Raw genomic sequence first — 60,948 nt, 5'->3', positions numbered from 1 at the left:
CACACACAATCACACGGCCACGGTCACAGCATCACAGCCGTGCTCAGAGCCTCGTGTGCACACACACACGTGTACACACTCACATGCAGTCAGAGTCGGTCTCACCCGCAGTCATTCAGAGCCACACACATTGTACAGAACCCACACATCTCACAGACCACAGTCCTGGGCGCTTGGAAGACTGAGCTGTGACTTTTCCACATCAGGGTTGTCAGGGGTCACCTGTACCCCCCATATGCTATGGGGGTGGGGGCTGTGGCAGTACAGACCAGGGGGATACATGATCCGTCCTCTTGGCTTGAAGACCTGCTAGGCCCTGAGAAGTGTGAGTGTGCAGGGGATTCACTTCTGGGGGTGCTCGTGGACCCTGCCCCAAGAAATGAGAAGAATCACCCAAGATGTTTGTTGCCAGCTTTCCCTGAACCCGTGGGCTCCCCAGTGAGGGGGCACCAGACGGGAGCTGGGGGGACCAAGGAGAAAGTGTGGACAGGGGGTGTTCCAGTCTTGCTGGGGGCAGGGGCAGAGGGCTAGTGTGATGGGGCTAGAGTTTGGGGCTTGAGATGTGAGGCCTGGGCCCCGCTGCTCTGGTCATTGACCTGGACAGGTCACCCTGGGGAGCAGTGTGGGTGTGACATGGTGCTGCTCTCTCTGGGGACACTGGGTTGAGAATGACAGGAGCCCCAAGGTGCCTAGTCTGCATAGAGTTTGACCCTGCCAGTCTCCTTGGGAAAAGGGCACTGTCCTGGGCGGTCCTTGGGCTTGAAGTAAGTTTCAAGGAGGAGATGAAGATGATGACCTGGGTGGGCATGTGGGGGGATTGCTGGGTGTAGTCTGTTCCTTATTAGGCTTGAGTTAAAAAGAGGGGTGAGCCAGGAGGCGATGGAGAGCTAGGAGAGTGGGAGTAGCCATGTCTGGTGCCTCCCACCAACTCTGATTGGGGGCGTGTCCTGGAAGGATGGAGAAGTGTGGGTGCTGTCGGGTCCACGCCAGGATCAGGCTGTCTGGGGCGATCTGGAGGGAAGGGCACGTCTAGGGTGCCCCAACAAGCACAGAGGCGGGTGTCAGACGAAAGGCGAGGGGCTTTATTGTGGCCTTACCGCGCCCAGGGGCTCCTTTCCTTTACAGCAAACAAGCGTTGTCATTGCTCACATTTGAAAAGCCCCTGCTACGCTGATGCTTTTAATCAGTGAAACCCCTTGAAAGAAAAAGTTCAAAAATTAAAAATATTAAATATATTGTATTATGTATATAAAAGGCAAAGTAACAAATACAGCCTGGTTCTAGAAAATACACCGCAGGAAAGGATTAGGCGCTTCAAAAACTTAAACGTTGGCAGGGCCAGCCAACAGGTCCTAGGCCTGGGCTCCCTGAAAAGCCCCGGGGCCCGTGGGAGCCACCCAGCAGAGCGCCGCCGCGGGCGGCCGAGCGCACGCGTCGCCGCTTCCTGCGGGACTGTTGCAAGTACCCGCAGCTACACGCACAGCAGACAGAGCGGCGGTCGGCGGCGTGCGGTCGGCGGCTGCCGTGGGAGGCGCTGCGCCCAGGCCCGAGGGCCGCCTAGCCCGAGATGCACGCGCTGTAGTACACGGCGCTGCTGGCGTCCGACAGCGCGGCTATCAGGCTGCTCTCCTCCGGGCAGGACATGGCGCGTGGGCCCAGCTTGGCCAGCGCCACGTGGTACGGGAGCCCGGCGGCGTCGGGCCGAGTCCGGCTGCAGTTGAGGTACTGGTCGAACTCGGTCAGGTCCACGTCGGCCCACAGGTCGGCGGCGGGCCCCAGCGGCTCCGTGCCCTCCAGCGGCGGGGCCTCTGGCGGCGGCGACAGCGGGCCGGGATACGCACCTGGGCCGGGCGCGCCCAGGGCGCCGTAGTAGAGGCCTGGAAGCGCCGCGGCGGGCGCGGGCGCGGTCCTGAGCGCCTCGGCCAGGGGCGCCCCGTAGCAGCCGCCGGGGTCCCGGGGCAGCTCGGCCGGGGCATACGGCGCGCGGAAGGTCCGCAGCGCGCAGTCCTCGGGCGCCGCGGGCGGCGGGAAGAAGGCAGCCTCTCCGGGCTCCAGGCCGTCCAGCGGCGAGCGCTCGGGCGTGGGCAGCCCCAGGCCGTCGAACTCAGCGCCTAGCTGGGGCAGCTCGCGGAAAGCACGGGCCGGGCCGGGCACCGCGGGGAAGGGCTCCGGCGGCGGCGGGGGCGCCAGGCCCGGGAGCAGGAGGCCGGGCTCCAGCCGCCGGGCCTTGCGCGCCTGCTTCTTGCGGCGCGGCCGGTACTTGTAGTTGGGATGGTCGCGCAGGTGCTGCACGCGCAGCCGTTCCGCCTCTTCCACGAAGGGCCGCTTCTCCGACGTGCTCAGCTCCTTCCACGCCTTGCCTGCGGGGCGCGGGCGCTCGTCAGTGGGCTGCCGTCGGGCGGGCGGACTGACTGCTGAGCCCTGCATGCGCCCTGGGCGCGCCCCCTGCCCACCCTGGCCCACGCCTTCGCGAAGTCGTTCCCCTCCCCACGACTGCTCACCCTTCCCGCCCGCCCGCGCCACTTACCCAGCATCTTGCTGAGCACCGCGTTGTGCAGGTCCGGATTCTGCTGTGCCAGCCGCTTGCGCTCGTCCTTCGCCCACACCATGAAGGCGTTCATGGGCCGCCGGATGCGAGACTCGTCGGCCGCCTGGCGCTCCCCGCGGCCGGCCGGGCTGAGGCCATAGCGCCCCGGCTCGGGGCTTCGCGGCGGGCTGCGCTGCGGGGTGGGCGGCGAGGCGGGCGCGGCGGGCGCGGCGGGGGCGGCGGGGAGGCCGCGCGGCTCAGCGGCGGGCCCGGGTCCCGGGGCCCATGCACAGTTGCGGCGGGCTGGCGGGTCGTCCTGTGCGCCGTAGCCGGGCGGCGATCTCTGCATTCCAGCTGGGCGCGGCCTGAGCGGAACGGAGCGCGGGAGCGCGGAGAGTGGGCGGCGAGCTCTGCGGGCCGGGCGCGGAGGGCGGGCCGGGACGGCGGGCGGATGGCGGTGGCTTCGCGCCGGGTGGGCGCCCAGATATAGCGGCGCGGGGCCAATAGGCGGCAGGGCGGGCGGGGCGGGGCGGGCCGGGGCCGCCCCCTCCCGGGGGGCTCCCTTTCTTCTCGGGCCGCCGGATTCCTCCGAGGCCTCCTCCGAGCAGCGCCCCCCGCACCCTCTCTGAGGGAGAGACCCCCCCCCAGTGGGAAAGGGCTGCTGATGTGGGCTGGAGCTTGGAAGGGGGCGTCCTCATGGGGGCTTTCAGACTTTCAGAGACCAGCTGCCGTCCCCACCCACGGAGAGAGACCCCCAAGGCGGTAATTGGGGGAAGGTGGCTTCCCCCACCTCTCTCGCCTGAGATTGCTTTGGGAGGAGGGGGCCGTATTTTAACACCGTGTTTTTTGGGAGGCTGCCTTCTCAACAGTCCGTAAGTCCTTCCTCGAGTCTAGTTCAAAGGTAAGGGGCACCTTGGGAAAAGCGCCCTGTATCTTGGGGAGCGTGCTCTAGATAACCCCCCAGGGGCATTATGTCCCCCCAACCCTCTACGCACCTGTGGAACTTTCAGCACTGGGGGCTTCAAGCCCCTCCCTCCAAGCCTGTCCATGGGCTTAAAGGAGAAGATGGTCTTCGTGTCCCCTCCTCCACTCTCAGACCGATTCGCAACAGGGCAAACCTCAGCGGCAGACGCGCCCTGGACCCAGGAGGGAAAGGGGCCCAGAGGGCTGAGAAGCCTCCACTGGAGGCAGGGGGGGCCCAGACCTGTCCCCCCTCCTCAGGGCTTGTTGGGGTCAGGGGCTGGAACCAGTAGTAGGGCTGGGACCACAGGCAGCTGCTGCAGCAAGAGCCGGGCTGGACCCGGGGTCAGGCAGGTGCGGGGAAGGAGAGCCCTCAGACCTGCGGGGGGTTTCCAGAGGAGCGTCCAGCCTCTTCCCAGTCCCCATCCCCCCACCTGGAGGAGGTCTGGGATCCAGAAGCTGAGGGGCCTGAGGGAGTCTTCCCAGGGCAGGCTTCCTGCTTCCCTCCTGCTGAGGGTGGTTCTCTGGGGCGGGGAGCGGAGGTGGGGGGGTGGGGGGATGAGTATTCTCAGCAGCCCTGCGGTGGTTCATATTTTCCCTCCTGCACATCCATCTGTAGCCTGGGAGCTCTGCAGCCCCTCACCATGTGAGGAGCCCCCACCCCAAGTGTTGGGAGCTCCATGGTGTGTGTCCACAGGTGTCGGTGACCCTGGGCCTGTGTAGCCAGAGGCTCTCTGTCTTCTGTCCCTGGTAGTCCCTCTAGGCCACATACAGTCAGCGCTATGAATGGGGTGGGTCCTGAGCTGCCCCCAGGGCCCCTCCTGCCCTGGGGAGGGGCCAGTGCCCCCACAGAGGTCCCCTGACATAAGGGCCATTGGGTGTCCAGCTTGTCCCCACATCAGGTTCGGTCATGTAGGATCTGGTACATTGGCTGGAGAAATAAAGGGTGGGGTTTCCAGATCTTCCAGGCCCCAGTGCCTGCCTAACTCCCGGACACAGCCTGTGCTGGTGTGCTGAGGGGCAGTCAAGGCACCAGGAGGGGTTCTCTGGGTCTGGGTGGAAGACTGGCTTTTTCTTGGGAGGCAGACAAGACGGGGGGCACTGGGGTGGACGGGCAAACAGGCCTCTCCTGGTGGTGCCAGCTCCCCTTTGACCAGTGTGGGTGGATGGACCCGGCAGCTGCAGGGTCGGGGAGAGGTGTGCGAGGAAGGCTCCAGGTTGAAGGATGGGTCCAAAGGGCCGGCACCTGGTGGAACCTGCCTCTACCTGCACTCTTCTCAGTGTGGTCTGGGGTCGCCAGGGCCTGGCTCAGCCTGGGCAGCAGCTGGTCTGGAATGATGGTCACTGAGGCTCAGGAAGGAGGCCTCCAGGGTCATCCACTGCAGCCACCCCCACATTGGGCTGGATTTTCGGTTCTCCTAGGGGCCCTGCCTGTCTCTCTGCAACCCCTGACAGCCCAGAGTTGTCCAAGCTGCTCTAAATGCAGAGGCAGCCACATCCGGCGTTACCTCACCCCCCAGGACTCCCCCCAGGATAGCCGCCTCGCCTGGCGCCAGCCAGTGACCCTCCCTCTTGGCCAAGCTGTGCGACTCAGGTGTCCGGCTGTCATGTCCTGTGGGCTGGGGCTGGCAGGGCAAGGGGAGAGCCTCCTGGGGTGCCTCCTACCTCTTTGGGGTCAGGCTACCCTCCTCTGCATGCTGCCCGGCGGGGGTGAGGACAGCGGCTCTGGCCCACTATCCAGATGCGAAAACAATGGGGTTGTGGACTGCAGTCGGGGTGGCCCTGACCTCAGAGCCTCGGGCTGGGGGACTCCCTAGGGCTGGTGTGGGTGTGGCAGGCTGTGCTGGGGGAGGGGCATCAGCAGTGTGTGTCTGTGGGTCTGTGTGTGGTCTGTGGGTCTGTCTGTGTGCCTGGGTGTGGGGTGATGAAGGCTCTAGTGTTGGAGGCTGCCCAGGGCCTTGGGAGCCAGGCAGAGACTGGACTCTGCTGTGAGGAGATGGGGCCCATGGGGCATAGAATGGGGGTCCTGCTCGGTGAAGTCCTGGTTCGACACTCACCAAGGGAGGAGTCCCCAAGACTTCTCTGGCCACTGAGCTGTGGCCCCAGCTCCATCCCGAGGGGGGGTGATTTGCAAGTCTGAGTGCATTCCAATGGCTCCAGAACCCACCTCAGGCTGGCCTGGGCCAGGTCGGCTACTGCCCACCCTTGGGGGGCTGTATCTGCAGCCCCTAACTCCCCAGAGAGAAAGGTGGAGTAGGGGGGCAAGCTTTCTCTGCAGATGTGGGGCTGGCCTGGGTGTCGAGTGGAAACTGCCCTCCCTGCCGTCCACTCCCTGGACAGGAACCCCAGGCTCCAGGGGAAGCCTGCAAAGGATGCTGGGTAATCCCCCTCGGTGGCTCTGGGTGGGGGCTTGGCTGGTCTCCGGGGTGGCGGACCTCCCAGGCACTGCCCGGGGCACAGACCTCACAGGGTCCCACCGCTCAGCCCGGCTGCTGCAGCAGCAGGGAGGCTGGGATGGATTACTGAGTCCCAAAGGGCCGGACCCTCCTGCTGTGGGGGGTGGGGGTGGGGTCCCTGTCGGACGAGGTCCTGGTGGAGGGGACTCTGGTCTCCTAAGACCTCAGCAGTGGAGCCAGGACGTGCAGTTGAGACCCTGCCTGTTGGTCCTCGAGACCAGGGCTGCAGGCCTGGCCCGCGTCCTCCTGCTGGTCTTTGAGGCCTCTCAGAGGGCCGGGGTGGTGTTGGGGTGGGGAGGGAATTTGAGGTGTGGGGTCAACCTCAGCCTCTGCCCTGGGGTCAGAAGGCCTAGAACCCAGCGGGCGCACGTGTGCACGCACATCTCTCCCAGTGGCAGGTCTGGGGGTTCAGTGCTCGCCCCGTTCAGGGCCTTCCTGCTGTCAGCCTAGGGTGCTGGGCCTGGGGTGCACAGAGCTCCTGGGCTTCTGAAATGCTGTGGGCCTCGCTCCTGGGAAAAGGGGGGGTGGGCAGGAGGGAGTGGGCGCGGGCAGCTCCCAAACTTGGGTTTGGGGTCGTTGCGCCATTCGCCACAGTTGTGTGGACCTGAGAGCCACACGCAGAGCTGGATGTTGTGGGAACTGGGGGGTCATTGTGCACTTGGGGGTGTCGGGCTGGCTGAGAGTCTGGAACCTTTTGAGAGAGTAGAGGGATGGGTGTGCTGCTGTCACTGTGGGCATCTCGGGTGTGTGCTGATAAGAGGGGCCACTGCAGGTCCGAGGGGTGCTGTGTAGGGTGCCAGATCTGCCCCTGAGTGCTGTGGGGCCAGCAGGACTGAGCAGGGGTCGAGGGGCACAGGGCCTGTGGATGTGGGGGCACCAAATGCAGCGTGTGTGAGGAGGCCCGCCCAGTGAGTGATGGGGAGGGGCAGATGAACTGTGGACGGTCGGGGTTAGGTCCCCTGTGGTGACTTCTGTGGGTGTTCCAGGTGTCGGGGATGTTGCAGAGGCTGTTTCCAATGCTGGGGTGCTGGGCTGCACGGAGTCGGGGTGTTGAGCTGTGTTGTGCAGCCGTGTGTGTCCTTGGGGTGTTGCTGCGTGCCCTGCAGCCCCACTTGGTGCTCAGCGGGAGCTCCATGGGAACCGGCTGCTCTGCGTCTCCGTGGCAACAGCAGGGAGGAGCCAGGAAACGCGGCTCAGGAAGGAAGGCCACGGCTGAGCGGAGGGAGCCGAGGGCCAGCCTGGCTGAGCAGGCGCCAGACACTCTGTCTGTCCAGTTGTCCTGTCCGGCCCAGCCAGGCCCGGCGCTCCTGCCCCTGGCTCCACCCCCCATGCCACCCGATTTGGGCCCGGGGCAGCTCTGGTGTGGCTGTCTTCATTCAGATCTCCGTGCCCCAGGCCTGGGTGTGCGGGTCCTGGTCCCCGGGGGCTCCTGGTGTGGCAGACGTGGGGCTCTCTGTGTGCCCTGCATGGGGCTGGGTGTTGGCACACTTGGGTCTCCTGGGGCCCTGCCCTGCCCTGGGCTAGGCTGGCCTCTCACTCTCCTGCCAGGCTCTGGTGAGGGTCCTCAGCTGCCCTGGGAATCGTGGAAGGAAGGAGCAGAGCCCCAGGTGTCGCAGGGCCACGTGCCCTGGTGGGCAACTGTGTGTTTCTTTTCTTTTCCTGGCTTTGGTGACAAGTGGCTTTGATGGGCCATCCGTTTGGATCTGCCAAATGGGCTGGGGGGCACGTCTGTGTTCTTGGGGACCATTTACTCCTTCTGGCTCAGGGGCAAGAACCATTCATTCATCCTGTTCATGAATTCATTTGTTCATTATCAAGCAGCCACTATGTCCTAGGCCCTGTTCTAAAAGATAAGGATTTGACAGCAAATAAAACAGACCCAAGTCCTTGCCTGTGGGGACCTCCTGTTCTGATTGGGGGAGGGGACAATCAACAAATCCACAACCAAATCAGAATAGGGGGCACCAGGCTGTGCTGTGTGCTGTAGAGAGCGGTGCTGCCAGGTGTGGAGGAGAGAGGAGCTGTCAGGGGTGCTCAGTGCCTTTCCTTTCATGAGGTGACATTTGAGCCAACCCCTGAAGGAAACATGTGAAAGAGATGAGAGGATACATGGGGAAGAGTGTTGTACCAGAGGGAGCAGAACGTGCAAAGGCCCTGGGGCAGGGAAGTTTGCTGGTGGGAAGAACAGGGAGTGCAGAGGGGAGGGGATGAGGGGCTGTATGGGGCCTGGGATGGTCTTGCTTTTTTCTCTGAAAGAGACTTGGTGACTTGGGAGGGTTTTGAGCAGAGGAGGGGCGTGATCTGTGCAGGGCAGGAAGGATGGACTTACCACCAGGAGAGACGGGCAGCGGATCTGCTCCTAGAGTTGTGCCTGGCCAAGGTCACCTCCGAACGCCTGGCTCCTAGGCCCCGCAGTGTGCCTCCCCCACGAGTTTCCCTGATCCGTCTCCAGGAGGGCAGGGCTGGTGTGCTGGACCCCTGGGAGGCACTGCCTCAGGGACCCCTGGGGAGAGGGAGGGTGGAGTGGCCGCCAGGCTGGCGGGCTGGCAGGGCAGGGAGGGCGGCGTTTCTGGGAATTGTGTGGGGGAAGCACATTGTTAGAGGAGCCTGGAGCAGGCCGTCAGGGCCGCTGCTGGCCTCTGGGGATGCCTCCTGCCTCCCCCAGTGCTGCCTCTGGGGGAGGGAGCTGGCCCTGGGCCCAGGCGCTCTGCTGGGCTGGGGACTTTCCGAGAGATGCTGCCCTGGGCAGGCGGCCCTTCCCATTCTGCGGACGGGGAGACCGAGGCCCGGAGCGAGGGCGGCCGCAGTGGCAGAGCCAAGATGTCTGCTGGTGCGTGGACGGGCCTCTTGCTGGGTCTGAGTGCCTGGTCACGGCGCTGCCTAACCTCAGAGGCTTGATGGGGTTGGCTGGGGTCACCGTGGTGGGGACCTGTGGCCCCACGGTTGCCTGGGGGGTCTGGTGGAATAGGGTGCCGAGACAGCTGGGTGCCTGGGCTGCGGGGAGCGGGGCTGGGTGGGGGCTTCTGGGGCTGCAGGATCCCCTGCCCCCACGGCCACGGGAAGTGAGGGGCTCCGTGTGAGTCGGGCAGCAGGGTCCTTCCCACCGAGGCCCCTGCCCAGCCAGAAGGGAAGCACAGGTGCAGCTGCTGGGGTCACGGCCGCTGTAGGCGGGCGGGGGGCAGGAGACACAAATAGAAAAATAAATGGCCTGAGCTTCCGATGTTTCTCCTGCTGAGGATGGGGGAGGGGCTGGCCCCTGGACCAGAGGTGTGGCCCAGGCTGTGCGGGTGGGCTCTGGGGGTGTCGGGGTGTCCCCAGACCCTGTCCTATGGTTGCCCCCTCAGAGCCCGCAGGCCAGGGCTCCTACAGACAAGGGCTCCTGAGGGCAGACCGTGTGTCTCTCTCCATAAAGGGGTCAGTGTGGACGACCCTGCAGGAGGGGATACACCCCTATGGGTGAGCTGAGCAGGGTCGGCCCCGGGGGGTGGGGGCAGAAGTGGGGCCTCTACCTGCAGGAACTGAGGGAGGCCCCCCGGCAGTCGGCTGGCGGAGTGTCCAGGAGGGTGTTCTGGAGTAAGGCAGGTGGGGTGGGTCTGGGAGGTAAGCGTGCCTGTCCCCCACCCCTTGGGGGCTCCTTCCCTGCTTGGTGCTGAGGCCCCCCTCCCCTACACATCCAGACCCAGCCTGGTGTCCGCTGGACTCGGCACCTCCTTGTCAGGTTCAGTGGGCCTCCAGTCTCTCCTCCACACCCGCTTCTCTGCCTGAGCCCATCTCAGCGGGAGGTGGAGGGTCTGGGGGTCCTGGAAAGGACCTCCTTCATTCTAGGAGGTTCCGTGTGTCAGGCCTTCAGCCCAGAGCAGTCTCTGCAGGTGGGGGTGGGGCCTGGCGTTGGGGCTCCCCTGCTGGGTGGCGGCTGGAAAGTGTGGTCCCTTCCCGCCCCTCTCCACGCCATCATTCCTCCTTCCTTCATGCGGTGAGTTACTGGGCACCTGTGAGGTGTCTGGGGTGGGGGGTGGCAGGGGGTGGAACATTAGCCCTGTTCTCCAGCCGAGCGGTCGGTCAGTCCACGATGACTCCGTGAGTCTGTGTGCTCCTGCCCTGTGCCGGGAGGGCCCTCGAGTGTGCCCATGTGGGCACACGTGGACAATGTCGTGCTCCCGTGTGACCTGGGTCACGTGTGCGTGTGTGTGCACACCGGTGTGTCAGAGAGGAAGTAAAGTTCTTCACCTGCAGGGGGTCGGGGTGGATCTGGAGGGGCCCAGCTCTGGCGAGTGCCCTGTTCACACGAACACCCCAAAGGAGACTCCCCTGGTCCTGATGTCACCCTCCGGGTGCAGCTTTCTGAAGGCACAGGAGGTTAGGGGCCCAGGCAGCTCGCTGGGGGATGCTCCTTGGAGGAGAACGTCCTCAAGGTCAGATAAGGTCCACGAAGGGTCGGGGGTAGGCTGTGAACATCCTGAGCAAGGTGCCGGGGTCCTGAACTCAGGGGGGCCCGAGGACTAGGAACTTCTCAGGTGGGGAGTCCTGCCTGGGCTGGAGCCCTGGCAGGCATGGGACCCGCCTACAGCCCCACAGTGAAGGCCGCGCTCCAGGACGAACCACAGTCCCACTCTGGCTGCTGCCTGGCTGGCTGTCCAGTCTGTGGCTCACTCCCGCCACCTACAGGTCACTGCTTATCGTGGGCCACACAGGTCATGGACCAGGGTCACCCCACCTGGATCCCGCTCACCCCGCAGGGGGCCATCCCCCTCCCCCTGTGGTGGTGGCTTCCATGCAGGACCGGACCGGGTCAAGATTTGGGGCTCCCGGCACGGGGAAAGGGCTGTGGCCTCCAGTTCCCTAGCTTGGAAGCTCCCTGCCTCTTCCGCTGCCCATCTTCACTGGCCCTGCCCTGGGCTAGGCTCCCCGGCCGCCCCGCTGCTGCCCTGCGGGCTGGGCCCTCTGCTGGGCACTCCTTGTGCAGGGGACCCCCACCTCCTGGCCGTTGTCCTTGAGGGGCCACAGCATCTTGGTCTTCCTCCATCTGTAGCCTCGGTGGGCCTCAGTCAAGGTCCAGTGAGACATGCCAGGCCCCGTACGGGCTGTCTCTGTGGCCCTCCCTGGAGCCCCCGGAGGTAGAGACCACCTTGCTTCTCATGCAGGGGGAGGAAGGGCCCAAGGTGAGTGGTCTGGGATTTCCACTCTGGCTGGGCAGGGCAGGGCCCTCGTTCTCAGCAGATGGCTCCTCCTCCTGCTCTCCGTGTCCTGACTTTGGTGCCACATAAGGGGGCAGCATACAGTAAAATTCACAGGGTTACGAAGGAAACCAATTACACTGAAACACACTTGTCAGGGTATTTGCTACAACGTGTGTTGTAGACACCTGATGCCGTTCCCAGCAGTGGTGACGCGGGGTGTGGGCAGGACGGGGTGATGGCTCTGGTCTGTGCTGTGGTCAGCACTGGCACTCCTGTGGGCCGTGGTTCCCGCTCCACGCATGACCGGAGGAACGCAACGCTTCCGCTCGAGGTCAGTGGAAGGGAGATGGCGAGTCCTTCCCACCTGGTTTCTTTTCCAACAGGGGCTGATCCCTGACCCCCAGGCCGAGACCCCATGCTGTTCTCTGCCCCACCCCACCCAGTTCCCCTCCTCGGTTCCCAGACCTGCCTTGTCTGTTTCCCCACCCCCCACTTTCCCTGTCCTGAGACCACCCTCCTCTGTCTCTTGTGGCAGCTTGCATAAGGTCATAGGGGCTGGGGTACAAACTCCAGACCACCATCCACTTCCCAGTCCTGGGACACCTTCTGCACGCTTGGAACAGCCTCTTAACCCCCTGAACTCCTGCCCTCCTCTGGGTGCCCATTGCTCAGCGTCCACCCCTGCTGGCCGGGAGCCTGTGCCTCTGCCACCTGTGGACAGAGGACAGAGACCCCTAGGGCCCCACCTACAAGGGTCTTCATTCTTAACCAGCTGCCTAGGTCATGTTTGAGAGTCACATCTTTGTGGCTTAAAACATTGAACCCGGCCTGACACTCAGAAGCATCCCTCACGCAGAGCCCTTGCAGGGGTGGCCTGCCTGGGGCAGGGTCAGTCCTCAGGCTGGTTTTCCGGGGTGTCTGCATGTCCGTTCCCTCCCCAGCACTCTGTGCTCATCCTCCTGTGGAGACATCAGATGCAGCCAGCCTCGAGGCTGGCTCCTCGACAGCAACCTGCCCCAGATCCTGCCCTGACTGATGCCTCGGAAAGTCACGCATCTGGAACAAATCCTTCCTGACAGCCCAAGTGATGCTCCAGAGGCCCGTCCTCTCTTTTCTGACTCTAACCTTAGGGACTGGAGGCTGCTGTGAGGTCTCCTGGGCATGCATCTGCCTGCTCCAGAGGGAGGAGGCTGACCGTGTGGGTTTATGCTCCCTCCCCGGTGCTCCCACCTTCGTCAGAAGCCACAGCGGAATCCAGCACCTCAGGATCCCCAGTCATGGTGCTCGGAGCTCTGCAGCCCAGGGGAAGTTCTGGCCAAGAAATCCTCAAATTAGCTGAACCCCGCCTGTCGGGAGGCCTGGTTGGCAGCCTCCGTTGACGTGTCCTGGTGGGCAGTGGGGAGCCAGCTTGGAAGCCCTTGCAGCCTGGATTTCCGAGGCTGTGTTCTCTGGGTTCCTGCTCGTTCCTGTTTTACAGGACCCTGGCCAGCTCCTTGTTTTGGCCAGTCGTTTCTTGTGGAGGGGGTGGTTGAAGGGTGTGTGACTCCACAGTGTCCCTGATGTAGCTAGACCCTCAGAGGCTGCACACACACTCCGACCATGGGATTCTGGCCACAGGGACTTGCTTGATTTGGTGGGCTCAGAGCCCCCAGCTTACAGTGAGGGGCAGAATCAGAGCTAGTCTGGAAACTGGAGGTGCTGTGTTTACCCATCATAGGGCCTTTGTCCTGGAAAACCTTTGCTCCCTATGAGGAATTCCATGCTTTTTCCATATGATTACTAAGAATTCTTATAACTCACCATGTTTCCCTTTTCACGTTGGCTGCTGGGAAGCTCAGTCATATGTAATTAATGCCATTGAACTCAAGGCATAGTCAGCCCAGGTTGTCTAGACATCCCATTTGCCACCTGGCTTCACATTGACTTGACCTGAATTTCAGTGACTATGGGGCCCACAACACTATAGACATCAGTCCCCTGGCCTCTACTCTCCCCCAGAATTGTGCCCCCTCCAGCAAACTGCCAGCATCTGCTTCACTGAGGTGGGGATGTGGGCCCTGCCCCTCTCTTCCTCCAGAACCCTCCCTGGGCCAGGGCCATTCCTCCAGCTGAGTGCAGTCTGGCCCTTCCCAGGGACGTCCAGCAGCCACCGGGATGACACCCTAATTGCTCATGCTCCGTCCCCTGCCCTGCAGAGTGCCCGACGTGAAGCAGCTCCGCCGTCCTGACAGCAGCCCTGCGAGGCAGACACCGTTACCACCCCTATGTCACAGCCGGGGAGACTGAGGGAGGGAGTAGTCAAGGACTAGTCTGAAGGGCAGAGCCCGAGTCCAGAGGCAGGGGCCTTGCCCACGCAGCCTCTCCACGTCCGCAGGCGCCTTCCTCACCCAGCGCGGGCCTCCTGCAGACCCCGCGTCCGGCGACTGCTCCCTCCCGCTTCCAGGCGCCCCACCCGAGGCCGCCAACCCCGGAATCCACCGCAGCGTAAGGGGTCGGCGCAGGGCTCGGGGGTCTCCCGCAGGTGCGTCTGCGCCGGGAGGCCGGAAGGTGGGAGAGGAGAGCTCAAAGGGGCCGAGGAGAGGGGACTGGCTCGAAGGGGCCGAAGAGAGGGGACTGGCTCGCAGGGGCCTCTGCAAGCCCCGCGCACCTGTACCCGGGCCGCTCCGGGGCCGAGGGTCGAGAGAGAGACGCCCCGGCCCCGCACCGCCGCAGCGCCCTCCACCAGCTAACCGGCTCGCGCGGGGGCTTGTGGGATTGCGAGTCTCTGGGTCCCGCGGGCCTCCAGCGACGGGCCGCGGCGGACTACACTTCCCAGGAAGCCGTGCGCGCTGGCGGGACCTCCTGGGAGTTGTGGTCCGGGCGGGACGAGCGCTCGCGAGGCGGGCGGCGCGGGAACTACGTGTCCCAGGATGCAGCGCGGCGGCCGCGGGGCTGGAGTTTGAACGGAGGGTCTCCCGCCCGCGGCTGGACTGTGGTGGCTGCGGCGGGTGCGGGAGGCGGCGGCGGGCCGGGGCCTGGCCGGAGGCTGAGGCCGGGCTGCAGGCGCTGGGGGCGCTGCCCCCCAGGCGATGATGGGCAAGGAGGAGGAGATTGCGCGGATCGCCCGGAGGCTGGACAAGATGGTGACCAAGAAGAGCGCGGTGAGGGGCGCGGGCCGCCAGGACCCCGGGACCCCCGCCCCGCCGAGCCCCCGCCGAGCGCCGAGCCCGTCGGGCCCGGGAGACCACCCGAGGGCAGGACGAGACCCCGACCTGGTGGAGACCCCCAGACGCGGGGAGACCCGCCGGGGGCCGAGACCCCTGCCCTCCAGCCCCGCGCCCTTGGCAGAGGCTGCAATCGGCCTGGACCTTGTCCTGGGCGCCGCCCGCCCTGGACTCGGACCCGCAGACCGGGGGCCGCCCCCTCCGTGCCCTAAGCCCCGGCCCCGGCCCCGCCCCTCCATGCCTCGCGGGCACCCCCTCTTACCGGCCGGCCCGGCCCGCCGAGCCCACCCGGGTCCCCGCGCCCTCCTTGGGGGCAGGAGTTCGAAGAGTGAGATCGACCCTTTCCCGGAGCTCAGCGCCTCCAACCCCGCGGCCTGGGGCTGCGGCCCTCGTCACCCCTTCACAGGCCCGAGGCCTCTCTGGTGGCAAGGCCGCGTTTCTTCCCTGTCTGTCCCCACCCCACGACACCCGAACCAGGTTTCCCTAATAAATTCTTCCCCTCCCTAGCCAAGACTCAGCCAGCTCCGACTGGGAGTGGGTGGACACGTAGAGACCCTTGGGAAACAGTCTCGGAGGTCTGAGGCTGGCCTGGGTGTGCTGGGTGCTGGAGCCCCTGGCCAGCAGTGCTGGCCCTGCGGCCTGGGCTGCTTGTGCCACAGCCGGCCAGCCTTTGGAGGAGGCTGCGCCAGGTTCTGAAAGGGGCCAGGCAGACAGGGTTCCAGTCCCAGCGCCCTCAGCTTTGAGACCTTGGCAATCTGCGTACCCTCACACAGAAGCCCCTTGGTGGGTCGCACCTGCTTCTAGGGGATGAGGAGGGTCTCAGCTGGCTCCCTGAGAAGCTCAATAAACACGACCTGCTCTCTTCCCCCAGACTGAGCTCCGGGGTGGCCAAGGCATGGACTGATGCCTGTGCAGCCCCTCGAGGGCTGTGAGCCTGCATGGATGGTTTGGGGGTGGCTTTTTGGGTTGAGCAGGGTTGAGTCTGGGTCCCTGTTGACCGGGGTTCTGGGCAGAGGTCTAGTCCGAGCTGGAAAGGAGGCTGGCTCCCACTCATTCATTCACCCAGCAAGCAGCTCCCTCCACCCACATTGTGTTCGCACCCCCGGAGGCCATGGGCAGCACAGAGCAGCAGCGTGGGAGCAGTAGCTTTTTCCAGAGACGACCAGAGAAAGAAGGAGACAGAACAAATGATAAACGCCCCCGGAGGGGGCGCCGAGTGGTGCCAGGCAGAACTGGGGTAGGGTATCCAGGTGGAAGCACAGCATGCATGGAAACCCCGGGGGAGGATGAGGAAGGAGAGCAGGTCGTGACTAACAAACCTCCGGACTGGGAAGGCCAGTCGGCCAGGGGGCTTGGGGTGCTGTGGAGTGAGGCGTGAGAGCTGGCAGAGGCTCCTAGGGGGTCCCAGGGCCTGCGAGGCCCCGCCGGGAGTGGGGGCCGTGACTGGGAGGTTGGGAATTACTTTTACCCCTCTCTGGTCCTTACCCCATGGGAAGCTGGCGTTACACAGCAGCCCGAGGTTTTGTCTCAGGGAACATGATCAGTGAGCGGCATTGTGCCTTTGGCTCTGGTAACCATCTGTCCCCTCTGAGGAGGTCACCCCAGGCTGGACTCTGCACAGCCCAAGGGGCAGGGCCTGCCAGGGGCAATGAAGAGGGGGCTGCAGCCTGAGCAGAGATGCCACCCAGATGGGTGACAGCTGCAGGACTTCTGAGACTCTCACAACCTTGGGGGTCGGATCATCTGCCCGCTTCACGTCATGGGAGAGACATGCACACGTGAAAACACATCAGTGCGTTAAAAAGTGAGGCATCTGTGGAGGAAAGCAGGAGAAGAGGAGAGGGCGTTAAGTAGGAGAGGCCTTGCTGAGAAGGTGTCATTTGAACAAAGCTCTGCAAGGAGGGAGGGCACAAGCTTGTCAATGTCCTGAGAGGCGTGTCCCTGGCAGTGGGAGCAGCAGGTGCAAAGGCCCTGGGGCAGGCAGCTTGGCTCAGTGGAAGAACAGGAGCTGTGCCTGGAGCAGATGATGTGGCTTGTTTGTGTGTGGCCTCATGTGAGAGGGCTTTGAGAAAAGAGATGGGGGAGGCGAGGCAAAGAAGGGAGACCCAGGGTCTGTTGCAATAGTACAGGCAAGGGGTAGTGGCTGGCCTGAGAGATTGATGAGGGGGTGGGGCTGTGGGACTTGTAGATGCTGGTGTGGGTGTGATGGGGGTGGAGGCACCCTGAGGGTTTGGCTTAAGTAGGGGACACTGACTGTTCCTGGGTTGGACCTTCTCAGCTGAAGAGGGGGCCGCTTTGGTGGGGAGGCTGCCTGACCCACCTGGGCCAGGGACACGGGACCAGACAGGGGAGTGAGCACCCCTGGGGCTACATCTGGCCGTGGTGCTCCTGCTGGGGAGGGGCTGCTGCCCTTGAAGGTGTTTCCTGTTGTCACAGTCTGGTCAGTGACCAGTGCAGGACCAGAAGCCTTGTGCCCAGTGCCTGTGATGCTGGGACTGGGTCTGCAGGGCCGCTTCCCTTGGCGTTCCCGTCCTCCCTGGGCACCAACCCCAGGTGGATTTCTCGATTGTCACTGCCTCGTGTCCCCCCATCCTCGTGTAGGAGGAGGTGGGATTGTCCACTGAGCTCTCGAAGTCGTTTATGAAAGTCCCTCTTGTCCTTCCAGGAGGGAGCCCTGGACCTGCTACGAGAGCTGAAGGCCATGCCTGTCACACTGCACCTGCTGCAGGTAGGGCCCTGCGTGACCCCCGCCCGGGACAGCTCCTGGGACAGCTCCCGGGCCTGGCCACCCTGGGCCTTGGTTGGCACAAATGCCTGTTCCTGAGGAGACTGTCCCTGCCTTCCTCTGATGCTCAGTGAGGCAGGGAGGGGCGTCCGAGGATAACCCACCCTATTCCTCGCCCAGACTCCTGGGTTCCAAAGGGGACAGTAGCCCTCGGGCAGGGCGACCTCCCCTCGCTGGTCCCAGCCCCTGCCCCGTGGGGGCCTCCCAGGGTCTGTGAGGAGGGTCTGACTGCCACCCCCATCCCAAGCCACTTGCCTTGCAGTCCACCCGCGTTGGCATGTCCGTCAACGCCCTGCGGAAGCAGAGCTCGGACGAGGAGGTCGTCACCCTGGCCAAGTCACTCATCAAGTCCTGGAAGAAGCTCCTGGGTGCGGGTCAGGCAGTGTGGCCGAGTGCTGGAGCCAGGGCTCCTCGCTGGCCGGTACTGGATAGAGTGCTGGCAGTGCTGTCCCCATGCCAGGGCCACCTGGGAGGGGAGGCGGTGCTGTGTAGAGCAAGGAGAGGAGAGTTGAGGGTAGGAGCTGGGCTGTGTTGAGGGCGGAGCCAGAGAGCTGGGGAGGTCTCACCAGGGGCCAGGTGTCAGGGCAGCTCTCCCGCCCGGCCAGGGGGCGGGTTGGGGGGGACGGAGGGGGTTGGGGAGAGGAGGAGGAAGGGGAGCCACTGCCACACAGAGGGAAGGGGTGGCAGCCTCTTCCTTGGCACAGTGGGGTGATGGGGGTTTCAGAGATGCCCACCTCTGGACCCTGAGGCCCCACTCCTTTCCTGGCTTCTCATGGGTTCTGTCCAAACCCTTGGGAAATAAAGCTGCATGTCCTGGGCCTCTCTCCAGCCCCGTGTAGCCATGGGGCCGCGTGTTGGACATGTGTGTTTATTCTGGTGGCGTGTGGGATGCTCTTCATCCCGTGGGAAGGTCCCAGTGCAGGCGGGGTTTCCGGAGCCCTGTGGGTCGTGTGCTCAGTGGACTGTGGCTCACTGTGGCATCTGAACGCCCACTGGGAAGTGGCCATGCCCAAAGGCTCCACCTGTGGAGGCCGTCACTCGGGGGGTTTCTATACTCAGGGATCCCTCTGGGTGGATGGCAGCCCCTCTGCCAGGACAGGGAGTGGTGTGGACCCCAGAGAGGCCCCACAGGTGGCCTGATTGAGCACAGGCGTGTGTGGCAAAGCGGCACAAGGGGCCGTCTCGGGAGCTTCTGGAGCGGCAGGGGGAGAGAGGGTCTGGTCGTTAGCAGGGAGGCTTGGTGGCTGGGGACAGAGTTGGGAGCGAGGCTGGCAACCTGCTCCCCTTTCTGGCCCGGCCCTGCCCTCTGGGTCTCCTTTCCCCTGGCCAGCCCCCTACTCTTCCCTGGCACCTGCAGATGCTTCAGATGCCAAAGCCAGGGAGCGGCGGAAGAGCGGGCCTCTGCCCACGTCCTCAAAGGAGGCCTCGGAAGCCAAAGATCCCAGGTAACCCACTGGAGGGCAGGTGCACACCTCCCACCCCCGAGGCCCCACTCGCTGGGCAGATGAGGGTGCTGATTTCCGTGTGCCCAGGGAACTGAGGCCATAGGAGCATAGTGGCCCTTTCAGCTCCATGGAAGGTGCTCCCTGCAGGAAGCTGTGCCTGGCTGGTTGGCCTCTTGCTGGACACTTCCCTTCCAAAGCTCCTCTGGACACTGTCTTTTCAGCCCCTACCAACTGAGAGGCGAGGCTGTGTCCACCTAGCTGTACACCCTGAGTGGACCTGTGGGAGTCAGGACCCCGGCTCCAGGCCCCTGTCCTGGGTCTGGTTGTCGCTGGCCAGCATTCCTCCACCCTGGCCCCCCTCCCTGTGGGTGCCTCAGCAGTGCAGGCTCTGGGGCATCGAGACCTCACTGCCCCTACCACTCCAGGGAGGGTGGTCATGGAGACTGGGGTGCTCATGGGGAGAGGCTGCTCTGCCCTTGACCCCACTGGGCAGCAGTGGCCAGGGGCCAGGAGAGGTTGAGCTGAGTTCCTGGTATGGCTGTGTGGAGCCAGGGCTCATCCGCCCACCTGCACGTGTTGTTTGTCCTCCAGGAAGCCGCCTCCTTCCACAGACTTCCGTGGGGGTCACGGGGCCACGAGATGCAGGGGTGTGAGGGGAGGGCTGGGTGGACACTGCCTGGCAGTCAGGCAGCCTGTGGGGGGTGCCCAGCCCTGTGAGGGGCATCTGTGCTGGGTGGGGTCACCTGGGCACGGTACCTAGTCTCGGGCAGTGCCAAATCCCCTCTGCCTTGCCCTGTCCTGGCAGCTGGTGCTGGGTGATGCAGCCCCATGTCTAGCTGGGCTGGGTCATGGGCTGCTGTCAGGTCGGGGCAGATGGGCGGGCCTGTCTCTCTCCAGCCGCAAGAGGCCGGAGCTGCCCAGGACGCCGTCAACCCCCAGGATCACCACGTTCCCCCCGGTGCCTGTCACCTGCGACGCTGTGCGCAACAAGTGTCGCGAGATGCTGACGGCCGCCCTGCAAACGGACCGTGAGTGCTGCAGCCCGGCCGCCCTGCAGGCCGGGGGTCCTGGGCACTGACACATGCCTGGGTTCCCAGGGGGCCTGGGCCCTGCCTGCCCGCAGAGGCCTGAGTCTAGAGGGTCCTCAGGGACGGCCCTCTCCCCCCACCCATCGCTGCTGACCCTGGGTGGGGGCACCAGAGCGCCTGGATCCTGGGGTCTGGCTGCCGGGGGCTGGGCAGGCTGAGAGGTGGCGGATGGAACCAGTGGGGTGGCTAGCCCTCTTGCCCCTTGCAGATGACCACGTGGCCATCGGTGCAGACTGTGAGCGCCTCTCGGCCCAGATTGAGGAATATATCCTTTGTGAGGGACTGGGGGTGTCTGGGGGAGTCAGGAGGCCAGCCAGGCCAAACTCCCCCTGGTGACCATTGCCCTGGCGCCCTCTCCAGGCGGTCGGGTGGGCTCCCCCCTCTTGACGAGAGGACCCTCCCTGGACCCGCTGAGGGGCTGAGTCTGCCTGCTGTGGTCCTTGGGTGCCCAGGGCCTCGAGCCTGCGGCTGGGTCCAGCGGGGCTCCTCCCGGCAGCCCCTCAGCACGCCGCCAGGCCTGGCCCACACCCCCGACAGGGCCCCATGAGGGGGCCGTCGCTGGCCCGGTGGGCGGGTGGAGGGTGGCAGCCTCGGCCTCCGATGGGTCCTTAAAGGTCCGCACGCATCTTCGGGGACGTGGGGAACACGGACATGAAGTACAAGAACCGTGTGCGCAGCCGCATCTCCAACCTCAAGGACGCCAAGAACCCCGACCTGCGGCGGAACGTGCTGTGCGGGGCCATCTCGCCCCAGCAGATCGCCGTGATGACCTCGGAGGTGAGCCCGGGGCGGGGAGGGCTGCCCCCTGGGGCGCGGGCTGAGCACTCGGCCCCTTGCCCCAGGAGATGGCCAGCGACGAGCTGAAGGAGATCCGCAAGGCCATGACCAAGGAGGCCATCCGCGAGCACCAGATGGCGCGCACGGGCGGCACGCAGACTGACCTGTTCACCTGCGGGAAGTGCAGGAAGAAGAACTGCACCTACACGCAGGTGGGCGGGGCCACACCCTCTCGGGGCCCCGCGTCCTGGGGCTCGGGCGCCCACACTTGCCCCCACACGTGTGGGCCTGGGTCCAGCATCACACCTGGACACAGGCGGTGTGAATGGTGCCAGGGTTGGGGTCCCAGTGTGAGTCCCTGCTGGGGTCACCTTTGCGACCTCCCCCTCCCCAGGCCTCCTGGGCCCCCATGAGCAGCGTCTCGGGTGGTGGGTCCTGCTTGCTCTGGGGCACTAACGTTGGGGGTCACGGCCCCCCCAGTGTGGAGGGGCCCCCAGGAGTGTTGCTGCTGGTGGGAGGGTGGGTGTGCTGCAGTGGTGGCCGCAGGGCTACACTCAGAACCATGGAGGTGGACACCGATGTGGACCCCAAGAGATGTCGGGGCCCCCGGTAAGAGGAGACTGGTCTGGGCGGCTGGAAGGTTGGGAGCCCCGGAGCTGCGAGGCCAGCGCTTGCCGAGGCACTGGTGGCCCCCCAGGTTGTGACTCCAGGAAGACCTGCTGTCCGGGGCCTCCTGCTCCAAGGGACTGCGCCCTGGGGCTGGCCCTCTGAGCACGGCCCTCCCCACAGGTGCAGACCCGCAGCTCTGATGAGCCCATGACCACCTTTGTCGTCTGCAACGAGTGTGGAAACCGCTGGAAGGTAGGCGGGCCAGCCAGGCCACCCCAGCCCCGTCCTCCAGAGGCGGGTATTTCCAGCCTGGGTGGGGTCAGTGTGGTGTGTACTGGGGAACAGCCATGCCAGCCAGCCTCCTGGGAGCTTCAGAGATGGTGGGTGGAGACCACCAGCCCTGCTTCTCGCCCTGTGGGTCACATGGGCTGCGCGCCTGTCCCTCTCACCGGGTCTCTTGCAGTTCTGCTGAGCCCTTGTGCACGTGTGCCTGCAGCCCTGGGCCATGGCCTTCCCACGTCCTGTCAGCAGACACAGCTTCTCTGGAGATATGCCCTGGACCCCCTGGCCCTCCCCAGGAGGCAGCGCGTCCTGCCTCCACCCTGCCTGTAGTGCACTTTTCTCCTTCTTCTTCCCAAATTATTAAATGTTTCTTTTTGCCACTGTGCTGTTCCTGGCTCTTGGTGCTGGTGGGCCGTACACAGGCTTGGGCTGCGAGCTGGGTCCCCCACCCCCTACGTCTGGTCTGAACCCCCACTGCCGCCAAGGACAACCCTCCTCCCTGGGGTCAGGTGACGCTTGGGTTTGGCCCTGGCGGGAAGAGCCTGCTGGCCTTCAGTGCAGACCATGTGATTCCAGGATGCTGGGTGGGCCCCACCTTTGTGCCCCGCAGATGAGGGGCAGGTGGTTGACGTGCTGGGCATAGGTGTGTGGGTGGTCGTGTGCAGGCATAATTGGGCGGGAGGAGCCTTGGGCACACAGGGGACCCTCCCCGGGCCCCGCAGCTGAGGGCCCAGGGCTTACATGCCTGTCCATGACCCTTCCGGACGGCTCATCCTCACCCTGCCTCTGCTCGTGGACCCTGGACCAGAGCCTCAGGGCCCTGGGCCAGGTGCAGCTTGGAATCGCTTCACCTTTGAGGGAACTGAGTGGCAAGCACATGCCTTGTGGGGCCTGCAAGATGGTGGTGACACTGCCTGGCACCCAGGAGTCCTCAGGGAGGTCAGCTCCATCAGTGTCCTGCCCCAGCCGGCCAGCCTCTGGGGACGACCCTCAATACATGCCAGGGACCCCTACCACCCAGGGCCCAGGTGGTGCTTCTCACTGCATCATGGGCTTTGGTGAGGTGCTGTGGGGCCACACTGCCCAGGTCACGGCGCCCTCGCCCGGGCAGGCTGAGCACAGCTGCCCACTGGGGCTGCTGCTCTGAGGAGGGGTGGAGGTGGTCAGAGCACACAGAGGGCGAGGTTCCCTCACAGAGCTGGCCGCTCCCCTGCCCTGGGCCTGGGCCAAGTCCTCTCTCTCATCATCTCCCTCCAAACGTGGGAAGAGGAGAGACTTCTGCTTTAAAAACGTCTTCAATAATAAGACATCCTGTTTTGGGGGGAGGAGAACTGGAGATAAATATGAAAACTTTTTTTTGATAAAACACTCAGTGAGGACATGTTTCCAGGTTTAAAGTTAATGCATGTGTAAGAGAGAAGCCGGGTCCTGTTGCCTTGAGCCTGGTTTTGAGGTTCTGGGCCTGGTTCCGGGTGTGGACGGCTCAAGCAGGGAGGCCTCCTCCCACCACGGAGTAGACGGTGCAGAGGCTCCATTCTCCAGCACGGCTGCCAGGGAGGAGGCCCAGGGGAGGCTGCTGGGCCCCAGACGCCCCTGGGAGGGTCCTTCTCGCTGTGCAGAGCACAGGGCTGGCCGGCGGGGGGCTGGGGCAGGAGGGGCTCTCACCCTTGCCTCTCAGCAAGACCTTGGGGCACTAGGTCCCCTGGGCAGGATGGGGCTTCTGGCTCAGCCTGCACCTGAAGGTCCTGCCTGGGACTGCCCCAGGGGTGCCGGCCCTGTGCGTGTGCCCCCCACTTGTGGGCACACACACTTGCGAAGGCAATCTGAGTCTCTGCCCACGGGAGGGGTCGTGTGTCTGTGCTGCCTCAGTGCGGCCTAGGCCTCGTTGGAGGACTGGGAGCCCCCCCGGAGCAGCAGGGTGCGGTAGGTGGGGGAGCTGAGGAAGCGGGGGTAGGAGTCCCGGTGCATGAGTGTGTAAATCTGCAGCTGCGCGTCGTCGAATGTGTGTGCAGATGGCTCCTGCATCTTCTTGTTGATGCCCTCCCGTACCCGGGAGTCCAGGCTCACCTGTGGGGCAGGGCACCATGGTCAGGGTCTGGGAGGCGCCCCCCACCCCGCCCGCAGTCCCTGCCATCCCATGTGGTGCACCTCCTTGGGGGACAGGATGGACACGTAGTCCTCGTAGATGAGCCGCGCCTTCTCGTCCACCACGTGCTGGTTGGCCTCAGCCTTGAGCTCCTCACAGGCCAGCCAGAAGAGCATGTTCTCCTCACTGTACTCTGTGCGCAAGAACTCCCGAAACACACTGCGGCCTGCCGCGCTGTGCATCAGCTTGTCGAAGGACTGCGCCCAGCTCCGCACCTCCTCGGGGCTTGGCGTCGCGCTGTGGGCATTCGCCGCCAGGCCAGGTCAGGCTCGAGTCCCCTCCGCCCAGACCCCCCAGCACACGCACGTGCACGCACATGGCCCAAACTCACCACGCCTCACAGCTGGGGAGGGGCCGCAGCTTGCTCTCCCGGGAGGCACGCCACGCTCGCCGCCGCTCCTCATTCCTGACGGCAGAGAGGAAGAGGGCACTGTGCTTCTCGGCCACGCAGACAGGCAGGTGTGCGCACCCGGTGAACACTGACGGGTGTCAACAGGAGGCCTAGGGGCTCTCAGACACGTGTGAACCCGCCGCAGGCAGGCAGCTCCTGGGAGTGTCTGTGCCTGCTGTCCACTGCCCCTGGGCCGAGGCCGCTTCAGGAGCAGTGTGACCCGGGGACCTCTACTGTCTTGTTGCCTTTGGGACTTGACAGGCCCCCGTCCCCTTCTCCCAGAGGCCCTGAGGGATGCAGTGGGAAAGCCCCGGGCTGCGTGTCTGACCCCTGACTCTCCCTAGGGGACCTCTTCCCTCCCTTGGCTCCTAGCGCTGCTTCAGTGCTGGCTCCCAAATCCATACCTGCAGTTGGCCCTCGCCAGGGCCACCAGGAGATACCCCAACAGACACCTCAAATCCAAAGGCCCAGATGGAACTGAGTTCCCACCCTACCCCCGCCTGCCAGACTCCAACCCATTCCTTGGCCCCTACAGCCAAACTCGAAGTCCTGGCTATCCCTGGCCTGCCACCTCGACCCCCAGGGCCCCACTGCCGTCTTGGGCCTGGGCTCAGGCCTCAGCTACTCGCTGGTCAGCTGACCCCACTTTGGGTCCCCACAGTGCTGTCCACCCCATAGCCAAGGGCCAGAGCCTGAATAGGACCAGGTCTCTGCAAGGCACGAAAACTCCAACAGCTTCCCTGCACGCCTGGAAAACTGGTACCACCTGGAGGCCCACGCCCGCCCTCCGGCACACTGCTCTGGAAGGCGGTCCCCATCGTCCCAGGGCCCGGTCTCTGCTCAAGGCCCCGTCACTGACAGTCTGTAGGATCCGCTTCTGTCTTGCTGCACTGTAGGTCCCCAGGGCCAGCCTGGGCCGGCTCACAGTGGTGTCAGTAAGCATGTGCTGAGTAAACGGACAACGAGTGTGCACGCGCGTGCACACACAGAGTGGCCAGGTGTCTGCACATGGACACACTCTTGGGCACACCAGGCACAAAAGACACACACAGAGGGACCTGTGCACTGGCCACTGGTCACCAGGGCCCAACAGCCCCCCTGGACAAGTGCTGAGAGTGGCAGGGGTGTCCTGCCTGCAGGTGCCACCTCAGAAGCCAGCTGAGTCTGGGGAGCGGGACCCCGGTCCCAGGTCTGCTGGCCCGCCCCGCCCGCCCGCGCACCCTGCACCCCCAGGCCTCACGTACCAGGAGCAGCTGCAGCAGCAGCACCAGCACAGGCAGCAGGGGCTGCGGCTGGCGGCAGCCGGGGGGGCCACATCATGACTGGACATTGAGGGGGGCTGGTCTGCCTCCTCTGGCCCTGTGAGCTGGGGGAAGATGGGGCCTGCCTCAGGCTCCAGGCCAGAACCCACGGGCACACACACCTCTCTCCCACTGCCTGCCTGCTCGTGGCCACACTCCCAGGGGCATGACCCTTCCGGCCTCCCAGATGTTCAGGGGTCTCCTAACGCCCTGTGGCCCCCCAGTTCCCCAGGGAGCAGAGGCAAGGGTGGAGGAGGCGCACCTGCTTCTCAGCCTCATGCGGGGTGGGCATGGGTGGGTGGACCAGGTCACCCGGGCTCTGTGGTGCTGGCTCCGGGACCCTCACCACAGCCTGGGAGTCTGAGGAGAGAAGGTGAGGTTCTCGCTGAGACCTGCCTGCCTCTTGGGAGGGGTCCCGAGAGCCTCTCCCTCCTTCCCGGAGCCCCGGTGGGGCCTGCTCCCCTGCCTCCCACCCCACCCCACCCTGCACCATGGCTGTGAATGGGTGAAGCTCAGTGAGGAGGGACCCCAGATAAGATCCCCCACAGGAGGTTCTGGGACACCCCCATCTGCTCGTCCCTGGGAAGCCGGAAGCCTGGGTTCCTCTTTCTTGGCTTCCGGCTCCTGGCCCCTCCCAAGGGTCTGGGGGCCCCCCAAATCTGGGGCTATCAAGTTGGTACGTAGGGGTGGTGGTTAGACATTCAGGACCCCCCCCCCCCCCCCCCCCCGCCCCAGCTCCCTCCATCCTGAGTGTCCTGAAGGTTTTCTGTTTGGGGGACATGGGTAGGATGCTCTCCACCAGGAGTCCAGACTGGCCTATGGGCCCCAGAGGATTCCGACCTGTTCCCTGGGCCCCGGCCAGGGGCAGCGGACTGGGCCTGCAGCACGGAGGATTTGAACGGGACTTTGGCATGACCTCCTGAGGGTGCGGGAAGTGGGGCAGCGCATGGGGGAGGAGGGCCATGAGCCTCCCGGGACAGATGGCTCCTCGGTCCTGGACGCTGCCCGTGGCAGCCCCTACCCCTACCCCCAGCTGGCAAAGTCTCCCGTCCTCCCCTCCCTTCCCCCAAGTTGCGGAAACCGCGGCGCGCGCGCGGAGGCCTCGCAGCAGGGCGGGCGCGCCTATGGGGGAAGCGGGGGCGGCGGCGGGCGCGGGCGTCCGGCTCCTGGGTAGGAGCTGGGGGGCCCTGCGCGGGGCGCGAGGGGTGCGTCCTTCTCCGAGGCCGCGCGGCACCCTCCGCGGTGGAAGCGCGTGGGGTCGCTGACGCCCGAGCCGAGCAGCCGCCGCGCGCCCCCCGCAGGTCCCGGAGTCCGCGCGGGCGGGCAGGCGGGCGGCCAGTCGGCGCCCTGGAGGCGGTTTTGAAGCCTCCCCACCACCGCCCCTGTCGGCGCCCACCTGGGCCCAGGTGAGGCCCACAGGGCCCGGGGTGCCCCCTGCACGTCGGGCACGCGGACCTTGCTGAGCCCCCGCCATATCTCACCGGCCAGGAGGCTCACGAATTGCTTTTACTTTATTTTCTCATTTCATTATCCTCCTTGCTGCCCCCCATTTCTCAGCTCGTGGCCTGTTAATCCCTGTTTGGTCCAAGTTGGCCTCTCGTGGTCTCCCAGGGCAGGAAGGTGGAGGCGGATGCGCTATGGCAGGCCCTGCAGCCACCGCAGGGCCAGGTGGCCCCTGGAGCAGGGATGCCAGCTCACTTGGGGCTCTGGCCAGGTGCGGGGCCAGGACGAGCATGAGGGCATTCAGAGGAGACAGCGCCCGAGTTATGCACACTTAGGGCACCCTGCCTCCAGGGCTTGGGCACCAGAGGCCCCTGCCCTGACCAAATCTGGGGGCAAAGTGCAGGGTCCCCTCAGGCCTTGGCCCTCACCACCTGCCTGGCTTCCCCTGAGGTCACGGGGGACCTCAAACTGGGTCCCACCGGCTCCCATCGAGCAGATGGGGAAGCAGCAGCCCCACAGCACGCCTTCCCTCAGGGGTCAAGTTTCTAGGGAAAGGAAGGGGTGTGGCAGCCTCTGAGGTCTGTAGCTGTGCCCCAGACGCTGTGACTTCCCCAGGCAGATCTGCTCTTCCTCCTCTGCACCCCACCCACTGTGAGTGGGGGCAGGGCCTCAGGCCCCCAGACCCCTGGAGACTATAACCCGTCGGCTGCAGTCTCCAACCCAGCCCTGAATTGGAGGAGCGGGCCGGTCTGAGGGTGCAGGGCCCAGGTGCTGGGGCTGAGTGTGGGGCAGAGGAAGGGCCAGTCCCTTCTGTCCCTGCACCTCAAGCTGGTTGGGGCCACCCGTGCCCCCAGGGCACCCGCTCTCTCCTGGGGAGTACAGAGTCTGACCCAAAGTCCCTGCCCCTCACCCTGGCACCCCAGAGGGGCTCCTTCCCCTCCCCAGCCCCTTCAGGCTTTGGGCCCCAAGTCTGGGGTGGAAGAGGCAGGACAGGCAGCAAGTTTGGCCTCTAGGGACACAGCCTCCCTCGGGAGCGGCTGCTGCTCTGCTCCACAGAAGGAAAAAGAACGTCCCCGAGCCCGCCAGTCCAAAAAAAGAATAAGAAAATGTGACAATCCCAGAAAAAATGCTGTCGCCCTTAGGAGGGGGTGGCCGGGGGCTCCATTTCCTCCTGATCCTACTCAGTACCCTTCCTACATGCTGCCCACCCTCCCCAGCTGGCTGGTGGGAGAGCCCCAGCCTGGACCCTCCAAGGCAGGCCAGGTCTTCCTAGCCCTGGTGACCCTCACCCCAGCCCACTCCTGCAATGGTGGGGTGACCCGCTTCTCTCTCTCTCCCTCTTTCTGCTGGTAGGGTCTGGCCTGGAGGAGTCTGTCTCCTTCAGGGGCTTCTTCCTCTAGGCTCTGGCGCCTCCACCCCTCCCTCAAGGAGCTCGCAGTGGCGCTCCCACTCACCAGCGACCCAAAGGCAGGTGGGGGCGGAAGGGGCCAGGTTCGTTCTGGGCCCCACCCTGGCTGCCGAAGGGGCGTGCACTGCAGCAGCACCGACTCAAGTCAGACGGCAGGAGGAACTCCTGCGACGTTCTGGAGGCAGGCCGGCGCCGGGAGCCCTCGATCGGCTGGGGTCGGGGGCGCAGCGCTTCCCCTGCGACTCGCGGGGCTGAGCCGCTGCCAGATCCAATGGGGTGGGGGCGGGGGCGGGCCGGGTGTCCTGCCTCGGCCCCTCCCCACCAGGGGGAGGGGGGGCGGGAGACGCGGAAACCTGGGTTCTTCCGGGCCCCCCCTTTGAGCAATCACTTCCCCAGGCTTTGCGCTGCAGAAAAAGGGGAACCCGGTTGCAGCGCCCCCTCCCCCACGCGCGGGGGGCGGGCTCCAGTCCCGCCGCGGCCCAGGGTCCACGTGGACCCCGCGGCGGGAGCCCTCGGGGTGCGTACCCCGGCGCCGGCTCCCGAGGCTCCGGGCCCGCATGGCCCCAGGGCCCCGGGCTGGGAGGGGCAGGGCCGCCGTCCTCGGCGCCGCGCGCGCACGCACTCACCGGCCGCGCTCCCGAGCCTCTCGCGCCGCCGCCGCCGCCGGCCCGCGCGCTCCGAGGTCCGGCCGGATGGTCGAGGAGCGGGCGCAGGGTGCAGTGCGCAGGCGCCTCGGCCGCACTTCCCCAAAGCGCGGGGCCGGGACTTCCTCGCGCGGGGAGGCGCCCGGCCCGCCCAGCCCCGCCCCGCGCTCGCCGGCTCCGCGCCCCACCGCCCCCTCCCACCGCCCCGCCCGGTCCCGCGCAGGGCCTCTGTCCCCCCGGTCGCTCAGGGTGGCCCGTGGAGATGAGGTGCTAATAATGGGGCCTCTGGCCCCGGGGCGGCCTGAGCTGGCACTGTAGTAGATGGGGGTGTGGCCGTGCCCCCCACTCTGCTCAGCGAGGCCATGCCAGCTTTGCCATTCATGTGGGCGTCCACGAGACTCCAGTCCAGGGCGGGGGCACGAGAGCCCTCCAGACTTCGGCGTCCCGATGTGCTGCTGGCCCCGCCATAAGAAGAGGCCGCCGGAAAGGACTCGGATGGTTCCTCGGCCCGGCCCTAGCCTTTCTGAGACGAGGTGCCCTCATGGGTAAAATGGGTTGAGAGCGCTAGTATCGTGCGGTAGGGGCCTCCCGAGGAAGGGGTTCCTGTGCTGCGGCGCGGGTGGATGCTGGGGTCCGGGTTCCTACATCTGGACTCATCGAATGTCCCCGTCCGTGAGGCCTGGCCTAGTCTCTTCCGACTCCTCCAGTTGCCCCAAGATGTCCTCAAGTTTGAAGCCACACCCTCCCCTTTGCCACGAATGCCCTGTCCCTTCTCTTTGGCCCACTCTCCTCGTATTTTGTGACCCGATACAGCTGTGAGTTAAATTCCTTATCCCAGTATGCTTTGGGCCGGTGTCGGAGAGGCGCTGACCATGCTCTGGAAATGGCCTGTGGCATGTCAGGGTCCCCCTGGTCCCAGGTCAGTGCAGCTCCTGTCCCCGGTGCAGGGGCTCAGCCTGGTCACAAGATGCCTTCCAACTGCGGGTGTGTGCGCGTGTGTCAGAACTCCTCACCACATAAGGAGAAGGGACTGCACAGGCCCTTCATTCATTCAGCAAGTATCCGGGTGTCCCTGTGCCAGGCAGTGGGGCCCAGCAGTGAGCAAGACAGACCTGCCCTGGAGCAGAGGAGAAACAGGCGGGCTGAGGGGTGAGGAGGGCTGCTGACAGCCGCAGGGCAGGAGGGAGGTATCCCGGCGCCGCATCTTCGCTCAGCAAAGGATGGGTAGCGCAACAGCAGGGCAGGGCCTGGGGGTGGGGGCAGGCTGGAGGAGAGGGGCAAGGTCAGCGAGGTGAGAAGAGACAGGGCAGAGGCTGGACGCCTGTCCAGACTGGAGGCGGTGGCTTCTTATGTAGCCTAGATAGCAGTGCTGAGAGGTAGGTCCCACAAAGATGGGCCAGGACCTGGTTAAGGTCACATAGCCAGTTCGACACACACCACAGCGCTGGGTGTCTCAGCTCCACCCACCTCCTGAGAAATGTGTGGGGCAGCTGCCGTGGCGGGGGGGTCAGCACACGTCTCTCCCCACCCTAAACCCCCTTCCCCCCTCCTCCCTCCTAGCCCTCCACACAACATCCCCTCTCTGGCGACTCCCCATATCCTCTGGCCACTTGAGCCTGCTCTCCATTCCTCTCCCCTCAGCCCTTCTGGGTCTTTGGTACCTCCTCTGGGGAGTCTGTCTCTGCACAGAGCATCCCTGTATTCCACAGGAGGAACCTAGGTGGGCTGGGCAGGAACTCTTTCAAGGCGACGCAGCACATAATGCTGGAGATGGGATCTGAACCCAGGACCCTCTAGCCAGAGCATGAGCTCCCAGTCCCGAGGACCCACCTGATCCCTCACAACCCCAATACATTGGGCCTTGGCCCACATGCTTTGCTCTCCCATAGCAGAAGCCTCCTCTAGACCCCGCAGAAATGTCCTCAGCCACTTTCCCTGGTCTCCTCTGCAGACCTAGGGACCCCTCCCTGGCATGAGGATCAAAGGGCACCCATGTACCAGTTCGAGGTCTGGTGCAGAGCAGCCTGTGAGCCCAGCTTCTTGCTGGCCTTCTCCTCAGGGCTTGTGCATCTGTCTCGTCCCTCTGTCATCTGGTGCTTGCCTGATGCAGAGTGACCGTGTGGGGTCACCGCGTGGGGCACAGTGCCAAGTGAGACCCACAAGACTTTGATTTTAAAGATGAAGAAATGGAGGCTCAGAGAAGTGATGAAATAAAGTGTGCTTTACTAAACAGATGAAATCATCCTAGGCACTCGGTACATCCCCCAGAGGCAGAATGCTGGGGTCCAGACTGCCCGGGGCTTGGCCAGGGGCCAGGGCTGGCTGTCCTCCTGTGTGTCAGGGTGCAGTGGCCGCCACTCCTGGACAGGGAGACTGCCTCCCCTTCCCTGTCTCTCTGTCCTCAGCCCAAGCCACCTTCTCTCGCTCTGTTCCTCCTCCCCCTCCCTGCCTGTAACCCCACCCCCCAACCATACATAGCTCTCCCCTCCCTCCTGGAGCTGCCAGACTCCAGCTCCACAAGTACTTCTGGGCTTGGATCAGGGCCAAGGGCAGTGACAGCTCAGAAAGGGCAAAGGGTCAGGTGCAGGGGGAAAGGGCTTGCTGAGGGCACAGAGAGCCCAGGTCCCCCTGCAGCTCTGTCCTGCCCTGAGCCAGGTCAGGGAGGGCACCATCTGTCATGATGCAGGATTTCTTGTCAGACCCCAGCTCTGCCCTCTGCCAGTAAAGAATGCACCCCTCCTGGATCCCTTCTCTGCGGGCTGACTCAGCAGGAGCCCCCTGGCAGGGGACGGGGCTTGGCTGAGTCCCTGCAGCCCCCACCACTGCAGCCACGGGCTGGGAGGGGCTGGGAGCGAGGAAAAGGCAGAGGGGCCCTAGAGAAGTCCCAGACTCTGCGAAGAGTCTGTGTTGACGAGAAGAGTCAATTCTCCAAGGGGAGACCTGCCCAGAAACTGGGGAGGCTTTTCAGACCCCAGAGGGGGTGCAGGGCAAGGGTTTGTTAGAATGGGACAGGGCTGGTTTCCTTCCTGTCCTGTGTGTGAATATGTCTGTGTGTGTGGTGGGCCGGTAAGGGGGGCAGAGGGGAGCAGAGGCGGCCATTCAGAATTGAAAGAAAACCCAGAGGGTGATTTTCTGTCTGGGGCACTGGGGCCTCCCTGAGGGGTCTCCCTTCCCCAGTCTCTCGGTCCTCTGGAGGACCTCCTGGGCAAGGCTGATGCCCCAAAGGCCAGCTTTGGCTTGTGCAGTCACCCCCCGCCCAGATTATTACCCTCTTCCCTGATCCCCTGATGAAATGACCTGCAATCTGGCGTCCCACTTGGGCTCCACTTTCTCCTCAAGCCTGCCCTTACTTCTGGGCTGTGACTGTTGCCAAGCCAGGCTCTACCTCCTGTGCCCCCAGACTGGGGGCCCTCGTGGACTCCCAGGGCACTAGGTTGCCTGATGGGGGCATCCCAGGATTCGGGAGATTAGGAGTGTCTCTGTCCTCTGTTAATCTGATGCCCGCCTGTCCACCTGCACCTTCCTGCTTTGTTGGAGGAGCCCCATGCTGTGTACCCTGATGTCTGTGGCATCGGATGGGGGAGAGGCAGCATCCATACTCCCCCTTCCCTCCCGGCGAACCTGGAGAGGGGGAGGGGAAAGAACAGGGGGCGCCTGGAGAACGAGAGCTTTATGTGGGAGGGTGGGGCACGTTCGCGCGCTGTGGGGTCACCGTCAACGCGGGAAGATGCTGCCATCGACTTTCTCCTCCAGGATGGTCTCCACGCGCCTCCGCTGCGGGGGAGAAGGCTGGGGCCAGGTGTGCGGGGAGGCGGGCGGGGCCCCCTCTCTGCCCCTTCCCGGGCTGGCAGGCACCTCTTGACGGTCCAGGGGGTCCCGGATCCGCGTGGGCTTCAGCGGCGGCAGGAACAGCTCTAGCCGGATGGCGGCGCGCGCGGACTTCTGATGCAGAATGAGGAGCGAGATCTCCTCCGCCTGCGGTCCCGGGGTCGGGGGTGTTTCTGGGCCTCCGTGACGTTTTGCAGAGCACCCAGGCGGGCAGTTGCCCCACTCCCCGTCCGCCTCCACCCAGCCCCCTCCCGCAGGGCATCCCAACTGGTACCCCCTCCGCCCCGCGTTTGATCCGTCTGCACCCCGCCCCTTGCCTCACGGGGGCCGGGCCGTTCTGCTCTCCTGGCCTGCCCCCCAACCTTCTCGCCTTTCCGCCCCCTCCCTCCGGCCCGCTCGCCTCACCCGCATGCGGGTGTAGCGCAGTCGCAAGGCGCGGACTCGGCCTCGGGCCTCGGCTGCCTTGAGGACGCCGAGGAGCCGCTCCTGGCGCTCCGCCGGCTCTAGCGGCTGCGTCCACGCGCGCGGGTCGGGCATCTGGTACCCCAGCTCCACAGACTCGCGCGGGAAGATGGAGGCCGCCGCGCCCACGTCCTCAAGCACGTCGCCGAAGAGCAGCTGGCGGTGGCGCTGCGCGGGGGGTGCGGCCGCCAGCCCCTCCAGCGTTAGGGCCCAGCCGGGCTTGGGGGGCTCTGGCGCGGGCGCCCCCTTGGCGCGCTCCTGACGGAACCCTGCGTCCTGTGCGCCCTGTCCCGCTCGCTCCCGCAGGACTGTGCGCCCCCCCTCCGTCGCCGGCGGCGGGGGCTGCATCCTCGGCCCTGCCCCCTGCCGAGGGAAGAGGGCTTCCCTTTGGTGGCCAAGCGGTGTCAGTTGGGCACCTGCCCGCCCCTCCGGCCTGGCCCCACCGTGCGCTCCCAGCTCCGGCCGCTCTGGACTCCCCGCAGCCACATTTGCCAAGCCAAGCACAGTCCCCATCAGCTCAGCCTCCCTTCTCGGTCCTGCAGGAAGCTGCGACTTTCTGACCCACTCAGCTTTTCAAGAAATTCCCTTCCTGCCCATGGGCTGTTTCTCTGTCACTGAGAAAATGCAGAGACCTCTGGGCTGACCACGTGAGACTGCTCTTGGGGAGGGACCCTTCCCCGTGAGGCTGCGATCCTCACTGTGCTCCAGTCCCCGACGGGTGGGGTCACCGGTCAGTCAGCAAACCCCACCCACCCTGGAACCCCAGGGACTGGTCTGGTCTAGTCTGCCCCACATTGGCCTCAGGGCCCTCTGCTTTAGTGTTAGGGCCTGGAGATGGAGGGGTGGGCCTTCATTGTGTCCTGGACTCATGCCCTTCTGGGGGATGCGTGTAGGTTTGTCTGTCTGTGTGTGTCTGGATGTTCTTGTGTGAGTCAGTCTGGCTGTGGGCGGTCTCGTGTGTCTGCGGCTCAGAGCTGAATGGACAGCTGGCTTGCTGCAGGGGAGACCCCATCTTCCTAGACTGTCCCCTGCTGGGTCTAGATGGAGGAGGGGAGAGCAGACCCCAGGGAGGAGGTGATAGAGGGGAGAGGGTCGATGAGGGGGAAAAGGGAACTGACCCCAGGGGGGTTCCGTCCTCAGGGCTCCTCCCTTCCCCCAAACCAGCCCACAGCACCGCAGACCCGACCCTGGGCCAGGTTCTGGCCCACTGTGGGCCGGGGGGCTAGAGCCACAGTCTAGGTTTCCGCTGGCGACAGCGCCCCTCCCCCCCAATCCATCCTTAGCTACTGTTATCCAGGGCCCGACCCTTGTCACCACCCCCTTCCGGGCCCCACACCCCGTACATCATGCCTTTTTGGTCTGAGCCTCCAACTCTGGCCACTCTCTGGGGCTTGTTGACTCGGTTGCCCGGCAACCGGGAGTCCTGCCCCTCCCCAACTGATGGGGGCGGGGCAGCCGTTCCAGAGGGGCGTGGGCAGAGCAGTCCAGGTGGAGGTCACCAGGGTCACCTGCCCCAGCCCCTCAGGGCCGTTGAGGACCCTGGAGGAGGTGACCGCCAGATTTTCCTGGGTGCTTTCTTTCCTTTTTGGGGAGCCCAAAAAGAACTCACCATGTGGTAGCGCAGTGTGGGGGCCAGTGGCGGCCCCAACCTGGGTTGCATTGTATCCAGGAGGACTGTCTGGAGGAGGTGACCTGCTAGGTCAGCCTTCCTAAGCCCTCAGTGCTTCTTCTGGCACCCAGAGAACTTCACTGAGCCCCCACACTCTTCTGGGGGCTGTGGGCCCAGCTTCCTGGCTGGAGAGGTCTTTGGGGACAAGTTTTGGGGGCAAGGGGCGCAGCTATGAGGAGACTTGTGACTGAGGGCCTTTCCCCTCTGCATGGCCCAACAGGTGCTGGGGTTCACAGAAAGGGGAAAGTGGGACAGAACTCAGGACCCTCACCTCTTCCAAGGCAAGTTTCAGGCCCCAGGGGTCCCACCAGACCAGACCTAGGTTTTGCTGAACCTAAATCTCTGGGTCCTGGGTCCTAGATTTCTGTAATCTATTTGTGTATTCATTAATTTCATAATCTTTTATAACTAATTCACTTTTAAATTTATTAGTTCTATAATTTATTCATAAACTCAACAGTTTATTCTAGAATTCATTAATTCGTGTGTTCATTCCACAGTTTACATTAGGCCAAAATTGGTGCACTAAGTCCATAATTTGTTAATGTATGGGTGGCTTCCACGGCACACACATAACTCTCCCCTTTACTCGTGAATGTGCCCCTGGGGCCGATGTGGGCGCTGGGGCCCATAGATGGTGCCTTTGGGAGTTCAGTACCTGAGCCCTTGAGGTGGGGCCATCCTGGTTTTGGGGGTGGGGTCTTAGCCGAGGTTTTGGCCTTTCTGCAGGAGGCTGTTCACTGTTCCCACTGTTGTGGAAGCTTGCTCTGGCCGCCTGGTCAGAGGGTAAACTATGCCTGTGCTCCCCCATACCGAAGCCTGCACCATACCCCCGAGCTCCACAGAATGACTGTCCATCCTTCCAGCCCCTAAGCCTTCGTACAAGTTGTTCCTTGGAAGCTGCCCTGTCCCACTCTGCGTGCACCTTTGGGGTGTGGCCTGGGCCTTGGGATTCAGCGCCAACCTGGAGGCTTGTTGAAGATGAAGTTCTCTGGGCTCCAGAAGAAGCAGTGAGGGCTTAGGAAGGCTGACCTAGTAGGTCACCTCCTCCAGACAGGCCTCCTGGATACAATGCGGCCCAGGTTGGGGCCGCCACTGGCCCCCACTCTGTGCTCCCACACGGTGAGTTCTCTGAGACGGGGATCTGGGCGCTCCTCTCAGCCTCCAGGGGTCACACAGGAGGGGGGTGGCTTGCTGGCTTCTGGTGGTGAAGTGGGGTTACAGAGGGAGTGGGGGCACACTCTCTTGCAAGAAGGGACTTGGGACTTTCCCTCTGCTTTTGTAGGACTGAAAAACTTTGACACTTCCTCCCTCCGTAATTCCTGGAGGGCTTGGTGCCCACACAGCCCACATCCCTGAGCATGGCTTCTTCCTGCTTCTCCACACACCGGTGGTTCCACTGGGAGGGCAGCTGTTCCCTGTGTGTCTGTTGAGGCCCAGCAACTGTGAGGCACCACCAGGCACCACTGTCCTCCATCTGTTTCTGAGTCCAGGATTCGTGTGTTTTTCAAGGGCCAGTGGAAGTGCTGAGATCTAAAAGCATGCTGACTGGGGCTCCGGACCGGTGGCCTAGCGGTTAAGTTCGCGCGTTCCTCTTCGGTGGCCCCGGGTTTGCCGGTTTGGATGCTCGGTGCAGACCTACTCACCTCTCATCAAACCATGCGGAGGAGGGGTCCCACATAGAAGAGCTACAGCTCTACGACTATGATACACAACTATGTACTGGGGCTTTGGGGAGAAAAAAAGAAAAAGAGGAAGATTGGCAACAGATGTTAGCTCAGGGCCAGTCTTCCTCAAAAAAAAGAAAAATTAAAAAAAATAAGTGCTGATTGGTGCCAAAGCCTGAAAATAAACTTCAAAATAAAATTAATAAGCTTTATCAAATGGCTACAAAATTTAACATTAAATTGAAAATCTACAACTCAATTCTCTTGTTGCTGTATATAAATATTATGAAGTTGAAATCATAAGAACAAAATAATTTATTGTGATGAAATTCAGAATTATTAAAAATTCTGAGTTTCAGTTTCTTGACAGCACAAGTGGTTGAGTGTGGCTTGGTGACTGAATTCCCCAGGGGACGGCTGTTGTGTGAGGCTGCCAGTGACGATGCTTTGATTCCTGTGCCCAGTCCAGGGGTGGTGAAGCGTGCAGAGGGGGGAGCGGACAGCACGCCTGCCCCAGGCGGCAGAGCTGGCGCTGGAGTCTGCCATCCGCCCTGTGAGGCTCTGAGTCGTTGGGGCGAGAGTGGGGTGTGTTTACCGCAGGGTGTGGGTGTGAATCTCATGCTGGGACCTGGGTCCTGCCCCAGATGCATCTGAGTTCCGATTAGGGCGCCGGTGGGCTCCGACCATAGTTTGTGTTCTGTGCTATCATTCGCAAGCTGTGTGTCTCGGGCAGTCCCTGTGTCCCTGCGTGTTCTGTTTTGCCTACATATGACGTGTGTTTGAAGTTGTCCTACTTTGACCTAAATACTCGCTCATATAACACGTGTCCCCTGCTGTCACATGTGTCCACGTGTGACACATATGTTCTGTGTCTTACTCTGGCTGCTCAGGGGTCAAGAGAGGCCTAGACCATTTCCGCTCAGGGGTCAAGAGGCGTCAGCCCCCTTTGTGGGTGCCCTCCAGTGTCCAGGGCTGGGCTGCTGCCACCCCCAAGGAGTGTAGTCAGCATCCTGGCCTGGCTACCCATCAGCCAGGTGACTAAGCCTGTCCTTCAGCTGAGACTGTGCCTGTGAGGGGCCAGGTATCGGCCTCCAGCTGTCCTGTGCCGGCTCTGTCAGATGCACTCTCACAGGGTCTCTGTCCAGACTGTAACTCACGTCCAGCCTCGAAGCCACCTCATGGCCCATCCCTTTCCCCAGCTGAGGCCTGCTGGGCTGGGAGGCGGCTAAAGGCCAGTATGAAACAGCCCTCTCGGCTGGCGAGCAGGTGGGGGCACAGGCAACTGGGTCAGGAGGGACTGAGGTTGGCTGGTCAGGCCTGGGGGAGCCCAGCTAGGGGAGGCTACGGGAGGCCGAGCCTCCCTGGGTTCCTGCCCCTGCTGGGCTCCTGAGGTCAGCAGGAGGTGCTTTGAGCTTTGTCTGCAGAGTATGGTGCACGCGTCTGTTCCCTGGGCGTCTGGGGGCCTTGATCTGTGTGTTTTCCTGTTCTCTTGTGTCTACTCACGTGCCTCACGTGCACCTGTGTGTGTGTGTGTGTGTGTGCACACGTGTTTGTGCGTCCCTGTGAGTGTCTGTGCATTTCTGCGTGTGCACCCATGTCTGTGTGTCTACCCGTGTGCCTGCTTGGACATCTTTATGTGTGTTTGCGAGCATGTGAGTCTGTGTGTCCTGAGTGTCTCTGGGGACATGCCCTGTGTCTCCACACGTGTCCCTGAGTAGGCTGCAGCGAAGATGCAGAGATAAGTCCTGGGGGACAGCTTGGGATGCTGAGTCCTGGGGCATCTCCCTGCCCTGTCCTCTCCTGATTCACCAGGTATCCTAGCGACGCTGCTCCAGGTCGCCTAGCAACCAGGTCCCCATCCTTGGAGACGGATGCTCTGAGAAGGGTCTGGGCTGTGTGGGTAGGGCCCATGCAGGAAGAATGACCCCAGGACTAGGTGGAGTTGGCGACTCAGCTCAGGGGTCACCCACATGGTTTGTGACTTCAGGCTGGGAAGGAGGCAGCTCCATGGGAGCTGTTCAGCTGCATGGGTGCTGGGGGCCCAGGCTGTGAAGGAATGAGGCTCAGATGTTGCTCTGGGACCCAGCTGTGGCAGAGACGCCCTTGGTGTGTCTCGGTGCCAGACAAACCTGAGTTTGAGCCCTGTCTCTGCCATTTTGACAGGTGGCTTCACACCTCTGAGGCTTAATGCTCTTGTCTGCACAAAAGTGGTGCTGATGGCAATGGCCAGATCCAGTGGGGATGGGTGATCATGTTCATGATGGGCGTGGTGCACAGTAGGCATGTGAGGCACACAGTGGGCATGCAGGGTGCACAACAGAGTCCTGGCGTCCTCTTGTTTACAACAAGGCTTTGGTCTGCTCAGGGCTGGCCATGCAGGGGCCCTGCCACGTGTCCACCCACCTGCTGGCGCATTGTGGCTCAGCTGAGGAGCCTGGCTGAGGGGCGCTGTTCTGGACACAGGATGCCAACCGAGGCTGGTCTGAGTCCGTCCAAGGCCTTGTGTCTGTGTGGGAGCTGTGGCCCCATGTCTGGGTGTCTTGTGTGTGTCTCCCCGAGACTCTGTCCCAGGTGTTGTATTCTGTCTCTTTCCGTGTCTTTGTGTGAGTTCCCATGTGCCTGTCCCTGAGTCCCTGTGTGTCCTTGTGTGTGCCTGTTCTTGTGTCTGAGTTCCTGTGTGTATCTCTGTCACTGTGTCTGAGCCAGTCTCTGTCCAGGCTCTGTGAGTCTGAGCCTCTCTCTGTCGTTCATCACTAGGTGTGTGCCCTGGTCTTGTGTCTGTCTCCATCTAGCGTGGGCCCTGGTGACCCCCCTTCCCTGTGGCCCCCTCCTCCAGCCTGTGTGGCGCCTCCCCTTCTGGAGCTGCAGCCTCCTCCCCTCCCCCAGCTCTGCGCTAGGCTGCTGCGTCTAGTCTGGCGTCTACTGAGAAGGAGCAGCTGCCACCGCCGCTGTCACCGTCGCCCCATCCAGACGGGGGGCTGAGGCGGGGAGGGGGTCCCAGCCCTGCTCTGCCATCCAGCCAAGGGTTAGGGTCTCCAGTGTCCCGGCTCCCGGGAGGTTGCAGAGGTAAGGCTTGAGTTGCTGGGGGTCGGGTGTGGGGGTGACCTGCAGACAGCCTGCGGCTCTCCGGCAGGACTGCGGAGGGACAGGAGGCGGCCGTGCGCTCGGCCACCCTGTGTTCTGTCCCAGGTGTTTCTGGGCACGTCTTAGCCCCTTTTGTGCCTGCGTGTGCCTGAGGGCATGTTTGGGCATCTGTGTGTGTGTGTGCACCCATGTGCCCCTGCGCCTGTGAGCACACGGGTGGCTGCGTGTCCCTGAGTCCCTGTGGGTGGACACGTGTCCTGGTGTGTAACTACGTCCACACATCCCATGTGGGAGTCTGCAAGGCAGATGAGACTGTGTCCCTGTGTGTACGTACGTGCCTCTGTGTTTGTGTGTCCCTGTCTGTACGTACATGTCTGCATGTCTCCATGAGTTGCTGTGTGTGTGTGCGTGTGCCTGTGTTCCTGTGTGTGTACCCGTGTGTGCCTGTGTGTCCCTGCATATACAGGCGTGTCTCTGTGCTTTGTGTATCCCTGTGTGTGCATGTGTCCCTGTGTGTGTGTGCATGTGTCCCTCTGTGTCTGCGGCTACCCACGGGCATCCATGTGCCTGCTGGGCCACACACACTGTGCGCGGAGGCCGTGGTGGGGTGGGTGTTGGGTCTGCAGTCATATGTCCCTGTGCCCTCCCAGGTACCGAGTGGCTTCCCACGCAGGGCAGCAGCATGGAGTCCCTCTTCCCTGCCCCGTTCTGGGAGGTCCTCTATGGCAGCCACCTGCAGGGCAACCTGTCCCTCCTGAGCCCCAACCGCAGCCTGCTGCCCCCCCACCTGCTGCTCAACGCCAGCCACGGCGCCTTCCTGCCCCTCGGGCTCAAGGTCACCATCGTGGGGCTCTACCTGGCCGTGTGTGTCGGGGGGCTGCTGGGGAACTGCCTCGTCATGTATGTCATCCTCAGGTAGGCTGGGCCCCGCTGAGGTCCCTGCCTGGTGAGACCCACACGGCTGCAGAGGGAAAACCGGCAGGGGCTGTTCTGGCTGGGCTGGCTGGTGGGGATTTCCTGTTCCCCCATGCAGTTCCTGGTCGTCCTGACATGGGGCAGGGTCAGTCCTGAGGCCCAGGAAACTCAGCTCCTCGGGGTGGGGGCACCTGACTAGAGGGAGAGGAGGAGGAGGGGACCAGCCCTGCCTGCCCAGGCTTGGCGGGGAGGAGGGCGCAGCTCTGTCCCAGACGGAACATTACCCTGACTCCTGACAGATGACACTCCCTGGTCTGAGCCATGGGCCCGGCTCCCAGCCGAGCCGCCGTGTGAGGACCTCGTGGGTCCCACAGCAGCCCCGAGAAGCAGCTCGTCAGCCCATTCCCGGGCTGGTGCTGGGCGGGTGCCGGAAGCCCCTTCCCTCTGGCTCCAGGGCTCCGGGTTCACAACTGGTGTCTGGGCCCACGCCAGCGTCTGTCAGTGCTCAGAGTGGGCTGCGGGGCGGGGAGATGTCACAGGGGAACAGTGTGGGGGAGTGTGAGGACAGAGTGAGGACAGTGTGGGGACAGTGTGGGGACAGTGTGGAGGTTCAGTGTGGGGGCACAGTGTGGGTGGACAATGTGGGGACAGTGTGGTGGGGACAGTGTGGAGGTTCAGTGTTGGGGCACAGTGTGGGTGGACAATGTGGGGACAGTGTGGTGGGGACAGTGTGGGGACAGTGTGGGGGACATTGTGGTGGGGACAGTGTGGGGACAGTGTGGTGACAGTGTGGGGGACAGTGTGGGGGGCAGTGTGGGGACAGTGTGGAGGGACAGTGTAGAGGGACAGTGTGGGGACAGTGTGGAAGGACAGTGTAGAGGGACAGTGTGGGGACAGTGTGGGGGGACAGTGTGGTGGGTACAGTGTGGGGACAGTGTGGGGGACAGTGTGGAGGGACAGTGTGGGGACAGTGTGAGGGGACAGTGTGGAAGGACAGTGTAGAGGGACAGTGTGGGGACAGTGTGGAAGGACAGTGTAGAGGGACAGTGTGAGGACAGTGTGGGGGACAGTGTGGTGGGGACAGTGTGGGGACAGTGTGGGGGGACAGTGTGGGGACAGTGTGGAGGGACAGTGTAGAGGGACAGTGTGGGGACAGTGTGAAGGGTAGGTGTAGAGGGACAGTGTTGGGACAGTGTGGGGACAGTGTGGAGGGACAGTATAGAGGGACAGTGTGGGGACAGTGTGGAGGGACAGTGTAGAGGGACAGTGTGGGGACAGTGTGGAGGGACAGTGTAGAGGGACAGTGTGGGGACAGTGTGGAGGGACAGTGTAGAGGGACAGTGTGGGGACAGTGTGGGGACAGTGTGGAGGGACAGTGTGGGGACAGTGTGAGGGGACAGTGTGGAAGGACAGTGTAGAGGGACAGTGTGGGGACAGTGTGGAAGGACAGTGTAGAGGGACAGTGTGAGGACAGTGTGGGGGACAGTGTGGTGGGTACAGTGTGGGGACAGTGTGGGGGGACAGTATGGGGACAGTGTGGAGGGACAGTGTAGAGGGACAGTGTGGGGACAGTGTGAAGGGTAGGTGTAGAGGGACAGTGTTGGGACAGTGTGGGGACAGTGTGGAGGGACAGTATAGAGGGACAGTGTGGGGACAGTGTGGAGGGACAGTGTAGAGGGACAGTGTGGGGACAGTGTCGAGGGACGGTATAGAGGGACAGTGTGGGGACAGTGTGGAGGGACAGTGTAGAGGGACAGTGTGGGGACAGTGTGGGGAGCGCGTGGAGGCCCAGTGCGGGGACAGGGTGAGGGGACAGTGGGGAAGGACAGTGTAGAGGGACAGTGTGGGGACAGTGTGGAAGGACAGTGTAGAGGGACAGTGTGAGGACAGTGTGGGGGACAGTGTGGTGGGTACAGTGTGGGGACAGTGTGGGGGACAGTGTGGGGACAGTGTGGAGGGACAGTGTAGAGGGACAGTGGGGGGACAGTGTGAAGGGTAGGTGTAGAGGGACAGTGTTGGGACAGTGTGGGGACAGTGTGGAGGGACAGTATAGAGGGACAGTGTGGGGACAGTGTGGAGGGACAGTGTAGAGGGACAGTGTGGGGACAGTGTGGAGGGACAGTGTAGAGGGACAGTGTGAGGACAGTGTGGAGGGACAGTGTAGAGGGACAGTGTGAGGACAGTGTGGAGGGACAGTGTAGAGGCACAGTGTGGGGACAGTGTGGGGACAGTGTGGGGACAGTGTGGAGGGACAGTGTGGGGATAGTGTAGAGGGACAATGTGGGGACAGTGTGGGGACAGTGTAGAGGGACAGTGTGAGGACAGTGTGGAGGATAGCATGAGGACAGTGTGGGGGACAGTGTGTGGGGACGGCATGGGGACAGTGTGGGGACAGTGTGGGTGGAGAGTATGGGGACAGCATGGGGGCGGTGTGGGGATGTGCACGTGTGCATGTGCATACCTGCATATGTGAGTGTGCACATACGTGTGTACATGCATGTGAGCGTGCACTCGCGTATGTGTGTACACGTAAGTGTGAGTGTGCACATGCACGCTGTACATGTATGTGTGAGCATGCACCCGTATGTGTGCATGGTGTGTGTGTTGGTGTGTGTGGGGTGCATGCTCAGGCAAGGGGCGGGGAGGAGCAGCTGCCCCCTCCCCAGTGCTGACCCTCAGGGGACTGGACTCACACGCCCCTTCGTGGCTGGAGGAGGTGTTGTGGGTGAGAGGTGCAGCAGTCTGGATGGTCCGTCTGTCCTTCTTGTTGTTAGTGCTTCTCCTCTGTGTCTCCCTCGCTGGGGCATCCCAGCTCCCAGAGCCACGTCCTGGATTTCAGCAGACAAGGAAGGTTGTCTTGCCACAGGCAGCCCCCAGAGAGAGGGATGTGCAGGAACTGTTGTGACTGCGCTGGCCCGAGAGGCAGCACAGTACACTCTGAGCCAGCGGACTGGGGTGGGCTCCCTCAGAATTCAGAAACACCCAGTTCCAAGGCCTGCTCTTTTTTAAAGACTGTTTTTTTAGAGCAGTTTTAGGTTCACAGCAAAATTGACAGGAAGGTACAGAGATTTCCCATATACCCTCTGCCCCCACACATGCATAGCCTCCCCCATTACCAATATCCCCCACCAGATGGTGCATTTGTCATAACTGATGAACCTACATTGACACATCTTATCACCCGGAGTCTGTAGTTTACAGTAGGGGTCATTCTTTGTGTTGTACATTGTGTGGGTTTGCACAAACGTATGAGGACATGTGTCCATCACTATAGTATCACACAGAGTAGTTTCACTACCCTAAAAATCCCCTGTGCTCCGCCTATTCATCACTCCCCACCTCTCTACCCCTGGCAACCACTCATCTTTTTACTGTCTCCGTAGTTTTGCCTTTTCCAGAATGTTGTATAGTTAGAATGATGCAGTACATAGCCTTTTCAGACTGGCTTCTTTCACTGAGTGATGTGCGTTTAAGGTTCCTCCATGTCTTTTCATGGCTGGACAGCTCATTCTTTTTAGCGCTGAATAATATTCCATTGTCTGGATGGACCACAGTTTATTTGTCCATCTACCTACTGAAGGACATTTTGGTTGCTTCCAAGTTTTGGCAATTGTGAGTAAAGCTGCTACAAATATCCATGTGCAGGTTTTTGTGTGGACATAAGTTTTCACCTCCTCTGGGTAAATACCAAGGAGTGCAATTGCTGGATTGTATGGTAAGAGTCTGTGTAGATTTGTAAGAAACCACCAAACTGTCTTCCAAAGTGACTGCCTCATTTTGCATTCCCACCAGCAACAAATTAGAGTTCATCTTGCTCCACATCCTCGCCAGCATTTGGTGTCAGTGTTCCAGATTTTGGCCATTCTAATAGATGTGTAGTGGTATCTCGTTGTTTTAATTTGCATTTCCCTGATGACATAGGCTGTTGAGCATCTTTTCGTGTGCTTCTTTGCCATCTGTGTATCTTCTTTGGTGAGGTGTCTGTTCAGGTCTTTGGCCCATTTTTTAGCTGGGTTGTCTCTTTTCTTTTTGTTGAGTATTGAGAGTTCTTGGTGTATTCTGGATAGCAGCCCTGTATCAGATTTGCCTTTAGCAAATCTTTTCTCCCATCTGCTGCTGGTCTTCTTTCTCTCTTGACCCTCTCTGCTTTTTACCAGCTCCATGGCCTGGAGAAGGCCACTCAGATCCTCTGAGCCTGCGTGTCCACCTGCATAGAGTGGGGATCAAAATGGCATTTTTGGAATCTTAAATGAGATAAAATCCATGTGAGGAGCTTGGTACTGGCATCTGCCGTCATCATTGTCATTGTTGTTATTTGGTCATGATTAAGGCTTCTTTATGCTTATTCTTGATCCCTCTCTAAGAGGCAGAACTAAACCCCAGGTTCCTTCATGCGGCTTATTTGACGTGGAATTGTTGTCTCTTGTGCTGCCACTGCCACCACACCACCATCGCCACTGTCACACTGTTAATTCATTAACAAATACTTATGAAGCACCCACAATTTTCAGAGCCCTGTTCCAGGTGCTTGGATACAGTCAGACCCCATTAGCACTCCTCCCATCCCTGTCACCGTTTCCTGTCTTGATCACTAGACCACAGTGTGGACTGAAGGCCTCCGATGTGCTCTGGCAGACTCTGGAGCCCTGGAAACCTCTGGCAGCTGCAGGGCCAGCATTTCTGTCCGTGAAGGGTCTTGGGGGAGAGTTGAAGGGGGGAGGACTGGTTCCTTCTCTATGATTCCTACTCCTTTGCTCCCATGCAGAGTCAGGCATGTGCTCTGCTGCGCCACACCTGACTTTTCCAAAGCAGACCAGTCATTGGGTTCAGAACTCGTGTGTGTGTGCTCAAAGTACTTGAAGAGCTTGTGAAAACGTTTGCCCCCAGGCTCCATGCCCTCAGGCTGAGCCTGGGAGCCTGTGCTTTAGCAAGGGTCTCAGAGTGGGTGCCTCTCATGGTGGCCGACGAGAAGGGCCCCTTGCCCTTTGCTGCCAGGTCCCCCCTGAGTGAAGCCTTCCTTCCCCTGTGCCCACTGCAGACACACCAAGATGAAGACAGCTACCAACACCTACATCTTTAACCTGGCCCTGGCGGACACCCTGGTGCTGCTCACCCTGCCCTTCCAGGGCACGGATGTCCTCCTGGGCTTCTGGCCATTTGGGAACGCCCTGTGCAAGACAGTCATTGCCATCGACTATTACAACATGTTCACTAGCACCTTCACGCTGACTGCCATGAGTGTGGACCGCTACGTGGCCATCTGCCACCCCATCCGTGCCCTCGATGTCCGGACATCCAACAAGGCCCAGGCTGTCAACGTGGCCATCTGGGCCCTGGCCTCCGTTGTCGGCGTTCCTGTTGCCATCATGGGCTCGGCACAGGTGGAGGATGAAGGTCAGTGGGGTGGGTTCTCCTCCCCAGCGCCGTGCTTCTCGCCCACCTGCCCTGACCCCACTTCTCTCCCCACAGAGATTGAGTGTCTGGTGGAGATCCCCACCCCACAGGACTACTGGGGCCCTGTGTTTGCCATCTGCATCTTCCTCTTCTCCTTCATTGTCCCCGTGCTCATCATCTCCATCTGCTATAGCCTCATGATCCGGCGGCTGCGCGGGGTCCGCCTGCTCTCCGGCTCCCGCGAGAAGGACCGGAACCTGCGGCGCATCACGCGGCTGGTGCTGGTGGTGGTGGCTGTGTTTGTGGGCTGCTGGACACCTGTCCAGGTCTTTGTGCTGGTCCAAGGGCTGGGCGTGCAGCCGGGCAGTGAGACCGCGGTGGCTATCCTGCGTTTCTGCACCGCGCTCGGCTATGTCAACAGCTGCCTCAACCCCATCCTCTATGCCTTCCTGGACGAGAACTTCAAGGCCTGCTTCCGCAAGTTCTGCTGCACCTCTGCCCTGCACCGGGAGATGCAGATGTCTGACCGCGTGCGCAGCATTGCCAAGGATGTGGCCCTCGCCTGCAAGACCTCTGAGACAGTGCCGCGGCCTGCATGACTAGGCGTGGACCTGCCCATGGTGCCTGTCAGCCCGCAGAGCCCGTCAACACCCAACACAGAGCTCACCCAGGTCACTGCTCTCTAGGCTGACACACAACCTGAGACCTGAGCATCACCAGCCTCATCGGGCTTCCCTGTGGCCCCAGAGGGTCTGGTGACATTATGGGACAAGTCAGAGCATTATGGCTGCCACCATGGCCCTGGTCATACTAAAGCTGACCTCCTGGTAGGAGGGCAGGGATGCAAGGACTCACCCGGGAGCATGATCAGCCAGAGCCCATGCTGACCCTTCCGTGCTTCATGGGCCTCTCTGGCCTCTCCCCTGCTGCACCCTGCGTGCTCCAGGGGGCACTCACCTGGAGCTGCGACAGCAGCATGTGCAGTCCTATGTGCCCCTTGTGCTGTGTGCTGTCTGCATGGAGCCCTGTAGCATCTTCTCTTGGCAGCTGGAGGAGCTTGATGCTGCCTGGAGAGCACAGTGGGCGTCTCTGGGCAGTGGAACTCGCCCTGAGCATGAAGCTGGTGATATGGGCTTGCTCGTGCCGCATTCTGCTGCCACTTCCTCATCCCCCACTCCCACTTTCATTCAGAGGCTTCTCAGTGAGCCTCTGCCCTCCGGAAGCGCAATGAACTATCGTGCTGCAGACATGGGGTCCAGGTGTGTGGAGGTGGCTCAGGAGGATGGGGGGCTGTGTGACCACTGCAGGCTGCTCAGTCACCCACGAAGTGGCCCCATGTGCCTGGTTTCGGCTGCTTGGTGCTGGGGAGGGCTCTGTCATGCTCTGTCTGGGGGTCCCTGTGCCCTCCTCAAGCTCTTCCTCACAGTCTCTCCTTCCTGGAAACCGGAGGTCAGCAGCTGAGCAGCTGGCAGAACCCTGTGCCCTGTTTTGGTCCTGGTGGCCTTGGAAAAGTGGCCGTTGGAACAGGCTCTTCTCTGTGCCCGCAGTGACTGACCCCCTGCTTCATTTAGAAGCCTCCAGGCGTCCGTGGGGGAGGCCTGAGCTTCCTGCTCCCAGGACTTGTCCTAAACGACACCAAGTCGGAGGCGGGTGTCTCGGGCAGAGCTGGTGTGCACGGTGGGGCTTGGCAGGGCCTGCTTGAGCCAAACTGGAAGGACTGTCTGGGCTGTGGGGACACTGCAGGGGGTCTCCCTGCTGTGATCACCCGGAGAAGCACCATTCCTGGTCTGCTGATGCAAGCTGCAGGCTGGGGACCTGACACACTCTCTTCCTGCAGGTGAACTATTGACCTACCTGCTTTTGCCCCCACCTGTGGGCTGAGCGCAGACCTCGGCCAGGTGACCTGAGGTGCCTGCAGAGAATGGGACGTGCTGACTCTGGGCTGGCTTCTGCTCCGGGAAGCCCTGCCCTGTGGGGTGGTTCCTGGGGAGGACGTGCTGCCTGTGGTGGGAGGCTCTGAGGACTTGGAGGCGTTTCCTTGCCAAGGCCGAAAGATTTATGAATTTGTGCCAGTGTGACATGTATCTTCATGTATTTATGCATGCGACAAGTGTGATTTCCCTGCACGTAACCAACCCTGAGCTTGTCTGCAGGGGTCGTGAAGGAGGGCCGTAATAAACCCCTGCCCACTGACTGGGGCGCTTCTGACTCGGGCTGGGTGGGGTGTCACCACGCTGGGCAGGGTGATGAGTCCTCCCACCTGCTTGTGCTCCTCGCCTGGCCAGGCTCTGTCCTCGGTGGGGTCCCCCTGGGGGCTCCAACTTTGGGGCGGGGTGCACCTAGTTCATGATGTGTTGGGGGCTGTTCCCTTTTCTTCAGCATTAATCATTTCTCCCTAAACAACCGACTCCTGACCTGCAGCACAGCAGTCCCTGTGGATCCGGGGGGGCCCTCCCATGTGGGTCCCAGGTTTTCTTCGCCCAGTAGAGTGTCAGCAGAACCCCTGCCCTTCTCTTCTTCTTTGAGTGGGCCAAGAGGAGGTTTTTATTTTATTTTATTTTATTTTTTTTTATTGATGTTTTAATAGTTTATAACATTGTGAAATTTTTGGTTGTACCAAGAGGAGTTTTGATGAAAGATGAACAGAACGGCCTCCTTGAGGTGCGACACGCCTGCTGGCTCCTGTGTGGGCCCAGTTCTGCCCAGGTTGATTCTCCAGGCGAATGAGCAACCCTGTCAGAGAGAGGGGCTTCAGAGGGGTGGTGAGCGCGAGCTGCTTGGGCACAGGCAGATGGCCAATGCGCAGTTTTATAAGTTTTAACGACGAGCACATTGCTGTTAAAACAAAAATTTAGCATCAAGAGAAAGTTTGGGAGGGGTGGGCCGCAAAGCGGCAGTTGGTGTGAAGGGTGCTCAGGAGATTGGTGGTCCTGGTGGAGGAGGAGGCTCTACGTGGGCTCCTGAAGGCTGCTGACGATTCTGCGCACAGGCTGCACATCCAGGACCTACGCCACAGTGAGCGTCTGTGCGGAGATGGGCTGTGAAGGGCTGTGAGAGGCCGGGCCAGGCAGGGGTGCCTGGGGGATCTTGGAAGCTGGGTCAAGGCTCCCTCCCTGTCCAGGACTGTGCCCCACCTCTGCCCCTGCCCCACCCCCACCTTCGCCCAGGCCTCTGCCCCCATCAGCCACTGGGCTTGGTCAAGTCTCCCAACTTCTCTGAGCCTCAGTTTCCCCACCTGTGCAAAATGGACTGCTGAACCTTCCTTGCAGAGTTTTGGGGGGAAGGCTGAGGCCATGGGGAGGGGTCAGCGGTCCAGGTCCACCTTAGGGAAGCTATGGGCCACCTGCCACTTTGGGTTCTGCCCACCAGGGATGCTGTGGCCCACGGGAGGCCCTGCCGAGGGGCTGGGCTGGGTGGTGCTGGGCCAGGGCCCAGGCAGCAGCAGTGAGATTTGGGGACCGAATGGGAGGGCCAGGAGCCCAGAGCATGGGGACACTCCTCCTCGCACCCCACTCCATCTCAGGAAGTCACGATGGAAGGTGAGGTGACAACCAGAGTCCCTGGAGGGGGGCTGGTGTTTTGCTGGGGGCCCAGGAACTCACTTGGGCAGGATCCTGGTGAGGGTTCACCTCTCTCCTCTGTCTGGGCTGGCCCTTGGCTCCCTGTCCTTGGGGTCTTGTGGGCCCTGCATGAGGAGCCCCCCCCCCCCCCCCACAGGGTGTGGGGATGGGGCAGGGGCTGCGGGCTGCTTGGCTGCGCTTGGCCTGCTCTGGTCCCCACCACAGAGTTCCCGGTGGGAGGTGTTGCTCTTGTTGCTGGGCTGTGGGGGGGGCGGGACCACCCCAGGGAACAGAGGGTCTGGGGTCTTCTGAGGAGACTTGGTTGGCACCTTCTCTGCTGCGGAGATGTTCTGCTTCGGCGAGAGGGCAAACTGGGGCAGGATCGGGGACTGTGGCCCCAGGAGCCAAAGGGGTCTCTTGCTCTGGTGCAGCTGGAGACTTTTCACTGACGCACCCCTGCCCGCATTGGTTCCGCGCCCTGTTCACTCCCTCGTTTACACCTCACAGCCGCTCTCTTGCCGCCGTGGTCCTCGGTGGGGTGTCGGGAGTCTCAGTCTGCCTCCTCAAGGAGCTCGCAGGGCACAGGCTGTGTGCTGCCCCGTAATCGCGGCTGCTGCTCTGAGAGATGTGACTGCAGCTCAGGGAGGACGCAGGTCCAGGAACCGCTGGTTCCTTCTGGGAGGGGCGCGGGCGTGAGTGAGGTTGAAAAACTGTCCACAGCCCCTGAGTGTGGGCTGGGCTAGTGACTCGATTCTAATGAATAGAATGTGCTAGAAAGGCTTCCGAGCAACGTCTCAGATGGTGTTGAGCCTCTTCCTTCTTCTCTTGGACGGCCGCCCCTGGGGGGCCTGCTGCCATGTTGTGAGGACGCGCAGGCAGCCCTGTGGCGGGTGCTCGTAGCGAGGAGCTGAGTCCTCCTGCCCACAGCCGTTCGAGGAGACTTCTTTGAAGCAGCTCCTCCAGCCCCAGTCTAGCCTTTTTTTTTTGTGAGGAAGATCAGCCCTGAGCTAACATCCAATGCCAATCCTCCTCTTTTTGCTGAGGAAGGTTGGCCCTGGGCTCACATCTGTGCCCATCTTCCTCCACTTTATATGGGACGCCGCCACAGCAGGGCTTGACAAGCGGTGCATCGGTGCGCGCCCGGGATCCGAACCTGCGAACCCTGGGCCGCTGAAGCGGAGCGTGTGCACTTAACCTCTGCGCCACTGGGCCCGCCCCCCTAGTCCAGCCTTCAGATGACTGGAGCCTCGGCCGGCGTCCTAGCTGACATCTCATGACAGACCCCGAGCCAGAACCACCCAAAAGCTGCTCCCAAGTTCCTGACCTGCAGGAGCTGTGAAATAATAACTGTTGTTTTAAGCTGTTGATTTGGGGGAAATTTGTTGTACAGCAATAGATTGCTAATACCATGTTGTCAGGGGAGGTGACCGGGTAGAGGTGGCATCTGAGCTGTTTCTGGCTGAGACAGGAGAATGTGATGTGGGCTGAGCTCTTCCGGGCTGTGTGCCTGGGTAGGTGGGAGTACACGGAGGGTGGGGGAGGTTGCCACGCACCCTGGCCGCCTCCCTGGTTGGTGAATCATGGGTCCCACACGCCAGCTGGGCAGACTGGTCAGAGCCCTGTTGTGAGGACCGAACCCCCAGGCACGGGCGGCTCACAGAACAGCAGGGCTGGAGCGCCAGGGGTGAAACCAGCTGGGAGCCATGAGGCCAAGAGTGGGGAGCCCGGCTGAGGCCCAGCAGGATGGTCTTCAGGGACCCCACCCCTCCCACCTGACAGAAAATGGTTTCTGAGCAGCCAGCACCTCAGTGGCCCCACCTGGCCCCTGGAGGTTCAGCGTGGAACTCCTGCTGGCCCCACACCCCGGGGAAGGAAGGGGTCCAAGTGACAGCTGCTCCCTCTAGACTGTGGGGTCAGAGGTCCTGGCAGAAGGGCCCTGGGTCCTATAGCAGGACATGAGGGGGCCATAGGCTGTGGCATGGAGGGCACAAAGGGGCATGGCCCACAGTACTGGGGGGCTCGAGGGGGCCTGAACCATGGCTTGGGGGGCAAGAGGGGGCACAAGAGGGCATAGGCTTCCAGTGAAATGTCACCCGAGCTTCAGGCCTTGAGAGTGCCCTTTGTGGCCTCGTCTGATGCATGTGTCTTTGGCTTTTGCAGGGACTGGCTTTGCTGCCCCAGGGAAGCCCTGTCTCGATTGTGGAGTGCAGCACTGGCCCAGGATGAGATCACAGTTCAGGGTCCTCTCTCCAGACACAGTCGTCAGGGAGGATGTGGAAGGAAGCCACCAAGGCAGGGTGTCTGTCTGTCCATCTCTCTGCGGGTGAGTAGATTCAGGTGTCTGTTTTGCCGGGACCTTCTGCCTGGTCAGACAGGCAGGGTGGGGCCAGGATCTGCACCCCCGCAGCTGTCCACCCAGGGGCTGTCCAGGAGGCAGAGACGGTGGGAGGGGCAGGCCCATGGCCATCTCTGCAGGTTTGGTGGCCAACCTTTACGGGTCTTTATCTCTTTGCGTAGAGAAAACAGTGATGGGAAGTGAACAAGTGGGATGTTCCTTGAAAGGGACAGCGCTTTTCCTGCAGACGTGCCAGGTCCCTGGGCACCGGAATGTGGTGCGGAAGCTCTGGCGGAAGCCGTCATCCAGGAAGGTGTAGAGGAGAGGTTGAGGCAGGAGCTGGCGTAGCTGAAGCTGGTGATGACGTAGGAGATGCTAATGACCAGCAAGGTCTGGGGCAGGTCTGTGATCAGGGCCACGATGGAGGCCAGGTGGAAGGGCATCCAGCAGAGCAGGCCCACAGCCAGCACAGCCAGGACCAGGACAGTCACCTTCTGCTTGGCCTTGTCCAAAGCCTTGGCTCCGGAGTGGAGCCGCAGGGCCCGCAGCCTACGCAGCAGGTCCACGTAGAGCACGCAGAGGGTGCACTCGGGCACCGTGAAGCCCAGGACCAGCGTGTAGATGTGGCTGGCCCTGAACCAGGCCCACTCAGGCTGAGGGAAGCTCAGCCTGCAGCTGGTGACCTGCAGCTCGTTGCTGTAGACACCGGCGAAGGCGAAGTAGGGCAGCACCATGATAGTGACGCTGAGCCAGATGCACAGGCTGGTGACCTTTGCCCCCCAGAGGGTGTGCTGGGGCACACGGCGGGACCTCGCAGTGGCCAGTACCACCAGGTAACGGTCCACGCTCATGGCCGCCAGGAAGTAGATGCTGGAGAAGATGTTGTGGTGGTTGAGGGCCAGCACCAGCTTGCAGAGCAGATCCCCGAAGGGCCAGCGCTGCAGCAGGTGCTCGGTGACGCTGACGGGTAGCACCAGCGTGAAGAGGTCGTTGGCCACAGCCAGGTTCAGGATGAACACGTTGGTCACCGTCTTCATCTTGGGCACCTTGAGGATCACGTAGATGATGGCCGTGTTCCCCGCCAGCTCCACGGCACAGATCACGGAGTACACCGCCGGCAGGAGCACGTAGAGGACCGGCGGTGGCTCGGGGAAGGTGACGTTGTGCCCAGTGCTGTTGTCCCAAGAGAGGCTGGCGCCCATGGTGACCTGAAAGGGGAGCCCTTGCTGCAGAGGGGCTCCAGCCCAGCGGCCTGCATCATGAGGTGGGCCCGAGAGTGATTCATGCCGGGGCAGTGGGAGGTGCCTGGGAGTTGGGGGTCCAGGCAGGGGCCTCTTTGGGCTGGATTCTGAGAAGGAAACAACCAGAACTCTTGAGATATGGCTGTCAGCTTAGGACAGCAGCTGCCTCAAACTCTCTGGCGGAGGTTATGGCCACTTTGGCAGGATCAGGACACATGGGGTCTCTCTCTATCCACCCCGTCCAGTGGCCAGAAACAGCCTGGTGGGGTACCTAGGGGGCCTCCTCCTGGGCAGCACTTTTGGCTGGTCACTTTCTTTCCCTAAGCTCCCCTCCTCCTGTGGAGAGCAGCTGCCGGCCACCCTTCTGGGAAAAGGGGACATGCATCTGCCCACCACAGCCCTGGTCCCGGCCACCCCCAGGGCACAGTTTCTGTAGAATCAAGGCAGTCCCTTTGAAAACGCACCTCCCAGGCATATCTCTGGCTCCCTTCGTATCCTGGAGTCCTGGAGCCAGTGCCCTCCCAGTCACACTGCGCACCCTCTGTGTGGCCACCTGCTCTGCTCCTCACTGACCTGTCCGATGACACATGGCCAGAAGTTCACACGTGGTGAGCGTGCGGTGGTGGCCAGCCCGGGTGGGGGCAGGGGCAGGGGTAGAGGCAGTGATGCAGCCCCCACCGACAGGCTCCCCACTGGGGACCCAGTCTGCTCTTGACTGCCTGGGGGCTTTTAGGACCTGCCCCGTCAGCAGCCTCAGCCCGAGCTGGCTTCCTGCAAGGTCTCCAGCCTGGTGGCAGCACTAACGCACCGCACCACCATAAGGGCGGGAGGCAGGTCCCACTGGCTGATGCAGAGCCCTGGGGGGAAGGGGGCGGGAGCTGTGGGCGCCTGCTGTCATCCCCAGGTCTCTGAGGTGCTCCCTTCCCTGGTCAGACGCCCTGGTGCATGTGCCTGTCTGTGCACGTGTGTGCCGGTATGTCGGGGGCATATGGTGCAGGGCCTCTGGGTGGGCCGTGTCTGCGGGCTCCACTGAGCATATCTGTGCCTCTGTCTGTGGGTCTCTGTGGACCTGGGCACCCTTATCTGTGTATGTGGGCCTCTTGTGCCTGACCCTGTGCGTGTGCGTGCCTGCGTGTGTGTGAGCCTGCACCTGCGTCTGTGTGCGTGGGGTTTCCGTGGTGAGCTCTGTGCCTGTGTCTGAGGGGATCTGTGTAGGCCCCCAGCTGGGTCTGTATGCCTTTATGTGGAAGTAGAACTTGCTGCCCACAGACAACACAATTTCTTATTTTTTTGTGCTAAAAGAGGAGCACGTACATGTGCAAAAATCAGACAAGCCGTAGGAGGCTGCAGAGGGAAGGCAGTTCGCTCTCGCCCGGCTCCTGGTCCCTTCCTGAGCTGCCCTGTCACCAGCCACCCGCCAAGGCGCCTGCGCCACTCTGTGCGAAGCTTCACCTTCCCGCGGTCTTGCACTTCTGCTCAGTGGGATGCGCCCTGACTTATTTTATCCCAGCTCGTGGACAGCTGGGCTGTTTCTGGGGGTGCTTTTGCAGACAACGCTGCAGCTAATGACGGTGCCTGGCACCATCTCTGGCAGCCCCTCAGCGTGGACTTCTGGGTCCGAGGGTCTGTGTTCCAGTTTGGGGAGACGTGGCTGCTCATGGCCTGCAGGGTTTTGAGTCCGTCACCCCATCACCTGCTTCTTTCACTGGCATTGCAGTCCCTGTGTTCCTGTGTCCCTGGTCAGGACAGGAGCCTGGGCAGTTGCCCGAGCACCCTGATGTCACCAGACCTCAGGCCTCGTCCAGGGGCACCAGCCTCCCCTCCCCTGGGCCTGGAGGTGGGCATGGCCCGGTGGGGCCCTGCTGGCTCTAGGAGGCCTGAGGGTTGCAAGCTTCGGCCAGGGGCTTCAGCTGTCCCGCCAGGGCTGAGCCATCATCCAGCAGGCTACCGCCCAGGTGACCCACCGTGCTCTCCCAGCAGCCCCAAGGACCCAGGCCCTTAACAGCAGGCCCCACCCCAGATGGGGCCCTCCCGCCCCTCCTGCTCTTTGCTCCAGCTGGGCAGGACACCAAATACCGTCTCAGACTTTCTCCGGAGCTGGCTGTTCCAGGCAGGTCTCCCCTCAAGCCCCTGGAAGGGAGCAACCTGGTATCAGAAGTACAGGAACCCTCCTGTGGGGTTTCTCACCATGTCCCTGGCTTCCTCTGAGGCAAACTGTGATTCTGGGGTCCCCCCTTCTCCCCACCAGTGTCTGGCTGGGTCTGGGACTCCGAGCTCCTCCCAGACCCACCCAGACTACTCTCCTGAGTCTGTCCTGGGGGCTGGCTTGGCTCCCCACCCAGCCTGTCACATCTGAAGTGGGATGGGGGTGGGAGATGGGAAGATGGGTGCCCAGGGGCAGCAGGAGTTGGGGAGGCTGAGGACGGGGCACTAGGCATGGGGGCGTAGTTCACAGCACATTCGGGTGAATGGGCTCAGGACCCTGGGGAGCTGGCACCAGGCTTGCAGGTGGGGGACCCTCTCAGATGCCCCTGACCCCCACAGAGGCACCTCATCCACAGCCCCACTGCAACACCACGGCCCAGTGCGGGGTCCAGCCCCCGCTCTCCTGGCCCTTGGAGCTCAGCATGGTGGCTTTGTTCTGCCCCTGGGTTGGGCGTAGTGTGAGTGTTGTTCTGTGGAAATGATTTCCACTTTCAGAAATGAATCAGCTGTTTCATTTCAGCCTGTGAGGCACTTCCAGGCTGCGGAGAGGAGAGTTGGCAAGGGCCCGCGAGAGGGGCGAGTCCTCTGCCAAGTCTCTCCAGGGGCCGGGGGTGGAGTGACGGGAACACAGGTGTGAGTCTGTGAACGTGCAACCATTTGCATGTGGGGGGAAGCAGATCCAAACGGCCCAGTGGAACCATCGCCCCCAGGGCAGCAGGGAGGGCGGGAGCCGGCCCGCCTGACCCTGCCCAGTGTGGCTGGCGCGCAGCGAGTGCCAGGACCCCAAGACGGGGTGAGCCCCCAGCCAGCTCAGTCGTGCTGGCTGTCTTCTTACTGTCATCCCACTTGAGTGTGGCGGCCACCTTCCACCTGTCCCCGACTGCTCTGGGTGACTCAGGTCTTGGCACACACGTGCATACGTGCACACACTCACATGTGCACACAGACACACACTTATACAGACACACGTGTGCACACACTCAGGCACGGGCACCTGCACACTCACCTGGGTGCCTCTGTGTGTTTCCCCAACTTGGCTCCATCCACGCAGGCCTCGTGGGTGGGGGCAGGCGCTCTGCCCTGCAGGCTAGGGTCCAGGCCTGTCTGCTTTCCTGCTCCCCTCACTGGTGGATCTCGGCCCTGCAGTGAAATGCCACCCAGAGGCTGGCCCCAGCGTGCCTCCAAGCAGGTGATGGGGAGGCTTAGCTACCTGGACAGAGACAAGTGATTCAGGCCTGTTTCCAGGATGGGAGCCGGGCTCTCATGCTTCTCCAGGAAAGCAGAGAGAGAACCCTGTGTCTGTAGGACTGAAAGGGGCTCTCATGTGTACACTCAGGACTGCTCCCTCTGCCACTGGGTACCCAGTGGCCTCTCCTCCAGCACCCAGCAGGCACGGAGCCATCCCTGGCGAGGTTGTGGCCCCAGGGCTCCTGGCAGTTCCTGACCTCCCTGTGCCGGTTGGGAGGGAGGCCCTTGGCTCTGAGCAGGTGAGAGAGGCCTGGGACAGCCAGACGGGGCCCCACAGGGGCTTTTGGTCAACCAGCTCTCAAATCCCAACACTAGGTCCAGAGTCATTCATTGACTCCACAAGCGTTTGCAGAGGAATACAGCAGCGAACAAAGAGGAATCGTTCCTGCCCTCGCAGGGCTGACCCAGCAGTGGGGGAGGCAGTAAATGAAATAAGCTTCAGTCCAAGCATGCTGCGAGGTGTGGTCCAGGCTGAGGAGGGCCGCGGAGAAGCCAGCAGAGAGGCCCCGGGCAGTGCTGGCGACCTGTCCACTTGTCCGTCTTCAGTAGGGCGGTCCTTGCTGAAACCCCAGGAGGTGGGACAGGCCTTGCAAGTGTGTGGGGGGCAAAGGAGGGAGGGGCCAAGGGGGAGCGGCCGGGGGCTTTGCCCATCCTCTGGCTCTTGCCTGGAGAGAGACTTGAGCAGAGGAGGGCGAGCCTGCCAGGTCCTCAGGCCCAGAGGGTCTGTGGGGTGTGTGGGAGCAGGGGGCCCCAGGAGGCTGGGGGAGGGGCCTTTGCCGGAACCCTGTCCTGGGGGTCTGTAGAGGAAGGGAGGTCGGAGGTCAGGATAGCGTCCAGAGTCTGGCTGGCCATGGGCAGCACCAGCCCCCTCCAGGGCCTTCCGGGCCTTCGGGGCCTTCGGGAGGCGGGGTCTGAGGGGCGGCCTGAGCTGGGGCTGAGTCTAGTTGCTCTCAGGGCCTTCTTGGGGTGTGGCGCCTGCCCCTGCCACAGCCACGTGCACTCCCCGTCTCCCCCAGGCTCAAACAGAGTGGCTTCCTGGAAAGGAGGCAGGATGGCTCCCTGGGTGGCCCAGGCCCTTCCCCACTGGGAGGATGTTTAAGTCAATTACTGGAGAGCTCACTGCCTTCCCCCACAGACACTGGGAGGAAAGTGGGGTGAGGCAGGGGGTGGGCGGCCCCGGGAGTGGCGTCTACCCCTCCTTCCTGCCCAGGCTCCAACAACCGGGAACAGGCCTGCTGGGCGATGGGGTCTTCACTGAGGAGGCGTCCCTGCCCCGAGTTGGGGGCACAGGAAGGGCTTGTGGATGTGAGAGGCGGGGAGAGGTCTCTCCTGTCCCTGGCCAGGTCCTCTGTGGTCACTCGGGGGCACGGACAGGGCGGGGTGGTGGTGGTGCAGGTGCCTGCGTGCCTCAAGTGGGGGGGCCACAGCCCGTCTGTGCGTGTGGACACACACGCGTGTGGATGGGGGGAGTGTGCGTACGTGCCCTGACACCTTCCACCTGGGCCTGGATGGCAGAGCGCCCGGCCAGAGACGGACCCAGGAAGGAACTGTCCACGAGCCTGGCCTCCTGGTCAGTCAGTGAATTCTTACGAGAGGTCAGTGGTCAGGCAAGGCTGATTCACGCTCAAATCAACTCTCACAGAGTCGGGCCTCAGATGAGAAGCTCTGGGCACTTGACCAGACCCTGGAGGTGGGCATTGCGTGTCCGTCCACGTGGGCTCAGGCCCACACAGCTCGGCTGGCTTCTGGGCTCCGGGAGTATGGACAGCTGGCCTCCTCCATGGCTGGATCTGGGATGCTCCAGAGGCCAGACCTGTCTACCTTGGACCAGGCTCCTGTCCAGGGGCAGAGGAGGCAGAAGTGTGAAGGTTGGAGAAGGCCAGGTGAGGTAGCCCTCCCACCCGGGAGCCCCTCACCGTGGAAGCCCCCGGGCAGGGCAGGACAAGCCAATCCCACAACTGGTAGGGCCAGAAAGATGGGCCCTGCAGGCAACGGGCCTCTGGCCTTGCTCACTCCCTTCCCCCTCCCTTCCCGTCTGGTACCAACCCCACTCTGAGAGGACGGAGCCTGACCTGAGCCTGCTGCAGAAGCTCTGGCCACCCTGTGCCCGGAACCTAGAACACGTCGCACGCCGTCCCGCACGTGCACACAGATCTCAGCACAGGGCCTCCCTCCCCCACGTGTGCATGAACGTCTCCCGGTTAATTCCAGGTTGTGCTCGGTCGTGTCCTGACGGATGGTGGGGTGGGGCTGACCGGAGTGGTCATTGAGAGACTGGCCCTTGGCAGGGGAAGTCTGGGCACTGGTGAGGGCCGTCTCCGTGGAGGGCACGGCAGTGATGGGGGCTGGCCAGGGCAGGCACGAGCCCCGTGGCCACGTGCTGCAACCCTGTTGCACAGGTGTTGGTGAAGACTCGTGTGTTACATGCCCTGTGGCTGCAGCATCTTGTCCACGCGTGTCACGTTCACGTGTGCTGTTTGCTCAGCCTCAGGCTGGTGTGCACACGAGACTCGTCGATGCGCTTCCGTGCCCCACCTCAGGTCCGCATGTGGCAGTGGCACACGTTCCTGCTTCTGAGTCTCATCTGCAAGCCCCGAGGCTCTCCCACAGGGATCCGAGCTCCGGGGTGCCTTCCCCAGGGGTTCTGCCCTTTGCCCACACCTTCTCTGTGGTCTCTCTGGCCGGTGAGCAGGTCCTGCTCGGTGGAACCCTGGGCAGGCTGTGTGGCGACTTGGCCCTGAGGGCCCTGCAGGACCTGATGCCAGGAGGGGACAAGCACAGAGCAGCACGTGGGGGTCGTGGAGGGGCCAGGCCTGGGCTGGGGGAGGCCTTACAGAGTGGGGGCAGTGCTGGGAAGAAGGTGACATCCTGACCTCTGAGCCTGTTCTGGCCTCTCCCTCCCATCTTTGTCCTCTGCACGTAGCTGGGTGTTTTCTCCCACAGGCAGTGCTGCTGAAGGAGGCGTGCCTGCAGGACTGGAGGGAGGCACCCTCCACCCGGGACCCCAGCTGCGGCCCTGCGCCACCTGGACCTCCTGCTTGTGGGGCTGCCCTGGACCCGCCTCACACCTTTGCCACGTGCGTGAGCCTCTGCTGGTCCGCATAACAGATGCTGATGCTGGCTCACAGGGCGCCCGCCCTGGGATCAGCGTTAGGGCCAGACTAGGCTGGGACCTGGCGGGTTGGGGTGGTGCCTTGTCATCGTGGGAGGGGCCCTCTTGCTACCCTGGCAGTGGTCAGGAGAGGGGGCTGAGGCTGGGACCCCCAGGCCCAGCTGAGGACTGCAGCTGCCCCAGCCTGGAACCTTTGGATGGGGCAGGGATGGGCTCTGCTCCAGGGTCTGGGGTGGACTTTCCAGGTTGTGCTCGGTCGTGTCCTGACGGATGGTGTCCAGACCTTCTGTCTGAGGGACTGAGCTAGATGGAGATGTGAGTGATGACTCAGGACTAGGAAGCCATTTGTTCTGGCCCTTTTGGTCATGTGTCTTGCAGGACACACATCTCTCCTCCCTGCCTGACCCTCCACGGAGGCCTGGGCTGGGGTCTGGGACCACCCTGTCCCCACTGCAGTGTGCTCCGCCCAGGGTTCTAGGGAGGGAGGGGCTGCAGACAGCTCCTCCTCCATCCGCAGGAACCGCCGGCGGAGGGAGTTTTAGCAGGAGAGGAAGACCTGGTGGGAGCAGGTTTTCAAAGTCTCAGGGTTGCCATGGCCCATGCAGATGTAGATGTGGGGTCCGAGTGTCTGAGCTGGGCGTGTGAGGCAGCCACCAGGGCGACTGACTGGGCTGCAGCTGTGACTGGGCAGGCTGGCACAGGGGAGGTGTGTGGCCTGGTCAGGGCTCAGATTTCCTTGCCCTGGGCCTCAGCCCATCCAGCTCCGCGATGTGGGCCTGCAGTGTGAGGCAGGAGAGCCCTCTATTGACCTGCTGGGCCTGACAGGCTGGGTCCTGCCGTGTCTGTGGGGAGAGCTCAGCTTCTCGGGCCACTGTCTTTTGGTACTTGGGGGAGGACAGAGGTTTGGATCCAGATTGGCAGCTCCTCCCCCTCCTTGCTCACCAGGATCTTGGCCTCAGTTGGCCACCAAGCTGTGGCATCAGCAGGAATGAGGCTGGTGGGCAGGCAGATTACACGTGGGGACGTTGCCTGCACCCAGGGCTCCTGAGAGCTGCGGTGGGGGAGTGAGTGATGAATGTCCACGCTCAAGGAGGAGGCCGGGTGCAGGCCAGGTGAGGGCATCTTGGCCAGGGCCGACACGGTCTGGGCGGCCTCAGGGTCAGCAGGGGCTGGGGGCACAGAGGTTATGGCTCCCACCTTGGAGTGGAGCAGAGCCCAGGGCAGCCTGGGGAAGGCGATGGAGGAGGCGGTGGACATGCAGGAGGTCAGCCAGGGCCCGGCCGCACAGGGAGGGCTCCAGGTCTCGGCTTAATGGTGGCCCCCGCCTTGGTCAGGGCTGCCTTCTTGTGCCCAGAGCCCCTCCAAGCACTTCATCAGGGCTCCTTCTCTGTCTCCTCGCTGGACTTTTGGCCTGCGGTGTGGTCACTGCAGTGTGTCCTCAGAGCTGCATCTAGGGCCTGGACCCAGGTGTCCTTCCTTCCCAGGCTTCTTCTTGAAGTCCAGGATCTGCCAGGTCCTGAAGGAGGCTGTGTGCCCCACGCCCAGCACTGGGTGAGTCAGCAGCGAGGCCCAGCCCCCTGGGCACA

General features: G+C 62.7%; 6 protein-coding genes across 10 annotated transcripts; 2 read left to right on the top strand and 4 right to left on the bottom strand.

Annotated features, from left to right (window-relative positions):
• Nucleotides 1-1,217: 1,217 nt before the first annotated feature.
• Nucleotides 1,218-2,968, bottom strand: SOX18 (SRY-box transcription factor 18). The gene is made up of 2 exons (XM_087444930.1): nt 2,528-2,968; nt 1,218-2,360 (listed from the first exon to the last, which is right to left on the bottom strand). The coding sequence occupies exons 1-2, from the start codon at nt 2,874-2,876 to the stop codon at nt 1,558-1,560; spliced, it is 1,152 nt and encodes a 383-aa protein (XP_087301056.1). The 5' UTR covers nt 2,877-2,968; the 3' UTR covers nt 1,218-1,557.
• An 11,118-nt stretch (nt 2,969-14,086) lies between these two features.
• TCEA2 (transcription elongation factor A2) lies at nt 14,087-21,690 on the top strand. Its single transcript, XM_014787259.2, has 10 exons — nt 14,087-14,260; nt 16,989-17,051; nt 17,371-17,476; nt 18,466-18,553; nt 19,451-19,581; nt 19,850-19,906; nt 20,264-20,418; nt 20,484-20,630; nt 21,208-21,279; nt 21,491-21,690. The coding sequence occupies exons 1-10, from the start codon at nt 14,189-14,191 to the stop codon at nt 21,497-21,499; spliced, it is 900 nt and encodes a 299-aa protein (XP_014642745.2). The 5' UTR covers nt 14,087-14,188; the 3' UTR covers nt 21,500-21,690.
• A 948-nt stretch (nt 21,691-22,638) lies between these two features.
• RGS19 (regulator of G protein signaling 19) lies at nt 22,639-28,674 on the bottom strand. Of its 3 annotated transcripts, none has more exons than XM_087444932.1 (6): nt 28,625-28,674; nt 25,410-25,507; nt 25,091-25,212; nt 23,787-23,861; nt 23,458-23,692; nt 22,639-23,376 (listed from the first exon to the last, which is right to left on the bottom strand). In XM_087444932.1, exons 2-6 carry the CDS (start codon nt 25,437-25,439, stop codon nt 23,185-23,187), a joined length of 654 nt encoding a protein of 217 aa, XP_087301058.1. In that variant the 5' UTR covers nt 25,440-25,507; nt 28,625-28,674; the 3' UTR covers nt 22,639-23,184. The 3 variants fall into 3 exon arrangements, with proteins under 3 accessions (XP_087301058.1, XP_004430227.1, XP_004430228.1); XM_004430170.3 differs by lacking the exon at nt 28,625-28,674 and adding an exon at nt 28,045-28,275; XM_004430171.3 differs by lacking the exons at nt 25,410-25,507; nt 28,625-28,674 and adding an exon at nt 28,045-28,275.
• Nucleotides 28,675-32,356: 3,682 nt separating this feature from the next.
• Nucleotides 32,357-33,280, bottom strand: LKAAEAR1 (LKAAEAR motif containing 1). Its single transcript, XM_004430506.3, has 3 exons — nt 32,876-33,280; nt 32,498-32,617; nt 32,357-32,416 (listed from the first exon to the last, which is right to left on the bottom strand). Exons 1-3 carry the CDS (start codon nt 33,278-33,280, stop codon nt 32,357-32,359), a joined length of 585 nt encoding a protein of 194 aa, XP_004430563.1.
• Nucleotides 33,281-38,699: 5,419 nt separating this feature from the next.
• On the top strand, nt 38,700-46,260 carry OPRL1 (opioid related nociceptin receptor 1). Of its 3 annotated transcripts, XM_004430168.3 has the most exons (4): nt 38,700-38,797; nt 40,026-40,267; nt 45,306-45,661; nt 45,737-46,260. In XM_004430168.3, the coding sequence occupies exons 2-4, from the start codon at nt 40,035-40,037 to the stop codon at nt 46,258-46,260; spliced, it is 1,113 nt and encodes a 370-aa protein (XP_004430225.1). In that variant the 5' UTR covers nt 38,700-38,797; nt 40,026-40,034. The 3 variants fall into 3 exon arrangements, with proteins under 3 accessions (XP_004430225.1, XP_087300992.1, XP_087300993.1); XM_087444866.1 differs by lacking the exon at nt 38,700-38,797 and having other exon boundaries at nt 40,035-40,252; XM_087444867.1 differs by lacking the exon at nt 38,700-38,797 and having other exon boundaries at nt 40,159-40,298.
• Nucleotides 46,261-51,712: 5,452 nt separating this feature from the next.
• On the bottom strand, nt 51,713-52,814 carry NPBWR2 (neuropeptides B and W receptor 2). Its single transcript, XM_004444042.2, is given in 3 exon segments — nt 51,713-51,885; nt 51,888-52,763; nt 52,766-52,814. Coding segments are annotated over 3 exon segments (1,098 nt in total).
• Nucleotides 52,815-60,948: the final 8,134 nt, after the last annotated feature.

The sequence above is a fragment of the Ceratotherium simum genome, chromosome 21, assembly GCF_057802395.1.
Source record: "Ceratotherium simum simum isolate JZ-2026a chromosome 21, ASM5780239v1, whole genome shotgun sequence".
In the NCBI taxonomy this organism is placed as follows: Eukaryota; Metazoa; Chordata; class Mammalia; order Perissodactyla; family Rhinocerotidae; genus Ceratotherium; species Ceratotherium simum.
The sequence above is the reverse complement of the archived record's forward strand: the minus strand, read 5'-3'. Positions and strand labels throughout refer to the sequence as shown.

Bases quoted from the DNA above. Each gene is read 5' to 3' on its own strand.
- LKAAEAR1 (XM_004430506.3), bottom strand. From the start codon at position 33,280: ATGCAGCCCCCGCCGCCGGCGACGGAGGGGGGGCGCACAGTCCTGCGG. The intron at 32,618-32,875 runs GTGAGGCGAGCG...CCGGGACCGCAG, and splicing joins TGCGCTACACCCGCATGCGG to GCGGAGGAGATCTCGCTCCT. The intron at 32,417-32,497 runs GTGCCTGCCAGC...TCTCCCCCGCAG, and splicing joins ACCCCCTGGACCGTCAAGAG to CGGAGGCGCGTGGAGACCAT.
- OPRL1 (XM_004430168.3), top strand. From the start codon at position 40,035: ATGGAGTCCCTCTTCCCTGCCCCGTTCTGGGAGGTCCTCTATGGCAGC. The intron at 40,268-45,305 runs GTAGGCTGGGCC...TGCCCACTGCAG, and splicing joins GTCATGTATGTCATCCTCAG to ACACACCAAGATGAAGACAG. The intron at 45,662-45,736 runs GTCAGTGGGGTG...CTCTCCCCACAG, and splicing joins GGCACAGGTGGAGGATGAAG to AGATTGAGTGTCTGGTGGAG.
- TCEA2 (XM_014787259.2), top strand. From the start codon at position 14,189: ATGATGGGCAAGGAGGAGGAGATTGCGCGGATCGCCCGGAGGCTGGAC. The intron at 14,261-16,988 runs GTGAGGGGCGCG...TTGTCCTTCCAG, and splicing joins TGGTGACCAAGAAGAGCGCG to GAGGGAGCCCTGGACCTGCT. The intron at 19,907-20,263 runs ATATCCTTTGTG...AAAGGTCCGCAC, and splicing joins CTCGGCCCAGATTGAGGAAT to GCATCTTCGGGGACGTGGGG.
- RGS19 (XM_087444932.1), bottom strand. From the start codon at position 25,439: ATGCCCACCCCGCATGAGGCTGAGAAGCAG. The intron at 23,862-25,090 runs GTACGTGAGGCC...CTCTGCCGTCAG, and splicing joins TGCTGCTGCAGCTGCTCCTG to GAATGAGGAGCGGCGGCGAG. The intron at 23,693-23,786 runs GTGAGTTTGGGC...GAATGCCCACAG, and splicing joins CTCCCCAGCTGTGAGGCGTG to CGCGACGCCAAGCCCCGAGG.
- SOX18 (XM_087444930.1), bottom strand. From the start codon at position 2,876: ATGCAGAGATCGCCGCCCGGCTACGGCGCACAGGACGACCCGCCAGCC. The intron at 2,361-2,527 runs GTAAGTGGCGCG...CGCGCCCCGCAG, and splicing joins GGTGCTCAGCAAGATGCTGG to GCAAGGCGTGGAAGGAGCTG.